General features: G+C 46.7%; 4 protein-coding genes across 7 annotated transcripts in view; 2 read left to right on the plus strand and 2 right to left on the minus strand.

The window, feature by feature from the left end:
* Positions 1 to 2696, plus strand: part of Asgr1 (asialoglycoprotein receptor 1) — a 6724-nt gene extending 4028 nt beyond the window's left edge. The window contains exons 3-9 of the mRNA XM_004669175.3: positions 384 to 500; positions 639 to 734; positions 827 to 895; positions 1722 to 1808; positions 1908 to 2059; positions 2135 to 2241; positions 2369 to 2696. Of these exons, the coding sequence (XP_004669232.2) occupies positions 384 to 500; positions 639 to 734; positions 827 to 895; positions 1722 to 1808; positions 1908 to 2059; positions 2135 to 2241; positions 2369 to 2525 (785 nt within the window). The 3' untranslated portion in view covers positions 2526 to 2696. The remainder of the gene's footprint in view (positions 1 to 383; positions 501 to 638; positions 735 to 826; positions 896 to 1721; positions 1809 to 1907; positions 2060 to 2134; positions 2242 to 2368) is intronic.
* A 6615-nt stretch (positions 2697 to 9311) lies between these two features.
* On the plus strand, positions 9312 to 32838 carry Tmem192 (transmembrane protein 192). 4 transcript variants are annotated; one of them, XM_004669265.2, is made up of 6 exons: positions 9312 to 9426; positions 14714 to 14860; positions 18452 to 18716; positions 25819 to 25953; positions 28839 to 28941; positions 30967 to 32838. In XM_004669265.2, the coding sequence occupies exons 1-6, from the start codon at positions 9400 to 9402 to the stop codon at positions 31100 to 31102; spliced, it is 813 nt and encodes a 270-aa protein (XP_004669322.2). In that variant the 5' UTR covers positions 9312 to 9399; the 3' UTR covers positions 31103 to 32838. The 4 variants fall into 4 exon arrangements, with proteins under 4 accessions (XP_004669322.2, XP_004669323.2, XP_044987099.1 ...); XM_045131164.1 differs by having other exon boundaries at positions 9315 to 9435; XM_004669266.2 differs by lacking the exon at positions 25819 to 25953.
* Positions 32839 to 34337: 1499 nt separating this feature from the next.
* On the minus strand, positions 34338 to 35839 carry LOC101598533 (putative tripartite motif-containing protein 75). The gene has a single exon (XM_004669176.2). The coding sequence runs from the start codon at positions 35837 to 35839 to the stop codon at positions 34439 to 34441; it is 1401 nt and encodes a 466-aa protein (XP_004669233.2). The 3' UTR covers positions 34338 to 34438.
* A 21195-nt stretch (positions 35840 to 57034) lies between these two features.
* LOC123453677 (putative tripartite motif-containing protein 75) lies at positions 57035 to 58429 on the minus strand. The gene has a single exon (XM_045131290.1). The coding sequence runs from the start codon at positions 58427 to 58429 to the stop codon at positions 57035 to 57037; it is 1395 nt and encodes a 464-aa protein (XP_044987225.1).
* Between the last annotated feature and the right edge of the window lie 11827 nt (positions 58430 to 70256).

Consider the following 70256-nt stretch of genomic DNA (forward strand, 5'->3'; position numbering starts at 1 on the left):
GTTAGTTTCCCTTTCAGTTCCAGCATGATACTCCGATGCTTTGTGACAGCAGCCAGGTGTCTTACCTTTTAATTCTGGCAGGTAATCAATTTTTTTTTGGCATTGTTTTGGGAACCGCATGGGTCTCCTTGACCCAATAGCTTACTGTGCCGGGAGGAACCCAATTCTGGGCCTGGGGAGTTACTACCAGCCAGAGTCCATGATTTTAAAGTAAACTTTTGTCAACCTTCTGTCCAGACCATCTCCCTCCCCCCCACCCCCATTTCTTAGCCTATATGGTTCCTATTAGTTTCCTGGAGAGCTTAGCCTAGTTCCCCGCCCGGGACTCAGGAGCTGCGCCCCTGCTGGCCTGCGTCCCCAGCTCCGGACACCTTGTCTTGCAGGGCCGCCTCTCCGCCAGCCTCTCTTGCAGCGCCTCTGCTCGGGACCCCGCCTTCTCCTGCTCTCCCTGGGCCTCAGCCTGCTGCTGCTGGTGGTGGTCTGTGTGATCGGATCCCAAAGTGGGTGACCGGGACTAGGAAAAGAAGGGGCCAGCTGTGGAGGGGGGGGTGTTTGTGAAGGACAGTGGTGCGGGGCGTGCTGGGTGCAGTGGGGGCCGGGCATGCCCAGGTTGTCCTACCGAGTCCTCTCCCAAGCAGACGCCCAGCTGCGGCGCGAGCTGCGGGCTCTCGGGGAGACCCTCCGGAACTTCACGGCGAGCACCGAGGCGGAGGTCAAGGCCCTGGGCACTCAGGGTGCGGTCCCAGGGCGAGGGGCGGGGGGGGGGGTCCGTGGGGTGCCGAGGGGCGATAGCGATGTCAGGATGCTGAGCAACTTTCACTCTCAGGAGGCAGCGTGGGAAGAAAGATGAAGCTGCTGGAGACCCAGCTGGAGAAGCAGCAGGATCTGAGTGAAGGTTGGTGCGTGCGTGCGTGCGTGTGCGTGTGTGCGTGTGTGCGTGTGTGCGTGTGTGCGTGTGTGCGTGTGTGTGTGTGTGCGTGCGTGCGTGTGTGTGTGTGTGTGTGTGTGTGTATGTAAGGGCGTGGGAAGGGAGTCGCTCAGGACAAATCAAAAGGCATTTTTGAGGCTGGAGAGATGGGTTAGCGATTAAGGCACATGCCTAGGAAGTCTAAGGACCCAAGTTTGATTCTCTAGGTCCCACTTAAGCCAGATGCACAAGGTGGCACATGCGTCTGGAGTTCATTTGCAGTGGCTAGAGGCCCTGGTGCACCCATCTCTCTCTCCCTGTCTCTAACAAATACATATAAATAAATCTAGCTGGGCATGGCGGTGCACACCTTTAATCTCAATACTTGGGAGGCAGAGGTAGGAGGATAGGCCTGAGTTCAAGACCACCCTGAGACTACAGAGTGAATTCCAAGTCAGCCTGAGCTAGAGCGAGACCCTACCTCAAAAAACAAAACAACAATAAATAAAACTAAATCTAAAAAAATATATATTTTTTGAAAAGCATTTTGGGCCAGGCTTGGTGGTGCACACCTTTAATCACAGCACTCATAGGGCAGAGGTAGGAGGATTGCGATGGGTTCGAGGCCACCCTGAGACTACATAGTGAATTCCAGGTCAGCCTAAGCTAGAGCGAGACCCTACCTTGAAAAACAAACAGCAACAACAACAACAAACAAAAAAAAGCATTTTGGTCAGGACATCTATGATTGGCTTCCCATGTTCACGCTGACCTCACCCTCCTTTCCTCTCGCTCTGTCCTGCACCTCCCCCAGATCACTCCAGCTTGCTGCTCCATGTGAGCCAATTTGTGTCTGACCTACGGAGCTTGAGCTGTCAGATGGCCGTCCTTCAGGGCAATGGTGAGGGACATGGAGCATCCAGACCCACTTTCCTGACCCCTCCCTCTGCCCCACCCCCTCTCAGTTCCTCAGCCTGCCTCACTCCTTCTTCTGTCTCAGGCTCTGCGAGGACCTGCTGCCCCATTAACTGGACAGAATTCAAAGGCAGCTGCTACTGGTTCTCCAACTCTGGAAGGGCCTGGCGGGAGGCTGAGAATTACTGCCAGCTGGAGAACGCCCACTTAGTGGTGGTGACTTCCTTGGAGGAGCAGGTGAGGCCCTCGGGAGTTCTACCGGAAGGCTGGTTCACGTTAAGGGGAGGTCACCAGTTCTTTTTCTGTCCCCAGAAATTTGTCCAGCACCACATGGGCCCTATTAACACTTGGATTGGCCTAACTGACCAAGATGGGCCCTGGAAATGGGTAGATGGAACTGACTACGAGAAAAGCTTCAAGTGAGTGTATGCCTCATGCAGCTGGTGCCCTGCCTGGGAGACGGCCCCACACTTGCAGCCCGCGGCCCCGAGGTGGGAGGGCTTCTGTGACTACGGTTGAGAGTCTGGTTTTCTCTCCTGTCTGCAGGAACTGGAGGCCGGACCAGCCGGACGACTGGTACGGACATGGGCTAGGAGGAGGAGAGGACTGCGCCCACTTCACCGCTGATGGCCGCTGGAATGACGATGTGTGCCAAAGACCCTACCGCTGGGTCTGTGAGACCGGGTTGGGCAGGGTCAGCTAGGACCCTCCCTCCCCTAATCTATCCACTTGTCTTCGGCCGTGGGGGCTTGGGATAGAGACTCCTATCTGAGGGTTTGGGGATTTTCATCTGGAATTTTTTGTTTGTTGGTTTGTTTTTAGAGGCAGGGTCTCACCCTAGCCCAGGCTGATTTGGAATTCACTTTGTAGTCTCAGGCTGGTTTCAAACTCACAGTGATCCTCCTACCTCTGCCTCTTGAGTGCTGGGAGAATTATTTTTTTTAAAGCAGGATCTCACTCTAGCTCGGGCTGATTTGGAACTCCCTCTGTAGCTCAGGTTGGCCTTGAACTCACGGCGCTCCTCCTACCTCAGCCTCCCGAGTGCTGGGATTAGAGGCGTCCGCCACCACACCGGCTTTCATCTAGAATTTTAAGGGAAGGAGAAAGATGGTGTTTGAGGGATGTACTGTGATGATTGGAAGATTGTTGAAACCCATGACATCCCGTGCCATGTGCAGCTTGCTATTCTCAACTTTTTAAATATAGAGTAAAAGGAAAAGAAATACCTAAAGAGTTGGGCATGGTGGTGGCACACGCCTCTAATCCCAGCACTCGGGAGACAGAGGTAAGAGGAGCGCCATGAGTTCAAGGTCACCTTGAGAGACTATATACTGAATTCCAGTCATTCTGGGTTTAGAGAGAGACCCTACCCCAAAACAAAACAAAACAAAACAAAACAACAACAACAACAAAAACCCCTAAACATTTGTAAACTGTCTGGTCATTGGTGATGGAAGCCAGGAGTGGGTTGGTTGGCTTTATGATGCCTTGGGCTGTCAGTGGCACCATGAAAACGGAATGGACTTTGAGCATGTGGCCTGGTGAGGCTGTTGGCTTTGCTTTTACATGCACATGGGAGTTATTCTGTTCCCGAGTCTACCAGTGGCAGTATCCACGGAGAAGCGAGCCTCACCCAGTGCTGAACGCTTCAAACCTTGAACGAAGCTCACTGGTCTGTTGCATTCATCACGGAAATGGAAGTTGTACACGCATGGCCACGAACTTACAGTCACCAACAGGAAGACCACCAGGGTCATGCAAGAGAAGCCCTGATCTCAGCTGGGGATAGGAGTGAGATAGGCCAGCCACAGACATGTCATAGATGTGGAATTGACGAGTGCGAAGAGTGTTTGCCTACAGTGAACACTTTAACTAAGCACTGCTCTGGCTAGGACAAAGAAGTTATGAATGAAAAAAAAAGAAGTTATGAATGAACACAAAAGTATCTTTATGCCCATGCTGGGTGTGGTGGTGCACGCCTTTAACCCCAACACTCGGGAGGCAGAGGTAGAAGGATCACCGTGAGTTCAACCCAGCTGGGGACTACATAGTGAATTCCAGGTCAGCCTGGGCTAGAGAGACCCTAACACACACACACACACACACACACACAGTTTCACAACTTTCCCAAATAGCAGCCACCACCTGGAGAACCAAGTGTTCAAATAAATGAGCCTGTGAGGAGTATTGCTTATTTAAACTATAACTGTAACATCATCAAAATAAAGCAAAGTAATTCATAAAAATACAACACTAGTTAATGAGGTATAAAATAAAAATGAGGATTAATTAAAAATCTGATTATTTTTCTTTGTGAAATAGTCTGCTTTTTGTTTTTGTTACTGTTCTTTTTTTCCCCCTTAAAACAGTTTTATTTGTTTGTGAGGGGGAGAAAGAGAGACTGAGTGAATACAGGTATATCAGGGCCTTTTGCTCCTTCAAATGAACTCCAGGTGCATGTGCCAATTTATACATCTGGCTTTATATGAGTACTGGGGAATTGAACCTGGGCTGAAGGGCTTTGACAGCAAGGGTCACTGAGCCAGCTCCTCAGCCCTGAAAATCTGATTCTTAGAGAAGGTTGATTTGGAGGAGGATTAAAGGAGCCGCAGGCACTATTTTATGGTGCTGGGGATGAGATCCACCTCCTTTAGTTAGGCTGTGGGCCTGGAGAGATGAATAAGCAGTTAAGGCATTTGCCTGTGAAGTTTAAGGACCAAGGTTCAGTTCCCCAGGACCCACATAAGCCAGATGCACAAGGTGGTAGATGCAACTGGAGTTCACTTGCAGTGCCCAGAGGCCCTGGTGTGTCCATTTTCTATCTCTATATCTGCCCCTTTCTCTTCTCTCTCTCAAATAAGTACTTTTTGCCTCCTTAGAGCTGTATTGGGACTAGAGGTAGCTCAGTGTTAAAGCACTTGCCTAACCTACTAAAGGAGGCTAATGCGTCCCAGGCTCCCCTCACGGTGTGGCCCCTGCTCCTGATTGTGGGAAACACAATCATTTAACTTATTTATTTATTTATTTGACAGAAAGAGAGAGAGAGAGAGAATGGGCACATCAGGGCCTCCAGCCACTGCAAACAAAATCCAGATGCATGAGCCCCCTTGTGCATCTGGCTAACGTGGGTCCTGGGGAATCTAACCTGGGTCCTTAGGCTTTGCAGGCAAATGCCTTAACCGCTAAACCATCCCGCCAGCCCTCATTTAACTTTTTATTTATTTATTTGGTTTTTCGAAGTAGGGTCTCACTCTAGCCCAGGCTGACCTGGAATTCACTACGTAGTCTCAGGGTGGCCTCGAAGTCACAGTGCCCCTACCTCTGCCTCCCAAGTGCTGGGATTAAAGGTGTGCGCCACCACGCCACAGCTGGATTTAACTTTTAAGTATAACGTTCAGTGGGGCTTAATAGTGACTTGAATCCATATCATTGCACTGATTGGATTTTTTTTTTTTTTTTTCAAATTAGGGTCTCACTCTAGCTCAGGCTGACCTGGAATTCACTATGTAGTCTTGGGGTGGCCTTCAACTCATGGTGGTCCTCCTACCTCTGCCTCCCCAAATACTGAGTGCTTGGGGTTAAAGGTGTGCACCCCCATGCCAGGCTGACCACACCCTGCTGTATTCTTTTATTTTATTTTCTTTTTGTTTACTTACTTGAGAATGACAGACAGAGAAAAAGTGAGATCGATAGATAGAGAATAGGCATGCCAGAGCCTCCTGCCACTGCAAACAAACTCTAGATGCATGTACCACCATGCATCTGGTTTATGTGGGTCCTGGAGAATTGAGCCTTGAGCCAGGGTCCTTAAACTTCACAGGCAAGTGCTTAACCACTAAGCCATCTCTCCAGCCCGTATTCTTTTTTATGGTCGAATATGTATTGTGCCTACCACAGTTTGCTGTTTCACTTGCCATTTGGACACCTGGGTCGCTTCTACTTTTGGCTATTTTAAATAATACTGCCGTGAATATGTCCCTGAGTCCCTGCTTTCTGTCCTGGGCATATAACTAAATGTAGAATTGCTAAATTTATGACTTTATTTTTTTTTTGTTTCAAGGTAGGATTTTGCTGTATCCCAGGTTGACCTGGAATTCACTATGTAGTCTCAGGGTGGCTTTGAACTCAAGGTGATCCTCCTACTTCTGCTTCCCAAGTCCTGGGATTAAAGGTGTGCACCTCCACGCTTGGCTACAGTAGCATTTTTATTGTGTGTGTGTGTGTGTGTGTGTGTGTGTGTGTGTACGTGCTCACACACTTTGCTGGAGACTGAACCTTGTGCATGCTGGGCATGTTTCTTGCACCCTGAGCCCACTGCAGCATTAAAAGAATACTTTGTCAGGTGTGGTGGCCCATGCCTTTAATCCCAGCACTCTGGAGGCAGAGGTAGGAGGATCACTGTGAGTGAGACCAGCCTGAGACTACATAGTGAATTCCAGGTCAGCCTGGGCTAGAGAGAGACTGTACCTCGAAAAACTTGAAAAAATAAAAATAAAAAAAAGTAAAAAGAATATTTTAATGAGGCATTATGTACTTATAGGAACATACACATGTCAAAGTCCATAAATTGAACACATACAGTCAGGCACCCGATCATGAAACATCATCAGCACCCGGGACATATTGTGTCTCCTTTAGCCAATACTCTGCCCCCTCCTTTTTTTTTATTTTTTGAGGTAGAGTCTTGCTCTAGTCCAGGCTGACATGGAACTCACTCTGTAGTCTCAGGGTGGCCTTGAACTCATGGGGATCCTCCTACCCCAGCCTTCTGAGTGCTGGGATTGAAGGCGCGCGCCACCACACCTGGCCCTACTCCCCCATCTTCTGACAACATAGGTCATCTTTGCCTGGATTTGTTTCAAGTAAATGAAACCATACCATAGATACTCTTCAAAAAATACTTTATTTATTTATTTGATAGAGAGAGAAAGAGACAGAAAGAAGAAACAGAAAGGAAGAGAGAATGGGTGCACCAGGACCTCCAGCCACTGCAAATGAAAGTCCAGATGCATGCACTACATTGTGCATCTGGCTTAGATGGGTACTAGGGAATCAAACCTGGGTCCTTAGCCTTCCCAGGCAAGTGCCTTAACCACTTAGATATCTCTCCAGCCCCATATATACTCTGTATATATGTCTGTATCTCTCAGCTTGTAAATAAATAATATAAAATATTTTATATATATATATATATATATATATATATATATATATAAATATATAAAGTCTTGAGCCAGGTGTGGTGGCACAGATCACTGTGAACTCACAGCCAGCCTAGGACAAAAGAGTGAGTTCCAGGTTAGCCTGGGCTGGAGTGAGAGCCTGTCTTGTGCGTGCGTGTGTGTATGCATGTGTATATGAGTATTGGATGACATCATTCAGACCATGAAAGTCTGCAAGCTGGTTAAACCACATCCTGTGAGTGACTTTAGGGAAGTTGTTGGAGTTCTTTAAACTTTATTTTGCTTGTCTGTAAGGTGGGTTGAGTTTATTAAGTAAATAAGGGATCTAGCTAAAAATTGAAGAGTTGGGCTGGAGGGATGGCTTGGAGGTTAAGGTGTCTACAAAGCCAAAAGGACTCAGGTTCGATTCCCCAGGACTCATGTTAGCCAGATGCACAAAGAGGGCTCATGTGTCTGGAGTTTGTTTGGCTGGAGGCTCTAGCGTGCCCATTCTCTCTCCCTCTTTCTTGGTCAAATTAAAAAAAAACATACTAAGAAAAAAAAGTGAAGAGTTGCTGGGTGTGGTGGCGCATACCTTTTATCCCAGCACTCGGGAGGCAGAGGTAGGAGGATCACCATGAGTTCAAGGCCACCCTGAGACTACATAGTGAATTCCAGGTCAGCCTGGACTAGAGTGAGACCCACCATGAAAAAACAAAGAAGCAAACAAAAAAAGTGAAGAGTTTATTAAGATAAAGATGGTAGCTGGGCATGGTGGTGCATGCCTTTAATCCCAGCCCTGGGAAGGCAGTGTCTTGCCACTGTAAATGAACACCGGGCACACGTGCTGCCTTTTGTTTCTGTCTTTATGTGGTGCTGGGGAATTGAACCTGGGCTGGAAGGCTTTGTAAGCAAGTGCCTTTAACTGCTAAGCCAGCTCCTCAGCATCTCCCTTCAATTGTTCTCCCTGCTTTCCTTCCCTCCCTCCTTTTCCCTTCTTCCTCTTTTCTTCCCTCCCTTCTTTTTTTTTTAATTTTTTTAAAATTTTTTTTAACATTTTCCATGATTATAAAATATATCCCATGGTAATTCCCTCCCTCCCCACCCCCACACTTTCCCATTTGAAATTCCATTCTCCATCATATTACCTCCCCATTACAATCATTGTAATTACATATATACAATATCAACCTATTAAGTATCCTCCTCCCTTCCTTTCTCCACCCTTTATGTCTCCTTTTCAACTTACTGGCCTCTGCTACTAAGTATTTTCATTCTCACACAGAAGCCCAGTCATCTGTAGCTAGGATCCACATATGAGAGAGAACATGAAGATACCATGGTAATTCTCTCCCCTCTATTAATATTTTATTTATTCATTTGAAATACAGAGAGAGAGAATGGGCGTGCCAGGGTGTTTAGCTGCTGCAAACAAACTCTAGCCATACACTCTACCTTGTGCCTCTGGCTTTATGTGAGTCCTGGGGAATTGAACCTGGGTCCTTTGGCTTTGCAGGCAAGCACCTTGACCACGGAGCCATCTCTCCCACCCTATTATTATTATTTTTGTTTTGTTTTTTTGAGGTAGTCTTGCTCTAGCACAGGCTGATCTGGAATTAATCTCAGGCTGGCCTTGAACTCATTCCTCCTACTTCAGCGTCCTGAGTGCTGGGATTATAAATTTGTACCACCACACCCAGTTTCTTAAAAAGAAAATATTTGATGGGCTGGAGAGATGGCTTAGCAGTTAAGACCTTTAACTGTGAAGCCTAAGGAGCCAGGTTCAATTCCCCAGAGGGCATGTAAGCCAGATGCACATGGCGACACATGCATCTGGGTTCGTTTGCAGTGGTTAGAGGCCCTGGCATGACCATTCTCTCTGTCCCTCTTTCTCACATTATATATATATAGCCAGGCGGGTAGGCTCATGCCTTTAATTCCAGCAATCGGGAAGCAGAGGTAGGAGGTTCACTGTGAGTTCGAGGGCAGCCTGAGACCACATAGTGTATTCCAGGTTAGCCTGGGCTCCGGCAACAACTTACCTTACCTCGAAAAAAAACAAAAATCAAAAAATGTTTTAAAGTCAAACGAAAATAGTGCAGTGTGCCTATGAGCGTATCCTTCAACGCCCAGGCCTCCGCAAAGCGCAGGTCAGAGGACAGCGCTGGGAATGCCCTCCAACCTGCGGCACGCAGCGGACTCCGCCACAGGTGGCAGTCGCAGGGCGGGCCACGCCCCTCTCGCCTCTCGACCAATGAGCGCACGGGGGCGTGGCCATGGGCGCCCGGGGCGGGGCGGGCGCAGAAGGGGGGGCGGGGAGCGCAGGTCCGCGAAGGTGGTGGCTTTCCGGGGCCCGCGGTTCCCCGGCGCAAGCGGAGGTCAGGGTGGCGGGCGCTTAGGCCTCCGCGACCGGAAATGGCGGCGGACGGCAGGATGGAGGACGTGAGTGCGGTGAGGCGGCGGGCGGGGACCCCGGGAGTCTCGTTCTTCCTGTGCTGGGGCGCCCGGGGTGGGGACTGCGGGCTGGGGAAGTCAGCCTGAGCCCCGGCGGCGGCGGCAGGAGGGGACGCGGGCGGGCGGGCGGGCTCGGGGTTCCGGTCCGGCGTCGGCCCACGTGCGGCGCGCGTCTTTGGTTCCGGAACGCGGTGCGTGGCGTCACGTGACGAGATGCACCTGGCCGGACCGCTTGGTCCTGCTCGCCGGTCCCTGTCCCCGCCGCGGCGGCCTGCCGCGTCCATCACCGGGAAAACCCATGTGGGGGCAAAACGGTGTCATGTGCTGTTTTGAATATAGGCAGGGTAGGAACGTCAAGAGTAATAAATTTTAGATGGATCCAATGTAGATTTCCAAAACAAAACAATAACAACAAAATGCGACGCCCGGCCTGGCATAGTGGCACACGTCTTTTAATCCCACCACCTAGGAGGCTGAGGTAGGAGAATCTCTGTGAGTTCAAGGCCGTCCTGAGACTACACAGTGAATTCCAGGTCAGCCTGCACTAGAGCGAGACCCTACCTCGAAAAACAAAAAAATCCCTAAATTTTTTCCGATGTCCCAGGGATGGTGGAGGCAGTACAGAAAGGTAATATACTTGTAAGAATCCCCTATTTGTTTAAGCTTATTAAGACAGTTTTGGAGACAGCTTGCATTTGTTCCCAGAATTGAATGAGTTGTGCCCATTGGCATATACTAAGATCCTGCGCTTATATATCAATGGAAGTGGTTCTCCAGGAAGTCACAGAAATGCTAGGTTGACACCTCAAAATGCTATTTTTAGTTAATTTATTATAGAAATATTGCTGTAATCTTACTACTAAAGTGCATCGGGAAAGGCAAGGTTCCAACACAAGAATTTAGAATCTTGGGCTGGAGAGATGGCTTAGCGATTAAACACTTGCCTGTGAAGCCTAAGGACCCCCGTTCGAGGCTCGGTTCCCCAGGTCCCACGTTAGCCAGATGCACAAGGGGGCGCACGCATCTGGAGTTCGTTTGCAGAGGCTGGAAGCCCTGGCGCGCCCATTCTCTCTCTGTCCTCTATCTGTCCTTCTCTCTGTGTCTGCCACTCTCAAATAAATAAATAAAAAATTAAAAAAAAAAAAAGAATTTAGAATCTTGTGCAAGTAGTGCCCATTTTGTTTTAGGTAGGGTCTTGCTGTAACTCAGGCTGACCTGAAATTCACCATGTAGTCTCAGGGTGGCCTTGAACTCATGGTGATCCTTCTACCTCTGCCTTCCAAGTGCTGGAATTAGAGGTGTGCGCCATGCCCAGTTCACTTTATTCATGTATTTATTTATTTGAGAGAGAGAGAATGCAGTGGCTAGAGGCTCTAGTGTGGCCAAACGAACTCCAAATGCATGTGCCACCTTGTGTATCTGGCCTATGTGAATACTGGGGAATCGAACTGAGTCCTTACGCTTTTGCAGGTAAGTGCTTTAACCAAGTCATCTTTCCAGCCCAGTAAATTTCTAATAAGACTAAAAAAATTTACTTTTTTGAAAATATATTTATATTATTTATTTGAGAGAAAGAGAGAAAGGGAGAGAATGGATGTGTCAGGGCCTCCATCCACTGCAAATGAACTCCAGACGTGTGCATCCCCTTGCGTATCTGGTTAACGTGGGTCCTGGGGAATTGAACCTGGTTCCTTTGGCCTTGTTGACAAGTGCTTTAACTGCTAAGCCATCCCTCTAGCCCACCATAGACATTTAAAGAAAATCAATTGATTCTAATATATTTTTTTTTTTTTACAGGGCAGGGTTTGAGGTAGGGTCTCACTGTAGCCCAGGCTAACTTGGAATTCACTATGTAGTCTCTCAGGGTGGCCTTGAACTCACAGTGATCCTTCTATCTCTGCCTCCTGAGTGCTGAGATTAAAGGTGTGCACCATCATGCCCGGCTGTTTTTACCATTTTATTTTATTTGCAAGCAGAGAGAGAATGAATGAGAATGGGTACATCAGGGCCTCTAGCCACTGTAGACAAACTCCAGACGCATGTGCCACTTTGTGTATCTGGCTTTACATGGGTAGTTGGGAATCAAACTCAGGTCCTTAGTGTCTGTAGGCAAGCACCTTAACTGCTCAGTCATCTCTCCAGTCCCTGCCTCCCTTTTTAAACTTCCAACTGTCGAGTCTCTCCAGTCTCAACCTCCATGAACCAGCTCTTCACCATCTCAGTCTTCCAGGACCAGTCAGAATTGTCTTTTTGCTATTAGTTTATTATTGCTGACCAGTCATGACTGCAACTTCCCAGATTTATCAGAATTATTCCACTGAGGTGGAGGCTGCTGTCAACTGCTTGGTCAACTTGCACCTGTGGGCCTCCTACGCCTCCCTCTCTGGGCTTCTATTTCGAGGGCGCCCAGCATCTGCATAAGACACAAAACCAGTGTGGCAGCCAGGAACTCTTCCAGGATGTGCAGAAGCCTGCCCAAGATGGGGGTTTCCGGGGGCCGCGGAGGCTGCCCTGGTCCTGGAGAAGAATCTGAACCAGACCCTTGTGGATCGTCACGTGCTGGTTCTGCCCGCACAGACCCCATCTCCGTGACCTCCTGAGAGTCACTTCTTGGATGGTGGGAAAGCTCAAGATGGACAGTCCCATGACCTGTCTGCACAGACTGCAGAGCCCTCAGCCATCTCTGGGCGAGTATCTCTTCCAAGAGCTCCCCCTGACACACTACAGCATTCCAGAGGCTTCTCTCTTCTGCATTACTCATCCTTAACCTGGAGCCCCTCTCAAGCCTTGGACAAAATAAAGTTTTTTTAAAAAATATTTTTAAATTTCTTGATTTATTTGAGAGGAAGAAGGAGAGAGAAAGAGAGAATGGGTTTGCCGGGGCCTCTAGCCACTGTAAATGAACTCCAGATGCATGTGTCCCCTTGTGCATCTGGCTTACCTGGGTCCTGGGGAATCAAACCGGGGTCTTTAGGCTTCACAGGCAAATGCTTTAACTGCTAAGCCATTTCACAAGCCCCAAATAAAGTTTTGTATGGCAAAAAAAAAAAAAAAAAAGAAAAGAAAAGAAAAGAAAAAAAGAAAGTAAGAGAGAGTGGGAGGAAGGAAGAGGGAAGGAAGGGAGGGAGAAAGGGAAGAAGGTCCCTCCCCCTCTCAATCAATCTCTTTTATTTTGATGTCATGATCTTTTCCTCCTCTTATGATGGTCTTTTGTACGTAGTGTCAGGCACTGTGAGGTCATGGATATCCAGGCCATTTTGTATCTGGGGGGAGCACATTGTAAGGAGTCCTACCCTTCCTTTGGCTCTTACATTTTTTCTGCTACCTCTTCCGCATTAGACCCTGAGCCTTGGAAGGTGTGATAGAGATATTACAGTACTGAGCATTCCAGTCACTTCTTTCCAGCACCATGATGCCTTCTGAGTCATCCCAAGGTCACTGCCATCGGAAAAGAGAAGATTCTCTACCAAAAGTGAGAGTAGCATTAATATAAGGGTATGGACATTAAGAAGTGCTTACTGGGCAGTTAGATAAGCATAGTATATACATTTGGCCAGACAGCAGCAGACATTACACCCTAGGGCTCATGACTACCCCTGTTTTAAGTTTTCAGTATCAGGGATGTATTCCCTCCCATGGAGCGGGCCTCCAGTCCAGTTGGAGGGCAGTTGGTTTCTACCATCACAGATGTGTCACTGTTGCACCTGTTGGCTCATTTGGCCTGGCTTGCCGCGTTTATTTTTATTTATTTTTTTGTTTTCTTAGGTAGGGTCTCACTCTAGCTCAGGCTGACCTGGAATTCAGTATGTCGTCTCAGAGTGGTTTTGAACTCTCAGAGATCCTCCTACCTCTGCCTCCCGAGTGCTAGGATTAAAGGTGTGTGCCACCATGCCCGGTTTTGTATATATTTTTAATGTCCTTATCCCTAGCTTCCAAATGAAAACTTTTTCTTCCATTCATTCGTTGTTCATTGACTTTCGGTTTGTTGAGAGAAGATCTTACTGTTGTACTACTAACCAGTCTGAAACTTGTAGCAGTCTTCCACCCTCTGACTCCTGAGTTCTGGGGTTACAGGCTTGCACCACCATAAATGGTCTGAACATATAGTTTTTTTTGAGACAGGGTCATGTTTTATATAACCCAGGCTGGCCTTGAACTCTCGATTGTTCTGTCTGGATCTCCTTAGTGCTGGGATCACAGGCTTGTGCCACCATACACAGTGTGTGCAATAATTTTAAAGCATTGGGCATGGTGACCCATGGCTGTAATCCTAGCACTCAGAAGGCTGAGGCAGGAAGATTGCCACAAATTTGAGGCCAGTCTGGACCACAAAGTGAGACACTGTCTCAAAAGAAAGCAATGCATTAAAGCTTTGTAAGAGGTGTGGTGTGCACACTGTCCACAATCTCATCACTCCACAATCCCGGCACTGGGAAGAATGAGGTAGGGGCACCCCATGAACTTGAGGCTGGGCTGGACTGCAGAGCAATTCTGGCCTGGTGCCCTAGAGTGAGACCTTGCTCCAAAGAAAAACAGGAGCCTGGTGTGGAGGCACATGCCTTTAATCCCAGCACTTGGGAGGCAGAGGTAGGAGGGATCACTGGGAGTTGGAGGCCATCCTGAGGCTACATAGTGAATTCCAGGTCAGCTTAGGCTAGAGTGAGACTTTACCTCAAAAACAAAACAAAAGGGCTGGAGAGATGGTATAGTGGTTAAAGCATTTGCCTGCAAGGCCAAAGGACCCAGGTTTCGTTCTCCAGGACCCCTGTCAGCAAGATACACAAGGTGATGCATGTGTCTGGAGTTTGTTTGCAGCTGCTGGAGGCCCTGGGACACCCATTTTCTTTTTATCTGCCACTTTTTCTCTCTAATAAATAAATAAAAACATTAAAAAAAAAAAACTGTTGTGGTGGCACATGCTAGTAGGAAGAGGTGGAGGCAGGAGGATCAGGAATGTGAGGTCAGCCTGGGCTACATATTAAAAAAAAAGGGGGGGGTCGCTGGAGATAGGGCTTGTCAGTTCAGCCACTTCCTACGAAGCCTAAGGACCCAGGTTCGATTCCCCAGTGTCCACATAAGCCAGATGCACACGGTGGCTCATGCATCTGGAGTTCGTTTCCAGTGACTAGAGGCACTGGCACTCCTATTCTCTCTCTCTAATAAATAAATGAAAACAATATTTAAAGAAGAAAAAAAAAGCTTTATAATTTGTAGATATGTCTTAGAAACGCGACACAGAAAGCAGTGGCTCTAACATCGTCGTTTTGTGCTGCAGGGTTCTGTGGACCTGCTCCAGAGTGTCGACGACGACCCGCTGCTGGACGCCCAGCTTCTCCCCCAGCACGCTCTGCAGGCTTACTTCAGACCCACATTCCACCCTCTGCCGACAGCAGTCATGGCGAACCTCCTGTTGTTGGTACATGTGAGTTGGCCGGAGGAGGGGACGTCCCTGAGAGCTCACAAGCTCATCAGTGGGCACTTGGGCTGTGTCTGTCAGGTTTCAAGTTGTCCACACACCTGTGCTCACGCCTCCACCCACACACCGTGCTGTCGGTATATTTGCACATGTGGAAGGACGTGTTCTTAGTAGCCTGTCCTGTTAAGAGGCAGCAGGCCATCTGCCAGCGGGGGTTTGCATGGCCCTCCATGTCCAGCAACACTACGGAGCTGTTAAGAAGTTTGACCAGTCCGGGTGTGGTGGCACACGCCTTTAATCCCAGCACTTGGGAGGCAGAGGTAGGAGGATCACTGTGAGTTCGAGGCCACCCTGTGACTACATAGCGAATTCCAGGTCAGCCTGGGCTAGAATTAAACCCTACCTCAAAAAAACCAAAAAAAAAAAGAGAAAACAAAAGAGAGAAGTTGGCCAGACATGCTGGCACATGTCTGATCACAGCACTAGAAAGAGCGGCAGAAGAAGAATTGGGTTTGTACTGTGAAGATAACACCTGCTGCTCCATGCTTGCTTTACGTTGTTTTTTTTTCTTTTTTCTTTTTTCTTTCGAGGTAACGTCTCACTCTAGCCCAGGCTGACCTGGAATTCACTATCTATCCACTCTGTAGTCTCAGGGTGGCCTTCAATTCATGGTGATCCTCCTACCTCTGCCTCCCCAGTGCTGGGATTAAAGGTGTGCGCCACCATGCCCGGCTTTAGTTTTTCTTCACATCTCCTATAGTGCCTTTTGCTAAATTTATACAGAGATTAGCATGCTTGCAAAGGACTTTCCTCATATTATTATTAAATATTTTATTTGAGAGATAAAGAGATAGAGAATGAGCTTGCCAGAGCCTCTAGCCATGCAAACAGACTCCAGACACATTCACCACCTTTGCTTATGGCTTTACATGGGTACTGGGAAATCCTGGGTCTCTAGGCTTTGCAGGCAAGTGCCTTAACTGCTAAGCCATCTCTCTGACTTGTATTATTATTATTATTATTATTATTATTATTATTATTATTATTATTATTTTGGTTTTTGGAGGTAGGGTCTCACTGTAGCTCAGGCTGACCTGGAACTCACTATGTAGTCTCAGGGTGGCCTCAAACTCACAGAAATCCATCTCCCTCTGCCTCCCAAGTGTTGGGATTAAAGGCATGTGCCACCATGCCTGGCTTATTTCTGTTGTTATTTGTTGCAGTCAGGTTCACATTGCTAGTAGAAATCACCCAACCAAGAGCAGCTCTGGGACAAAAGAGGTTTATTTTGGCTTTCAGCTTGAGGGGAAGCTCCACAATGTCAGGGAAAATGATGGCATGAGCAGAGGGTGGACAACACCTCCTGGCCAACATAAAGTGGACCATAGCAACAGGAGAGCGTGCCAAACACTGGCGAGGGGAAACTGGTTATAACACTCATAGCCTGCCCCCAACAATATACTGCCTCCAGGAGGCGTTAATTCCCAAATCTTTATCAGCTGAGAACCTAGCATTCAAAACACCTAAATTTATGGGGGACACCTGAATCAAACCACAATATTACTATGTCCAAATCAATACAAAAAGGTGTGGTTTATTCTTTTTATTTTTTCCAAGGCAGAGTCTCACTCTGACCTGGAACTCACTCTGCAGCTCCAGGCTGCCCTTGAACTCACAGAGATCCTCTTACTTCAGTCTCCCAGTGCTGGGAGGGTAAATGTGTGTCATGTTTTCAGATATTTTCCTATGTACGGACACATACATTGGCAATTTTCATTATCAAATAAATAAAATGTTTTAAGATGTATTTACTTATTTATTTGAGAGAGAAAATATGGCCATGCCAGGGCCTGTAGCCACTGCAAACAAACTCCAGATGTATGTGCCACCTTGTGCATCTGGCATGCATGGGTTCTGGGGAGTCGAACCTGTGTCCTTTGGCTTCACAAGCAAGCGCCTTAACTGCTAAGCCATCTTCAGCCCATCACTTAAGTTTTTGTCACTTTGATTGGATATTTGGTCTTCTCTTGAATGTGTGTGTGTGTGTGTGTGTGTATTGTGGTGTGTGCGTGGTATATGCTTGTATATACAAGTGCAGGCACTTACGTGCCTGGGTGCAGCAGCCAGAAGACAGCAGCGGTGTCTTCGTCTGTCACTCTGCACCTGGGGCTCAGTGTCTTGGTTGTACTGGTGACCAGAGAACCCCGACAGTCCTCTTACTTCTGTCCCCTTAATGCTGTGGTACAGGCATGCTACATAGCAAGTTTGAGCAGAGCTGGGCTGCATTTGACCTGTCTCAAAAAAAAGAAGTAAACTTCTAATTTAATTTTATTTTTTTGGTTTTTTGAGGTAGGATCTCACTCTAGCCCAGGCTGACCTGGAATTCACTATGTAGTCTCAGGGTGGCCTCGAACTCACGGCGATCCTCCTACCTCTGCCTCCCAAGTGCTGGGATTAAAGGCATGTGCCACCACGCCCGGCCCTTTTTTCTTTTTTTTAAAGGTAGGGTCTCACTCTAGTGTAGGCTGACCTGGAATTCACTCCTTAGTCCCAGTCTGGCCTGTAACTCACAGTGATTCTTCTAACCTCTGCACCTTGAGTGCTGGGATTAGAGGTGTGCGCCACCGTGCCAGCTTAGAAGTAAAGTTTTAATTTATTTATTAATATTTGTTTTTCATAATTTTATTTTATTATTATTTTTCGAGGTTGGGTCTCACTTTAGCTCAGGCTGACCTGGAACTCACTATGAAATCTCAGGGTGGCCTCGAACTCATGACGATCCTCCTACCTCTACCTCCTGAGTGCTGGGATTAATGGCGTGTGTTACCATGCGCATGTACCCTTTTCTTACTGTATATGTAGACGCATATTTGTATATATGTGGGTGGGCAGCACATGTGTTGAGAAGTTGGCGTCAGGCGTCTTCCTGGATGACTTCTTACTTGAGCCCAGTGCTGACTGGTGGGCCTGGTCTTGCCAGCCAGCTTCCTCCCAGGATGCCTTGTCTCTTCCTCCATCATGCACTGGCCTCCTGTTTGAGTGCCAAGTGCTTTGTCTACTGAGACATTTCCCTGACCCCAAGTTTCTTCTCTTGTGATTCTTGTCACTTTTCCAAATTTTCTACGTTGTTTGTTTTATTGGATTGAAATGGACTCAATAGCCCAGGCTGGCCTTGGACTCCTTCCATTTTTCTACTCAGCCTCCTGAGTGCTGTAATTGCAAGCATGTGCCTGGGCCGGGCGTGGTGGCGCACGCCTTTAATCCCTGCACTCGGCAGGCAGAGGTAGGAGGATCGCTGTGAGTTCGTGGCCACCCTGAGACTCCATAGTGAATTCCAGGTCAGCTTGGGCTACACTGAGTCCCTACCTTGAAAAACCAAAAACCAAAACAAACAAACAGGTGCCTAGGTTCTCTGCGAATCTTTGTAATGTTTCTAAAAGTTTGTAAAATGGGGCTGGAGAGATGGCGTAGCAGTCAAGGTGCTTGCCTGCAAAGCCAAAGGACCCAGGGTCGATTCCCCAGGACCTTTGTAAGCCAGATGCACAAGATGGCACACGTGTCTGGAGTTCGTTTGCAGCGCCCTTTCCCTCCTGCCAGGTGGTGTTCGCTACCGTAGCGCTCTTAGCAGGTGTGCTCTGCTCTTACCCGGACCCAAACGAGGACAGGTGTCCAGGAAACTACACCAGACCACTGAAAGTTCAGACGGCCATAATCCTGGGGAAGGTGGCCCTGTGGATCCTGCACTTGCTGCTCGAGCGTTACATCCACTATCACCACAGCTGCGCCCGGAGCCGAGGCTACCACGAGATCTGCCGGTCCACGCGGTGCCTGGGGAGACTCGCCCTCGGGGCACACTCCACTGGTAAGCCCCGGCCTCAGCTCTGGCGCCAGTGCTAAAAATGACTGCAGAAAGGACATGGACATTGTTTAAAAATATTTTTAATTTTTATTTATTTATTTGACAGGGAGGAAGAGGGAGAAAGAGAGAGAATGGGCGCATCAGGGACTCCAGCCACTGCAAATGAACTCCAGATGCATGTGCCAACTTGTGCATCTGGCTGACATGGGTCCTGGGGAATATAGAACCTGGGTCTTTTGGCTTTTCAGGCAAATGCCTTAACCACTAAGCCATCCCTTCAGCCCAGGACACTGAAATTTGGTTTTATGTATTTTTTTTAATGTTTTACTTATTTATTTATTAGAGAGAGAGAGACAGAGGAAGAGGCAGGGAGAAAGAGAGAATGGGTGTGCCAGGGCCTCTAGCCGCTGCAAATGAACTCCAGACACATGCACCCTTTGTGCATCTGGCTTACATGGGTTCTGAGGAATCGAACCTGGGTCCTTAGGCTTCACAGGTAAATGCTAAGCCATTTCCCCCCCTGGTTTTATCTGTTTTTACTTGATAGAGAGTACAAGCCCAGCAAGGCATCTTGCTGCAAAAGAAGTGTAGACTCATGTGCCACTTTGTGCGTCTGGCCTTGTGTGTGTACTGGGAAATTGAATCTGCGCTGGCATGCTTTGCAAGCAAGTGCTGCTATCTGCTGGGCCACTAGCCCAGCCCCAGAATTTTGTTTGTTTGTTTGCTTTTCTTTTTTTTTTAATTAAAAAAAATTTTTATTAGCATTTTCCATGATTATAAAAAAATCCCATGGTAATTCCCTCCCTTCCCCCACCACTTTCCCCTTTGAAATTCCATTCTCCATCATATTACCTCCCCATTTGTTTGTTTTTCAAGGTAGGGCCTTGCTCTAGCCCAGGCTGACCTGGAATTCACTGTTGTCTCAGGGTGGGCTTGAACTCACAGCAATCTTCTTATCTCTGCCTCCCAAGTGCTGGGATTAAAGACATGCACCACCATGCCTGTTTTTTTTTGTTTTTTTTTTTTTGTTTTTGTGTTTTTTTGAGGTAGGATTTCACTCTAGCTCTAGCTGACCTGGAATTCACTGTGTAGTCTCAGGGTGGCCTTGAACTCATAGTGATCCACCTACCTCTGCCTTCCAAGTGCTGGAATTAAAGGCGTGCGCCACCATGCCCGACTTACTTATTTTTTTTTGAGGTTTTTGAGAGAAAATGGGTGTACCAGGGCTTCTAACCACTGTAAACGAACTCCAGACACATGTGCCACCTTGTGCCTCTGGCTCGTGTGTCCTGTGGAATCGAACCTGGGTTGTTAGGGGTTTCACAAGGAAGGGCCTGAACTGCTGGGCCATCGCTCTCCTGTCAGCCTTCCTTTTGTGGTGGTGGTGGTGGCTTATTTTGAGACAGGGTCTCACTTGAGAACAGGCTGCCCTCAGACTTGTGGTAATCCTGTATTGGTATGTGCCACCACATCTATGTTTGCTGTAAGTGTAGACAGTATCAGTGTGTCTCTTTGTGAAATTGTTCATCTTTTTGGTATCAGCAGATAGATAGATGCTATTGCTGGTTTTATTTTTATCTTTTTGTTTTTTTGAGGCAAGCCCAACAGACTGGCTTATTTTTATTTTTTTTTTAATTTTTTAAAATTTTTTTAAAAAATTTTTTATTTTTTTGGTTTTTTGAGATAGGGTCTTACTCCAGCCCAGGCTGACCTGGAATTCACTATAGAGTCTCAGGATGGCCTTGAACTCACGGCAGTCCTCCTACCTCTGCCTCCCAAGTGCTGGGATTAAAGGCATGTGCCACCACGCCCAGCTTTTATTTATTTATTTTTAATACATGGGGTTTGGAACGAGAATGAATTGGAATGCCAGAGCCTCTACCCATTGCAAACGAATTCCAGATGTATGTACCACTTTGTGCTTCTGGCTTACGTGGGGCCTAGAGAGTAGAACCTGGGTGCTTAGGCTTCTCAGGCAAGTGGCTTAACCTCCAAGACATCGCTCCAGCCTGACACTTGTTTTCTATGTCTGAGGATTAGACAGGGATTAATATTTGGAAGATGGAGGCAAGGTGATCAATGTGGGTTCCTCAGGCCCCTCTCCTGAAGGCTCCAGCCTATGCCTGGCAGTGCCCAACAGATCAATAGTTCAAGGCCAGCCTCGGCTATATAGCAAGTTTGAGGCCAGCTTGGTGAGACTGTCTCAAAAAAAAAAAAAATTTTTTAAAACAAAAATAGAGGGACTGGAGAGATGGCTTAGCGGTTAAGCGCTTGCTTGTAAAGCCTAAGGACCCTGGTTCAAGGCTTGATTCCCCAGGACCCACGTAAGCCAGTTGCACAAGGTGGCGTACGCGTCTGGAGTTCGTTTGCAGTGGCTGGAGGCCCTGGTGTGTCCATTCTCTCTGTCTCTCTGCCTCTTTCTCTTTTGCTCTCAAATAAATAAAAATACAAATAAATTTAAAAAGTAATAAAACAAAAAACAGATTTTGTTTTTAGTGAAGCTCAGTGATTTTCATGCCCCAGTAGATAATAGTAGGAAGTTCCTATGTACACACACCGAAAAGAATGAAACCCAAGCCAAGCATGGTGGCACAGGCCTTTAATCCCAGCACTTGGGAAGCAGAGGTGGGAGAATTGCTGAGTTTGAGGCTAGCTGGGAACTATAGAGTAAGTCAGCCTAGGCTAGAGTGAAACCTTACTTTAAAAAAAGCAAAAGATCCATTATCCAGAATGGAAAGCTTGAAGACACATCAGTCCTAATCCAGGCCTGATGGTACCAGCCTGTCATTTCAGCTACCTGGAGGGTGCTCAGGGCCTGCTTGAGCTCCGAGTGTGTGTGAGGGTAGCCTGTGAGTGAGATTCTGTCTCAGAGCAAAAAGTAGGTGGCTGAGCTGGGCTTGATGGTGCACATCTTTAGTTGCAGCACTTGGCAGGCAGAGGTAGGAAGATCGCAGAGTTCAAGGCTACCCTGAGACTATACAGTGAATTCCAGATCAGCCTGGGCTGGAGCGAGGCTCTACCTCATAAAACAAAACAAAACAAAACAAAACAAAACAAAACAAAACAAAACAAAACAGTAGGTTCTAGGCATGATAGCGCACACCCTTAATCCCAGCATTTGGGAGGCAGAGGTAGGAGGAACTTGGTGAGTTTGAGGCTAGCCTGGGACTACATAGTGAATTTCAGGTCAGCCTGGGCAGCGACACCCTACCACAAGAAGCAAAACTAACAAAATCCACCCAGAACCTGGAACGTGGCAGCCCATGCTTTTCTTCCTTGTTGCAGGCGTGATAGAGGCTTTATGGAATTCACTTTCATTAGGGAGTTTTGATGTCCTGTCAAATTTTGACCTTTTTTTTTTTGTATTTTGTTTATTTATTTGAGAGAGAGAGAGAGAATGGTTATACCAGGGCCTCCTGCCACTACTGCAGTTGAACTCCAGGTGCATGCGTCACTCTGTGCTTATGGCTTTATGAAGGTACAAGAAAATCAAACTTGGCCCATCAGACGTTGCAAGCAAGTTCCTTTAACTGCTGAGCCATCTCTCCAGCCCAGTTTTGACCTTTTTCAAAAGCTTTGTCAATCTGAGTCCAGAATAGATCTTTATGTAGTTTTGAAACATTTCTATTATTATTTTAAAAAATACTTTATTTGTGGGAAAGGAGACTGAGAAAGAGAGAGAATGGGTGCACCAGGGCCTCTAGCCACTGCAGAGGCCCTCCAGACACATGCGCCACCTTGCGCATCTGGCTTTGTGTGGGTCGTGGGGAGTCGAACCTGGGCCGGCTGGCTTTGTGAGCAGCACCTAACTACTAGCCACCTCCCAGCCCTGTACATGTTTTTGAATCCAGATTAGAAATTCATCTTTCCCCAGAAAACTCGACAAAGTATAATTTTAAATTTTTATTTTTATTCTGTTAGTGTTTTTATTTTTTTTGTTTTTTTGAGTTAGAGTCTTGCTCTAGCCCAGGCTGGTGTGGAATTCATCATGAAGTCTCAGGGTAGCCTTGAACTCATAGCAGTTCTACCTCTGCCTCCCTAGGTCTGGGATTAAAGGTTTGTACCCCATGCCTGGCTTGTTAGTGTATTTTTAAAAAAAATTTATTAGCATTTTCCATGATTATAAAAAAATCCCATGTTAATTCCCCCCCACACTTGTTAGTGTATTTTTAAAAATATATTTTATTTATATTTATTTGAGAGAGAAAGAAGCAGAGAGAGAGAGACAGAGACAGAAAGAGAATGAGAATGAGCACACCAGGGCATCCAGCTACTATAAACGAACTCCAGGTGCATCTGGTTTATGTGGGTCCTGGGAAATCGAACCGAGGTTCTTTGGCTTTGCAGGCAATTTTTTTTTTTTTTTAAACTGTTAAGCCATCTCTCCAGCCCTAGTGTATTATTTATCTTAAAGGGCAATCTTTTTTTTTTTTTTTTTTTTTGGTTTTGCGAGGTAGGGTCTCACTCTGGTCCAGGCTGACCTGGAATTAACTCTGTAGTCTCAGGATGGCTTTGAACTCACAGCAATCCTCCTACCTCTGCCTCCCAAGTGCTGGGATTAAAGGCGTGCGCCACCATGCCCGGCTATAAAGGGCAGTCTTGATTTGACCTTGGGCCCTCTGAGCTCTCCTGCTTCTATTGAGGAAGCCTGGGCATCCATCCTGTTTATTCAAACCACCTGGTTCATCCACGTGTGGGTGTGCAGCCTCAGGGTGACCAGCAGATGTCGCCATCACACAAGGGTAGAAGCATGGCCACTGCTGAGCTGAGCTACCTGTGGTAAATGATCAGTTACACAGTCTCTTAGTGGTACCCTAGAGATTCAGTTTTGTTTTTGAATTCAGAACTAGTATTTTTTTTTTTTTTAAGAGAATGGGCATGCCTGGGCTTCCAGGCACCACTTTTTGCAGCTGGCTTTATTGTGGGTACTGGCTGGGGAATCAAACTCAGGTCATCTTTTTTTAAAATTTAATTTAAATTTATTTATTTGAGAGTGACAGAGAGAGGAAGAGGCAGATAGAGAGAGAATGAGCATGCCAGGGTCTCTAGCCACTGCAAACGAACTCCAGACGCGTGTACCCCCTTGTGCATCTGGCTAACGTGGGTCTTGGGGAATCGAGCCTTGAACTGGGGTCCTTTGGCTTCACAGGCAAGCACTTAACTGCTAAGCCATCTCTCCAGCCGTTTTTTGTTTTTTTGAGGCAGGGTTTCACAGTAGCCCAGGCTGACCAGGAACTCACTATGTAGTTTCAGGGTGGCCTTGAACTCACGGCATTCCTGGTACCTCTGCCTCCTGAGTGCTGGGATTAAAGGTGTGAGCCACCATGCCCAGCTTTTTTTGTTTGTTTGTTTGTTTGATCGTAGGCTTGGTCAAATGCAGGGCTGAATGCATGCTAGCCAAGCACTCTACCAACTGAATCACACCCCCACCCTCAGGAGTTTGTACAGAGGGACTGCGATTATGGCTCAGCAGTTAAAGGTGCTTGCTTGTAGAGCCTACTGGCCCAGGTTCAATTCCCATGTCACCCAAAAATGTGGTGTAGATATCTGGTGTTCCTTTGCAGTGGCAAGAGGCTCTGGCATTCAGGCATACACACACACACACACACACACTCTCATGTGCAAATATATAAATAGTTTTTTCTTTTTTGGTTCATTTTGTTTTTCGAGGTAGGGTCTCACTCTAGCTCAGGCTAACCTGGAACTCACTATGTAGTTTCAGAGTGGCCTTGAACTCATGGCAGTCCTCCTACCTCTGCTTCCCAAGTGTACCACCATGCCTGGTCCAATAAATAATTTTTTTTAAACTATTTATTTGAGAAAGTGTTCCTGGGTGCAATTGCAGATGAACTCCAGATGCCTGTGCCACTTTGTGCATCTGGTTTTATGTGGGTACTGGGGAATGGAATTTGGGCCATTAGGCTTTATAAGCAAGCACCCTTAACCACTGAGCCATCTATCTAGCCCAAATAAAAACATGTTTTTAGATGGGGAATGGTGGCACATGCCTTTAATCCCAGCACTCAAGAGACTGAGGTAGGATTGCTGTGAGTTTGAGACCAGCTTGAGACTATATAGTAAATTGCAGGTCAGCCTGGGCTAGAGTGAGACCCTACCTTGAAAAACAAACAAAAATGTTTGAATAGAATTTAAACTTCAGCCTTCTGCTCTTCCCCAGGTTTGGTGGGTAGGGCAGAAAGTTCTAACTCCTAATCTCAAGGCCTTTTTAGTGATTGCCCCATCCTCAGAGTAGCCTGTATGGAGCCCAGCCTAAGTCGTACTATTAACATAAACTCAGGTGTGGCCTTTTGGGCTTGCTATTAATGACAACACAATTCTGAAGCCAGTTTCCTCAACTGAGGCGGAGGTGGTAGGATTGCTGTGAGTTCTAGGCCAACATGGCAGGACTAGAGAGAGACACTGCCTCCGAAAAAGAAAAAAAAGAAAGAAAAAGAAAAAAAAAAAGAGAAAGCATGGGGCTAAAGAGAAAGCCCATTGTTAAAGAGCTTGCCTGCAAAGCCTAGTGACCTGAGTCCATCTCCAGTAACCCATGTAGCTAGAGGCCATTCCCCCTCCCTCTCTGTCTCTTGATGTGCAAATAAATAAATCAAATTTTAAAAACACAACACAATGCCGGGTGTGGTGGTGCACACCTTTAATCCCAGCATTTGGGAGGCAGAGGTAGGAGGATTGCCCTGAATTCAAGGCCTCCCTGAGATTACATAGTAAATTCCAGGTCAGCCTGAGCTAGAGTGAAACCCTACCTTGAAAAATCAAAAAAACAAAACAAAACAAAAAACACAACACAAACCATGCTTGGTGTTACACACCTTTAATTCCATCTGAGATAGGATTGCTGTAAATTGGAGACCAGCCTGGGGCTACAGTGAGTGCCCGGTGAGCCTGGGCTAGATGAGACCCTACCTGAGATAGGTAGATAGACAGACAGACAGATATGTGTGTGTGGTGGGGGGGTTGTCAGACAACCAGACAGTTCTGTCACTTAGGAAGCTCCAGAAGCTTTACGAAACTATACAAAAACCAGTTTATATTGACCGAAGACCAAGCAAGTATTTCTCATTCCCTGCCATGTCTTGTTCCACAGGCAACACACTGCTTCTCCTCCTCCTGTGCGTGCAGCACTCCTTTCCTGAGCCCAGCAGGCTGTACCTGGAGTTCATGTTGCTCATCCTGGCCCTGGAACTGGTCTGTTCCCTGGCCTGTCTGCTCCTTTATGCAGGTGAGAGAGAGTGCGACATAGCTCGCCATCTCCTTTCGCCTCAGTTTGAAGCATGGCCTATTGTTTTAGCAAAAGGGAAGCTTTTCTGTTTGCCTGAGAACGTGTTGAGGACCTTTCTGTTTAGCTGAGAGTGGCTTTCATTGCTGACCACATCCAGACTTATCTGAGGCCACAGGAAGAGGCAACCACGCTACGGAGTAGGGAGTTGGTTTTCTAAGTTTGTGCCATCCCTAGGTTTCACTTTGTTTTTTCACTGTAGCCCAGCCTTTCTTGGAACTGGCTATAGTTCCAGGCTGGCCTCAAACTCACAGCCATCTTCCTACCTCTGCTTCTGGGACTGAAGGTGTGTGCTTCTATGCCCAGCTGTTGCTGTTTGTCCATCTTTTTTGTTTTGTTTTTTGTCTCCTAAGTACTAGGATTAGGGCTGGAAGTGGTGACTAATGCTTTTTAATTCCAGCTCCGCCTTAATCAGTAAACCATCAGGAGAGATGGCTTAATAGTTAAGGCATTTGCCTGCAAAGCCAAAGGACCCTGGTTCGATTTCCTAGGACCCACACAAGCCAGCTGCACGATGGGGCATCTGGAGTTCGTTTTCAGTGGCAGGAGGCCCAGGTGTGCCCATTCTCTCCCTCTCTCTCTGCTGCTTTCTTTCTAAAAAAAAAAAAAAAAAAAAAAAAAAAAAAAGCCATCTCTCTAGCTCCATCCATAAGTTTTTATTGAAGTACATTTGTTTTTCTTTTGGTCTTTTTTCTAGACAGGGTCTCACTCTGACCCGAGTTGATTTGGAACTATGGAACTAACTCTTGAGTTGGCCCAGGTCAGCTTGACTCAGGATGGCCAGAAACTCATGGTGATCCTCTTACTTCAGAACTATTTTATTTATTTGCAAGTAGAGAGAATGAGAGTGCCAGGACCTCCAGCCACTGCAAACAAACTCTAGATGAATATGCCACTTTGTACATCTGGCTTGCGTGGGTCCTGGGGAATCGAACCAGTGTCCTTTGGCTTTCCAGCAAATGCTTTAACGGCTAAGCTATCTCTCCAGCCTGGGTACTAGAGAATCGAATCTGGGCTGTCAGGTTTGTAGGCAAGCATTTTAACCACTGATCCATCTCTGCAGTCCATAAAAAGATAAAAAGACCTAACTTTAAGAAGCAAAAAAAGGGCTGGGGAAATAAATGGCTTAGCGGTTAAGGCATTTGCCTGCAAATCCTAAGGACTCCGGTTCAATTCCCCAGGACCCATTTAAGCCAAATGCATAAGGGGGGGGGCATCTAGAGTTCGTTTTGTGTTTTTTTTTTTTTTTTTTTTTTTTTAATTTTTTCTGGTTCTTCAAGGTAGGGTCTTGCTGTAGCCCAGGCTGAGCTGGAATTCACTATGTAGTCTCAGGGTGGCCTTGCACTAATGGCGATCCTTCTACCTCTGCCTCCTGAGTACTGGGATTAAAGGCGTGCGCCACCACGCCCAGCTAGCGTCTAGAGTTTGTTTGCAATGTCTGAAGGCCCTGGTGTGCCCATTCTCTTTCTCTCTGTCTCTTTTTCTCTCTTCCTTTCTCTCCCAAATAAATAAGTTAAAAAAAAAAAAAGTTAAGGCTGGGCATGGTGGCGCACGCCTTTAATCCTAGCACTCAGGAGGCAAAAGTAGGAGGATCACCATGAATTCTAGGCCACCCTAAGACTCATAGTGAATCCTAGATCAGCCTGAGCTAGAGCGAGACCCTACCTTGAAAAACTAAAAAATAGGTAGGTTACTTGTAGTTCTGCGTCCATAATCTCGTTCTTTCTTTCTTTCTTTCTTTCTTTCTTTTTGGTTTTGGTTTTTCAAGGTAGGGTGTCACTCTAGCCCAGGCTGACCAGGAATTCAGTATGCAGTCTGAGGGTGACCTTGAATTCATGGCAGTCCTCCTACCTCTGCCTCCTGAATGCTGGGATTAAAGGCGTGCACAACCATGCCCACCCAGAAGTCTTAATTTCTGAGTTTAGAATTACCTGAAGGTTGGTGTGTCTGTCTCTGAAAATGTTTGGTGGTAAAATTAAGTAGGTTTTAGAGACTTAAAGTGTAAAGCTAGATTGCAAGGACTCTTTAAAAGAAAAATTTTACACCCTAGAGAAATCTAGATTTCATCTCACCCATATTAACAGGTTATGTAAAATTTCTCTGTAAATAGCAGCTAACCGGGTGGCACTGAGCGGTCAGTCATGTTATGACAGCAAATTTTTTTCTTTATTTATGAGAGAGAAAATGGGCATGCCAGGGCTTTCAAACATTGCAAATGAACTCCAGACACATGTGCCACCTTGTGCATCTGGCTTATGTGGGCAAGTGCCTTAAATGCTAAGCCATCTCTCCAGTCCCCTGTCCCCCCATTCTTTTTATTAAACTTTTAAATTTATTTATATTTATTTGAGAGAGAATTGGCATTCCAGAGCCTTCAGCTACTGCAAATGAACCCCAGACGCATGCACCACTTTGTGTATCTGGTTTGTGTGGGTCCTGCAGAATCGAATTTGGATCCTTGGGCTTTGTAGGCAAGCGCCTTAACCTCTAAGCCATCTCTCTAGTCCATGAGTATCAGTTCTAATGATCATCTCTACCCTCTGTGTTAAGTGCATTTATTTGTTCATTTTATTTTATTTATTTATTTTTATTGACAACTTCCGTAATTGAAAACAACATCCCATGGTAATTCCTTCCTTCCCCCCACTTTCTCTTTTGAAACTCCACTCTCCATAGTATCCGTCCCCCCTCAATCTTGTTTGCTTTATGAAGCAAGTTTTTATATTATCTATTTGAAAAGAATAGCCAGGTAATATAACTTGAGTAAATGAAAATTGGATTTTTTTCAGAATTACTTAATCTGATTACAAATCGTTTTATTATTTTAGTGAAAATTAGAAAATTTAACAAAGCCAAACCACAGCCGGATGTACTTGAAGAAGAAAAAATCTACACTTACCCCAGCAAGATAACCTCTGAGACTGGATTCAGGTAAGGTGAGGGTCAAGTGGGGAATACACCATCAGAAAGAAAATTCGAAAGTTTCTCTTCCTAGGTGGGGTGGGGGAGGTGCACACCTTTAACCCCAGCACTTGGAGGGCAGAGGGAGGGTCTTTGTGAACTGAAGGCCAGCCAAGGAGGCTGAGGCAGGAGGATGCCAAGTTCAAGGCTAGTCTGGACACTTTATCCCCAAATATAAAATATCTTTAGGGCTGGAGAGATGGCTTAATGGTTAAAGCGCATGCTTGCAAAGCCAAAGATCCAGGTTCTATTCCCCAGGACCCACATCAGCTAGATTCACAGGGACGAGCATGCATCTGGAGTTCATTTGCGGTGGCTAGAGGCCCTGGCCCTCCCATTCTTTCTTCTCTTTCTGTCTCTAATAAATGAATTTAAAAATACATATATACATTTTAAACACTTTTTCTGAAGAATGGAAATGCAGCCAGAGGCTATATTCAGGAGCTTCTGGAGTTCAATCTCTGCTGTCACCAAACAGAATCAAAACAGAGTGGGGGGGCTGGAGAGATGGCTCAGCAGTTAAGGCGCATGCCTGTGAAGCCTAAGGACCCTGGTTTGAGTCTCCAGTTCCCACGTAAGCCAGGTGCACATGGTGGCTCATGCATTTGGAGTTTGTTTGCAGTGGGACTACTTTTTGATAACCTTGTACCAGTCTCCATACCTTGGTCAGGTCAGTTTAAGATATCATGAGTAGCATACAGGTTAAGAATTATTATAGTTGGAAACCTTGTTTATGTGTATTTTGTTTATGTATTGGTAAATGTTCATGTATGTATTATATATGTTTGCAGTGGTTAGAGGCCCTGGCATGCCCATTCTCACTCTCTGTCTCCCCCCTCTCTCTGTCTCAAATAAATAAATAAAAATAAAATCAAAACAGAACAGGGCATCTCTCTCTCTTTTTCTCCCTCTTTCTCTGTCATGGTAAAACATAAAATTTAGGGGCTAAGGCAGTATCCCAAATTAAAAGCCAGTCTGGGCTGTACTACATGATAGTCTCAAAAAGAATTTTTAACAAATACTTTAATAGAAAGAGGCAGAAAGAAAGATAGAGAATAGGCACACTAAGACCTCTGCCCACTGGAAATGGACTCCAGACAAATGTACTACCCTGTACATCTGGCTTATGTGGGTCCTGGGAAATGGAACCTGGGTCCTTTTGGCTTTGCAGGCAAGCACCTTAATCACTAAGCCATCTCTCTGACCCTGCACTTTTTTTTTTTTTTCCGGAGGTAGGGTCTCACTCTGGCCCAGGCTGACCTGGAATTCACTATGTAGTCTCAGGGTGGCCTCAAAATCATGGCGATCCTCCTACCTCTGTTTCCCATGTACCTTTCTCTTTACTTTATAACTCTTTTATAGGCTTTTTTTTTTTTTTTGCAGTAAGGTCTTGCTCTAACCTAGGCTGACCTGAAATTCACTATGAAGTCTCAGGCTGGCCTTGAACTGCCAGTAATCCTTCTATGCCTGCCTCCCCAAGTGCTGGGAGTGAGCCACCACTCCCAGCTTTTCATTTATTTATTTTTTTTGATACTGAATCTTATCCACTGTAGGCCAGGCTAACCTGAAATCCACTTTGTAGCCTCAAGCTACCATGCCCAGCCTCTTGCAATATTTTTTTAATTTTTTTATTGGCAATTTCCATAATTATAGATAATAACCAGTGGAGGGATGGCTTAGTGGTTAAGGTGTTTGCCAGCAACCCAAAGGATCCAGGTTCGATTCCCCAGCACCCATGTTAGCCAGATGCACAAGGGGGCACATGTGTCTGGAGTTCGTTTACAGTGGCTGGTAGCCCTGGCGCACCCATTCTCTCTCTCTTTTTCTCCCTCTTTCTCTGTCAAATAAATAAATATAAAACATTTAGAAAAGAATGTCACTTTGGAATACTGCCCTACTCATAACAGCCAGAAGGGGTGGACACTGGTGAGGACTCGGTCACGGTGAGAGTGGAGAGTCGGTGTGTGTAAGCTGCTCACAGCTTGGTCTTCGCAGGACGATCTCAAGCCTGGAGGAAGTTGTAGAAAAGCAAGGAGACATCATCCTGTATCTGAAGCGACACAATGCCCTGCTGAGTAAGCGGCTGCTGGCGCTCACCTCCCCAGACCTGGCCTCTCAGCCCCGTACGTGAGAGGCTCACGGGCACGCCTGGCTGCCAGAGTCCAGTGACTTCCAGCTGGCCACCACGCCGCGCCGCGCCAGGGGACCGAGGCCTTTGTTGAGTGGTGTTTACCGTGTGCGCTGGACACCTGATTCGGCCGCACCTGTGCCGCTGTCCCCTCCCTGAAGCCTGTGGATCATGCCAGAAGTCCTGATGCCTTGAGAATGGCTGTTTTGTACATTTTAGAATTATTTCATTCTTTGGCTTTTCTAGAATCAGTGGTGAAACTTAAGGGCCCTGCAAGCATTTGGCTGTTTCTGACCTGACAGTCTGCTTTTGGAAGGGTTTTAAACAGAGTTCTTTCTCCTGTCAGGCTGCTGAGAGAAACCACTAATGCTGGTGGCAGTGCTTCCTCCCGCAGACGCCCACGACGCACCCCTCGTGCTGAGGACGGTGTTGGGTAACAGATGAGATCGTATAGTGTTTTTGTTTGTAAGTGCTGGGGCTCAAACCCAGGGCCTCAGACATGATAGGCAGGCACTCGGCCACTGAACCAGCCACTCATGCAGCTTTTAAAAAGAATTTCCTAGAATACATCGAGTATGGAAGCCAAAAGAAAGAATTTCCTAGTGCCAGACATGGTGGCTCACACCTATAATCCCAGCACTTACAGGGTTGAGGTAGAAGGATCACTGTGAGTTCAAGGCCAGCCTGGTCAGTTTGGGCTAGATTGAAAACCTGGCACAAAAAAAAGTTTCTTTGAGCCAGACATGGTGACTCACGCCTGTAGTCCCAGCACTTGGGAGGCTGCGACAGGAGGATCACCATGCACTAGAGACCCTGTCTCAAAAAATAAAAAGTTTTTCCTTCCCATGGGACCAAGATCTCCCTAGGGTGTTTACTATGCAATCATACAGAGTTCTGTTTCTCAGATAAAATATGAAGCTGGTTAGAGTCTTTAGTCCCAGCACTTGGGAGGCTGAGATAGGAGGATCATTGTCAGAGGCCAGCCTGGACTGTAATGAGAAAAACAAACAAAAATCAAACATGAAGATTACCTGAACCTGATGATACATATTGTTGTTAACACCTTTCATGGCAAAACAATTTGTAACTTTCACTTTATTTTTGCCCTTCCTTGAATAAGTGGCCAGGCGTGGTGGTGCACGCCTCTAATTCCAGCACTCGGGAAGCAGAGGTAGGAGGTTTGCTATGAGTTCAAGGCCCGCCTGAGACTACATAGTGAATTCCAGGTCAGCCTGGCCTAGAGTGAGACCCTTCCTCGAACCCCCCCCCCCCGCAAGAAAGTTGCCATATATTTATGTATTGGTTATATTTTCATTCAGTCAGTAAATTTAGTTAACTGGTGTGGTGGTGCACACCTGTAATCCTGGCACTCAGGAGGCAGAGGCAGGAGGATTGCTGTAGGTCCAAAGCTAGCCTAGTTTACATAATGAGTTCCAGGCTAGCTAAAGCTACATAGTGAGATCCTGTCTCCAGAAAACAAGTTTGGTCATAGGAATTTCAGATTTTTACGGCTTAAAAATTTGTTTAAATGTATGTTTAACAAAAAAGGATACTTTTTAGTTTTGGTTGTGCTTAAACATTTTGATGGGGATGCCATGGCAAATTATATGTAGATATTAAACATTCTTGAGATAAAGGTGAAGTATTTCTCCATTTTCCCCAGAGTTCCCCTTTCATTTATTTATACTTTTCAGAGCTCATAATGAGTAATTTTAAACAATAAATGAAACTAAACTACGTGTCGAGCTGACAATACAAACTGGTGCACACCTTCTGTCCAGCCCTCAGGAGGCGGAGGGGGGTCCCTCAGCCTGGGCTAAGAATGAGACTTAAAAAGCAAAACAGCAGCAACAACGAAACCTGACAAGGTCTGCAGAGAGGGCTTAGCAGTTAAGGGATTTACCTGTGATGCCTAAGGACCCAGGTTTGATTCCCCAATACCCATGTAAGCCAGATGCACAAGGTGGTGCATGCGTCAGGAATTCACTTGCAGGGGCTAGAGGCTCTGGCATGCCCATCCTGTCTCCTCTCTTTCTTAAATAAATAAAACAAAAACTTGACAAAATAGAAAAGTAAAGTTTCCATGTATAGCATTCCATTTGCCCAGCTGGGATTGTTCAAGTACAGACGCAAGCAGGGAAGGCGCTGGTGCGGCTTTCACTCTGGTGCAGTGTCCACGTGTCATTCCAAGTGCGATCATGGCCGTCAGGCCCAGTGCTATAGGAGCCTGCGTCAGAGCCCTTGGGGTAGGTTCTGGGAATTCCCGGCCCATGATGGGTGTAGAAGCAAAGCAGAGGGCTGGGAGATGGCTCAGTCAGGCTAAATGAGCCAATGGGTGCAGTAGTGGCACATCTGTTATGGAGGAAACCAGATGCCCTCTGATTTGACTGCATGCCCACTCCATGGGAGGGAATACATCACTGATACTCAACACCTAAAACGGGGTAGTCACGAGCCCTAGGGGTGTAACATCTGTTGCCATCTGCTAAATATATATACTATGCTTATCAAACTGTCCAGTAAGTACTTCTCTGAATGTTCATACCCATGTATTAATGCTACTCTCACTTTTGATTAGAGAATCTTCTTTCCAGATGGCAGTGACCTTGGGGATGACTCAGAAGGCACCATGGTGCTGGAAAGAAGTGACAGGAGTGCTCAGCACTGCAATACCTCTACCACACCTTCCAAGGCTCAGGGTCCATTGTGGAAGAGGTGGTGGAAAGAATGTGCCAAAGGAGGGGTAGGACTCCTTACAACGTGCTCCTCTAGACACAAAATGGCCTGGGTATCCATAACCTCACAGTGCCTGACACTACCTACACAAGACCGTAATAATAGGAAAAGATCATGACATCAAAATAAAAGGCTGAGAGGGGGAGGGGATATGAGGGAGAGCTGGGTTCCAAAAGGAGTGGGGGGAGGGGAGTGAGGGAATTACTGCGGGGTATTGTGTCTGGTTTTTATTTGCAGTGGGAAAACACTGGTGTGCCCAAACACATTCCTGCACGTGCAAATACGTGCAAATAAAGATGAGGCACTGGGGAGGTGTCTCAGTGGTTAGAGATGCTTGTGTGCAAAACCGAACAGCCCCATTTCAGTCCCCTAGCCACCCACTTAAAGCTGGATGGACATTAATGTGCAGTAGTAAGACACTGGTACCATACCCATGCAGATAAATCTTTAAATTTATTCTAATTTTTTTTCGAGGTAGCCTCACACTGGCTGACCTGGAGCTCCTTCTGTCATCCAACAGCAATCCCCCTAGGAAATCCCCCGTTGAAAGCACGGAAAACAAAGACCTATTCAAGGAGCTCTGTCCACCTGGTGGGCTTTCTTTCAATCCATTGCTGTACAGATCTGGATGGGTTTTGAATGAGGGCCTACATAGAAATAAGGCTGGAGGGGTTCGGTAAAAGTGTCCCCCAAAGTACAGATGTGCAAGCTCTCAGGCATGTCATAGAAGGAGAGCTGCCCCAGCTCGTAGTCCAGTAAAACGCCGATTCTCCTGGCCTTGACCTCTAGCCGCAAGGGGGCAGGGTCAGCTCCCGGGGCTTGGTAGCCCTCCGAGCTCAGCAGCAGCCTCCAGCACCCCTGTGGGGTGGATGCCTGCCTCACCCTCCTCGACAGACAGGCTCTGCCCACACCAATGGCCCACTCAGGCTTGTCCCCCACCTTCACCTCCCAGAAGTGCCTCCCAGAAGAGAAATAGGGGAGACCCAACACAACAGGGTTGACTGTGAACCTTTTTGAGCAGTTAGAAAGGCGTTGTTTCCTCTTTGAAAATTTCACGCATGTTTTGTCCTCAGAGACGACCAGGTTAGGGTGGGCTGTTTCTGGGTCTAGAATGACCTCTTCTCTGAACTCCTTTATCAGTATTTGCAGGGCAGAACACAAGGGAGGAAAATTGCAGGTGTCTGTCTTCAGCTGAACTGAAAGGATGGATGGGCTCATCTCACTGTCGCACTTCTTATAGAAATTTTTCACTTCTGTTATCAGCTCCGTGTCTGAGATCGCTCTGTGCTGGACTATCTTGCCCAGCAGGCTTTTGAGCGTGGAGCCATAGTTGGAGAACGCCTCTATGTTTTTGCTGAGTTTCTCTCGGAGGATCTCCTCCTCCTCTGCCAACCTGGAGACGGCCGTCTGCTGCTGGAGTTCTAAAAATCGGTTGAGATGCTCAAGTTCCGAAGACAGCTTCTGTCTCTGCCTCTCCATCTGCTGCCTCAGGGCCGAGGGTTGTTTGCTTTGCTCGCTCATTAGCTTCTGAACCTCCTCCAGCTGCCGCTTCAGGGGTCCCACCAAGCCACGCAGTTTTCTGCGGTGGTGGCTGGCGGCCTCCGCGACGGGGGACAGCCGGTGGCCTCCGTGCTCGGGGGCCTGTGCGCACTGGGGACACAGCATCTCCAGGTCATCCTCGCAGAAGAGGCTCAGGTCCTGGCCGTGCGGGTCACAGCACGTCCTCCCGGGCCTCGGCCGCTTGCCGCTGCTGCCCCCGGGGAGCCGCCGGGTGATCTCGGCGATCCGCCGCAGCTGCCCGTTGCTCTGCAGGTGAGGCTCTTTGCATTGGTGTCGGCACACCGGGCAGGGGAACCTGCCTTCCAGACCGGCCCAGGACTGCTGGATGCAGCAGCGACAGAAGTTGTGCCCGCACTCAACCGTGACCGGGTCTGTCAGTTCCTCCAGACACACGGGGCACTTGGTCTCTGCGTGGAAGCTCTCCAAGGCTGCCTGCAGCGCCATCCCGCCGGGAGTGGCCGCAGCTGGAAGTCTTAAAATTCCAGAAAGGTCTTCTGCACGGGGCTGCAGCCACTTCAAGCCCCTGACAGCTTTGGCAGGTGATGTTGGTAAGAAGAAATGTTTCAAGAGAGGCAAAAACAAAACAAAACAAAAAAACACAAAACGCTGTTTATTTACTTCAGGTGGTCCCGTTCACGATTTGTTCAGTCAAACTCAGGTCATCACAAAGTGCCCCGCTGGCTACTCCACTCCCACTTGGCACCACAACCCGATAGTGCCTACTTAGGAGCCGCTCCAGCCCTGGCTATGGAAGGGAAGGTCCCAACCGCAAGCACTCCGGGCACGAGCTGGAGCTCAGCCAGGGTTGAGATCTCTGCACCTTAGGGAGGTTTACCTTATATAGTTCAGGGAGGATGTTGGTTTGTTTAGTTTTGTGTGGTTTTTTTTTAAAGATTTTATTCATTTATTAGAGAGAGGGAGGGAGGATGGGCACTCCAGGGCCTCTAGCAGCTGCAAACGAACTCCAGATGTGTGTGCCACCTTGTGCATCTGGCTTACATGGGACCTGGAGAATAGAACCTGGGTCCTGAGGCTTCGCAGGCAAATGCCTGAACCACTAAGCCATGTCTCAAGCCCCCAGAATCATACTTTCAATATCAGGCATTGCCTTTGATAAGGTGTGCCTCCACTGTAGTCCAGGCTGGCCTGGAAAGCATGAAGTATATAGCTTAGGCTTACCCTGAACTCCAAGCAATCCTCCTGCCTCCACCTCCTGAGTGCTAGGATTACATGCATGGGCCACCATATCTAGTTGGGTGGGGAGTTTGCTTTGCTTTACTGGTGCTAGAGATGAAACCCAGATACTTGAGGGCTCACCACGAAGTTAGGAGCTAGTTCACATCCCTAACCAGCACAGCCCGAACTCTTGAAATTACAATAAACTCACTACAGAGGCTGGAGAAAGACATTTACCTGTGATGCCCAACAGCTTAGGTTCAGTTCCCCAGTACTGGTGTTAAAGACAGACTTAAAGGGGCGAATGTGTCTGGAGTTTGTTTGCAAAGACAGGAGGCTCTGGTGTGTCCATACTCTCTCTCAACTAAACAAATATTTAACAAAGAAAAATCTCATTAGTCTTTCAAAAACAATAGGAAAAAGGGCAATTTACAAGACTCAGTTTTGGAGATAAAGAAAGGTATTTCTGGCTTGGATGTGTAGTTCAGTGGTGGGGAGTTTGTTGTCTAGCATGGGACTGGACTGCATTCCAGTCTCAGTAACTTTTCTGCCTTAACTCTTTCCCACTAATGTTATTTCTGAGAATTCAAAACTCATACGCTAAATTTGGTTTTCTCTACAACTGCATGTGCCACAAACCTTGAGAAGTGAAGCACAGAAGATAACACTTAAAACATGCAAATTAGCCGGGCATGGCGATGCACTCCTTTAATCCCAGCACTTGGGAGGCAGAGGTCAGAGCTCTGAGTTCAAGACCAGCTTACCAGCTTAGACTAGAGTGAGACCTACCTCCAAAAAAAAAAAAAAAAAAAAAAAAACATGGGGCTGGAGAGAATGCCCAGTGGTTAAGACGCTTGTCTGCAAAGCCTAAGGACCTGGTTTTAAGTCCCCAGTACCCATGTAAAAGCCAGATGTGGTTCATGCATCTGGAGTTCATGTGCAGCAGCTGGAGGCCCTGGCACACCCATTCTCTGTCTTCTCTCTCCCTGCTTGCAAATAAAAATTAGTAAATAAGATGGGTGTGGTGGCCCATGCCTTTAATCCCAGTCTTGTGAGGCAGAGGAAGGAGGATTTCCAATTAGAGGCCACCCTGAGACTCCATAGTGAAATTCCAGGTCATCTTGAAAACAAAAATACAAAACAAAAAAAACCTTTCTGGGTAGTGTCATGCACCTGTAACTCTCAGGAAGTGAAAATAGGAGGATGACAAATTCAAGGTTAGAGGCCTGGTGAGGGCACTTTGTGGTTAAGGGCCTTGCCTGCAAAGCCTAAAGACCCATGTTTGATTCCCCAGTAGCCATATAAAGCCAGATGCAAAGGTGGTAAATGTGTCTGGAGTTCCTTTGTGGGCTACAGAACTCAAGCTCATCCTCAAACTACAGAGTTGGAGACCAGACTGGACTGTATAAGACCTGTCTCAAAACAAAACAAAACAAAAAAACAACTATACATCTGATAGAGGATTAATGTCTAGGATATACAAAGAACTCAAAAAGTTAAATAAGGAATCAAACAAGCCAATCAAAAAATGGTCTATGGAGCTAAATAGAGCATTCTCAAAGGAAGAAATACGAATGGCATATAAGCATCTGAAAAAATGTTCTACGAGGGCTGGAGGAATGGCTTAGCAGTTAAGGTACTTGCCTGAAAAGCCAAAGGACCCAGGTTCGAGTCCCCAGGACCCACATAAGCTAGATATACAAGTTGGTGCATGCATCTGGAGTTTGTTGCTGGAGGCCCTGATGTGCCCATTCTCTCCCCCCCCATCTTTCTCAAATAAATAAAAATAAAATATTTTTAAAAAAATGTTCTACGTCACTAGTCATCAGGGAAATGCAGATTAAAACTACATTGAGATTCCATCTCATTCCTGTCCGATTGGCCACCATTATGTAAACAAATGATCATAAATGCTGGCGGGGATGTGGAACAAAAGGAACCCTTCTGCACTGCTGGTGGGAATGCAATCTGGTCCAGCCATTGTGGAAAACAGTGTGGAGGTTCCTAAAGCAGCTAGAGATTGATCTACCATATGACCCAGCTATAGCTCTCCTAGGCATATATCCAAAGGACTCATCTCATTTCCTTAGAAGTACGTGCTCAACCATGTTTATTGCTGCTTAATTTATAATAGCTGGGAAATGGAACCAGCCTAGAGGTCCCTCAACTGATGAGTGGATAATGAAGATATGGCACATTTATACAATGGAGTTCTACTTAGTGGTAAAGAAAAATGAAGTTATGAAATTTGCAGAAAAATGGATGGACCTGAAATGGATTATACTAAGTGAGGTAACCCAGGCCCAGAAAGCCAAGCACATGTTCTCTCTCATATGTGGATCCTAGGTACAGATGATTGGGCTTCTGCGTGAGAATGAAAATACTTAGTAGCAGAGGCCAGTTAAGTTAAAAAGGAGATATAAAGGGAAGAGAAAGGAAGGGAGGAGGTTGGTATTGTATATATGTAAGCAGAATGATTGAGATGGGGAGGTAATATGATGGAGAATGGAATTTCAAAGGGGAAAGTACGGGGGTTAGGGTATTGCCATGGGATATTTTTTATAATCATGGAAAATGTTAATTAAAAATTATGAAAAGAAAAAAAATGGTGGCTGGAAAGATGGCTTAGCAGTTAGGTACTTGCCTGTGAAGCCTAAGGACACAGGTTCAATTCCCTAGTACCCCCATAAGCAGATGCACAAGGATGTCGAGTTTGCAGTGACTAGAGGCACTGGTGTACTCATTCTTTCTCTCTGCCTCTCCCTCCTCAAATAAATAAAATATAATAAAATAAAGTTTTAGGGCATGGTGGCACATGCCTTTAATCCAAGCACTTTGGAGGTAGAGGTAGGAGGATCACTGTGAGTTGGAGGCTACCCTGAGATTACATACACCCTGAGGTGAGCCTGGGCTAAAGTGAAACCCTAACTCAAAAACAAAAATAAAATATATTAATATAAATAAACCTACATAAAGCCAGATGCACAAGGTGGTTCATGTATTGGGAGTTTATTTGCAGGGCATCCATTCTCATTCACTCTCTCTAATAAATGAAATAGTTATCCTAGGCTGGAGTAAGACCCTACCTCAAATAATAATAATAATAATAATAATAATAAAATAAAAGAAGCCAAAAGGAGGAGGAGGGGGCTGGAGAAATGGCTCAGTGGTTAAGGTACTTGCCTGCAAATCTTGCTGGCCTGGGTTCAATTCCCCAGTGCTCATGTAAAACCAGATGCACAAGATGGTGTATGCATCTGGAATTCATTTGCAGGGACAAGAGGCTCTAGTGTCCTCTCTCTCTGTTTATAAATAAGTACAATATCAAAGAAACCAGAATATAAAAGAAAGAAAGAAACCAAGGGGCTGAAGATATGGCTAAGCAGTAAGTTTGATTCCTTAGTACCCACATAAAGCCAGATGCTTAAAGACCCAGTTTGATTCCCCAATACCCACATAGGTCAGATGCACAAGGTGGCATATGCACCTGGCGCCTGGGCAGTGGCCGGAGGTCCTGGCATGCCGATTCTGTCTCTCTAACAAATATTCAATAAAAGAAACCAGCTGCGCCAGGCTTGGTGGTGCATACCTTTAATCCCAGCACTCGGGGAGTCAGAGGTAGGAGGATCACCATAAATTAGAGGCCACCCTGAGAATAGAGTGAATTCCAGTTCAGCCTGGGCTAGAGACCCTATCTCAAAAAAAAAAAAAAAAAAAAAAAAGAGAAAGAAACCAGCTGGGTGTGGTGGTACACACCTTTAATTCCAGCATACTTGGGAGGCAGAGGTAGGTGGATCAGCCCAAGACTATAAGGTTAGCCTGGGCTAGGGTGAATCCTACCTTGAAAAAACAAAAACAAAAAGAAACCAAAAGAGGGCTGGAGAGATGGCTTAGCAGTTAAGCGCTTGCCTGTTAAGTCTAAGGACCCCAGTTTGAGGCTCGATTCCCCAGGACCCACATAAGCCAGATGCACAAGGTGGCGCATGTGTCTGGATTTGTTTACAGTGGCTGGAGGCCCTGGTGTACTCTCTCTCTCTGCCTCTTTCTCTCCCTTTTACTCTCAAGTAAATTGGAAAAACAAAGAAAAAAAGGAAAACGAAACCAAAAGAGCAAGGTCCAGCGGTGTCCACCTGCCATCCCAGCACTCTGGGGGCAGAGGAAGGAGGACTGTTCAAGGCCAGCCTGGTCTACCCAACAAGTACTAACCCAGCTGCAGGCATTCAGGGAGATCCTGGCCCCTCCCTGCAAAAAAGCAAAAGAGGGGCTGAAGAGATGGCTGACAGTTAAAGCTGCTTGTCTGCAAAGCCTCTCCTGACATCCACATAAGACAGAAGGGGCATTCATTTGCAGTGGCAAGAGACCCTGGCATGTACACACACCTGGAAATGAAAAGATAGCACACACACACACACACAAAAAAGTCCGGGCATAGTGACACTCGACTTTGATCCCAGACTACATAGTGGATTCCAGGTCAGCCTGGGCTAGAGTGAGACCCTACCTTGAGACCTTCCCCCATAAAAAAAAAAAAAACACCCCAAACTCATATTTATTGAAACAAAATAGAAAATGATCCCAACACTTCTTTAATCCCAGTACTTGAAAGGAAGGCCCAGGTAGGATTGGCTGTGAGTTCTAAGTCAGCCTGAGTCTCCGTAGTGAATTTCATGTCAGCCTGGGCTAGAGCGAGACCCTGCCTTGAAAAACAAACAAAAAGGGTTGGGGAGATAGATCAAAGGTTAAAGGTACTTTCTGGGTTCAATTCCCTCACTATCTACATAAAGCCAGATATACAAAATGGTGCTGAGTCTGAAGTTCATTTGCAGGACTAAGGGACTCTGGTCTCCTTGAAGCTCATTTGCAGTCACAAGAAGCCCTTGAGAGTAGAGTACATAATGAATTCCAGGTCAGCCTGGACCAGAGTGAAACCCTCCCTCGAGAAAGTTATTCTTAAAAAAGCAACAGAAGCAGAAGCTCTGGCGTGCCCATACTCTCTCCTCTCTCTGTGTGCAAATAAATAAATAATTTAAAGAGGGGCTGGAGAGATGACTTAGAAGTCAAAGGCTTGCTTGAAAGCCTGATGTCCTGGGCTCGATTCCCTAGTACCCATATAAAGCCAGATGCACAAGAGGCTCGCTCTGGTGTACCCATTCTTTCTCCTTACAAATGAATAATTTTTTTTTTTTTTTTTGTTGCTTTTCTGAGGTAGACTTTTACTCTAGTCCAGGCTGACCTGGAATTCACTATGCAGTCTCAGGGTGGTCTCAAACTTATGGTGATCCTCCTACCTCTGCCTTCCAAGTGAATTAAGTATTAAAACAAACAAAAACCAAAAAGGACCAGAGAGAGAGCTTGCTGAGTGGTTAAAGGCTCTTGCTTGCAAAGCCTGATGGTCCAGGTTTGATTCCCCAGTATACCCAGGGCAGCAGGTCCTGGTGTACCCACCCTGTCTGTTTCTGACTATAAACAAATAATTTTTTAAAAAAAGGATAAAACTCTTTCTAAATAAAATTGTTTGAAAAGATACAAGAAAAACCCACTGCCCTTCACTTCTTACTGTATTGGTACTATTGAAAGCCCGCCATGCACTGGAGATGGCTCAGCAGTTAAGGCTCTTGCCTGTGAAGCATAGGACCCAGGTTTAATTCCCCAGTACCCCAGGTAGGCCAGATGCACAAGGCGGCACATGCATCTGGAGTTCATCTGCAGTGGCTGGAGGCCCTGGTGTGCCCATTCTCTCGCACTCTCCCTTTCAAAAAAATAAAATATTTAAATTTAAAAAACCTACCAGTACTCGAGGAGGTTTAGACATTCCACACCACAGAAGTAAAAACTTGCCTTTCTTTCCTGGTTTAAAAAGCAGCACTTGAAGGCCAGGCATGGTTGCATACACCTTTAATTCCAGCACTTGGGAGGCAGAGGTAGGAAACCTGGTTTTTAGTTCTTTAATACAGGCAAGTGCCTTAACCACTGAGCCATCTCTCCAGCTGTTTTTTGTTTTTTTTTTTTTGAGGCTAGCTCAGGCTGACCTGGAATTCCCTATGTAGTCCTAGGGTGGTCTTGAATTATGATTCAATGGCAGAACACTTGCCCTGCAGGCAAAACTGTGTTTGAGCATAGATTATTTTATCTACTTTTTTTTTTTTTTTTTTTTTTTTTTGGTCTTTCAAGGTAGGATCTCGCTCTAGCCCAGGCTGACCTGGAATTCACTGTGGAGTCTCAGGGTGGCCTCGAAATCCTTCTACCTCTGCCTCAAGTGCTGGGATTAAAGGTGTGCACCACCACGCCCGGCTTTATCTACCTTTTTTTTGTGTCAGATCTCAGTGTGTAGTTTAGGCTCAAATCTCAATCCTCCTGCCTTCACCTGCCAAGTATTAGGATACAGGCCACCATGTGTGGTTTGACATCAATTATTTAAAATATCCAGCTGGGCGTGGTGGTGCACGCCTTTAATCTCAGCACTTGGGAGGCAGAGGTAGGAAGATCACCTTGAGTTTGAGGCCACCCTGAGACTCCATAGTGAATTCCTGGTCAGCCTGGGCTAGAACAAGATCCTACCTCAAAAAATAAATAAAATAAATTTAAATAAATAAATAAAATAAATAAATAAAATCTCCTAAGTAAAAAAAAAAAAAAAACTAAGTGAGCCTGGTATGGTGGTGCACACCTTTAATCCCACTACTCAGAGGCAGAAGTAGGAGGATCAACATGAATTCAAGCCTAGGACTACGGAATTCCAGGTCAGCCTGAGCTAGAGTGAGACCCTACTTCGAAAAACAAAAACAAAAAAAAAAAAAAAAAAAAAAAATCTCCTAAGTGGCCAGGCATGGTGGACCACATCTTCAACCCCAGCCTGAGACTCTATAGTGAATTCCACCTGAGCCTAGGCTAGAGTGAGACCCTACCTCAAAAAAAAATAAAATAAAATAAAAGATATATGCACAAGGTGTTGTGTGTGGAGTTTATTTGCAGTGTCTGGAGGCTCTAATGTGCATGTTCTCTCTCTTTTTCTCTAGGTAAGGTCTCACTCTAGTTCAGGCTGACCTGGAATTCACTATGGAGTCTCAGGCTGGCCTTGAACTCACAGTGGGCAGCCTGGGACTGTATAGTGAATTCCAGGTCAGCCTGGGCTAGAGTGAGATCCTACCTTGAAAATCCAAAATAAGTAAATAAATAAATAAATAAATAAATAAATAAATAAATAAATAAATAAAAATAAAACCTACAAAAGGACCTGGTGGAAAAGTTTCTTATCAAAAAACCATATAACACAGCAGGCAGATTTTGGGTCCTGTGGTCTAGTTAAGGCTCAGGGTCAGACTTCTTCTCTTTGTCAAATGCAATCATCTTGACGTCAGATCTGTCTTCCTCACCCACTTCCAAAACACAAGCACTTCTGTCTCAGGATTAGACCCACAAACAACCAGTTCTCCCTCATAGGCAGTAGTTCAATATTTGTTCATTAATGGCCAGTGTGGTGGCACAAGCATGTAATCCCAGCACTTGGGAGGCAAAAGCAGGAGGATCATGAACTGGAACACAGCTTGGCTACATGGGGAGACCCAATCTTAAAAATAAAAGGAAGCCAGGCGTGATGGCACATGCCTTTAATCCCAGCACTCAGGAGGCAGAGGTAAGGAGGACTGCCGTGAGTTCGAGGCCACCCTGAGACTCCATAGTGAATTCCAGGTCAGCCTGAAATACAGTGAGACCCTACCTTGAAAAATCTAACAACCCCCCCCCCAAAAAAAGGTAAAAAATAAATTAAAAAAAGGGCCAGGCGTGGTGGTGCACGCCTTTTATCCCAGCACTTGGGAGGCAGAGGTAGGAGAAATCCCAGAGTTCAAGTCCACCCTCAGACTACATAATGAATTCCAGGTCAGTCTGAGTAGAGACCCTACCTCGAAAAACACAAAACAAATAAAATTGTAAAAGAAGAACATAGTTTACTGAATTAGTTTTCCCTTATTTATTTGCAAGCAGAAACAGAGGGCAGAGAGAATGGGGCATGTAGCTGCCGCAAATGAACTCCAGATGCACGCACCACTTTGTTCATCGGGCTTTATGTGGCTAGTAGGGAATCAGACCCAGGTTGTTAGGCTTTGCAGGGAAGCGACTCAACTGCTGAGCCGTCTCCCGGGCCCCGAGTTAGGCTATGTGTTGAATTAAGTTTGGTGCTCTGGAGCCACAGCCCCATCACCCCCGGCTTTTCCGAGGTAGGCTGACCTGGCATCACACTACAGTCCCAGGCTGGCCTTGAACTAAAAGCCAGCGATCCTCCTACCTCTGCTTGGATTCAGGGCCACCATGCCCGGTCTGCACAGCCCAGTCTAGCCCGGATTCCCCGACAGGTGAGCTGTCCCCCAGGGCCCGATCCCCGCACCCTTGCCGCTTACCTGGCGCCCACGACCCGCGGAGGTCCCTGGTGGGTGGCACAGGTGGTCGCTGGCGTTTAATACTCAGGGCCAGGGAGCGGCGCTGAGGACTCCGCCCAGCAGACTGAGCCCGCCGGCCGCGCCTCGCCTCGGGCAGCGGAGGCGGAGGACGCAGGGCCTGGGGCGAAGGTCTTTTGTGGGGAGTACTCTAACCCGGGAAACCTTGAACTTTGGATTCTCCTGCCACCTGCCACAGTTGGCTGGTTGGTTTGGGAATGGGGAATGCGTCCCACAGCCCAGGTGTCCTTAGCATTGCCCGAAGTTGTTTGCATTTAGGGTCTCCCTCTAGCCCAGGTTGCCTTGAATCTCACGCTGTAGCCCCAGGGTGGCCTGGAACTCCCAGCAGCCTCCCTCCTCTGTGCTGGGATTAAAGGCGTGGGCGCCCACACCCACCCATGTAAGAATTTTTGTTTGAGTTTCCAGGTAGGATCTTGCTCTAGCCCAGGCTTGAGCCTAGAACGCACAGAAATCCTCCTCCGGCCGGGCGTGGCGCACGCCTTTAATCCCAGCACTGGGGAGGCAGAGGTAGGAGGATCGCCGTGAATTCAGGGAGACTACATAGTGAATTCCAGGCCAGCCTGGGCTAGAGTGAGACTCTACCTCGAAAAACAAAAACAAACAGAAAGAAAGAAAGAAAAAGAAAGAGAGAGAGAGAAAGAGAAAGGAAAAGAAAGGAAAGTACCCACATAAAGCCAGTTGTACAAAGTGGCACATGACCGCAAGAGGCCCTGGTGTGTACCCCCCCCCTCTCTCTCTCACACACACACACAAATAAACCAAATGGGGCTGGAGAGATGACTTAGTGGTTAAGACACTTGACTACAAAGCCTAAGGACCCAGGTTCAATTCTCCAGTTCCCACGTAAACCACATGTACATGATGGCACATGGTAATGGAGTTCATTTGCAGTGGCTAGAGGCCCTGGCACACCCACTCTCACTATCTTCCCTCAAATAAATAAATATCAGGAAAAAAATACACTCGGGAGGCAGAGGTAGAAGGATCATTGTGAATTTGAGACCTATCTGAGACTCCATAGTGAATTCCAGGTTAGCCTGGGCTATAATGAGACCTTACTTTGAAAGGATAAAAGTTGCCCTATTTCTGCTGCTCTGTTTTCTAGCTGCTTTGCTAACTTGCCTTTTTAAGCTTCTGTAATATGGCTTGCTTACTACTGCACTGAATCACAGAACTGCCATTTTGCAACTGCCTCCATTTTGTAAAAAGTATGCAACTACCTCCATTTTGTAAAAAGTATACCATAAGGACCGGGCCCTTTGTACGCCCTACCCAATCAGAGGGACCCTCACGAGCCCGCCTCGTGGGCCCTACCCAATCGGGAACCCACGGCTGAAAAGCCCCTATGACTCTGCATACCTATAGTTTTCAGCCTTTATAAGCTGACCAAACACGTGGCTAGGGGCTCTTCACCTTTCCTCCTGCGAGAGGAATCTGTGTTGAGCCCCGATGCATCGGAATCAATAAACCTCGTGCGGTTTGCATTGAGAGCGTCCTGCGTGAGTGTTCTTGGGGTCCCGTAGACAGCCCTGAGCGGGGACCCCTCCGGGGAACCCCACATTTGGCGAGCCAGCCAGGAGTCTCTACAGGACCCCAGACCTCATCTAGGACCCCTCAGAGGTAAGAGGCGCCTCCCGTCTTGTCTGTGTATGTCTGTACTTTTATATCTGTCCTCTGGAAAAATTCTCGATTTCAACCGGTTTCAGTATCTGGATGCCTTCCCTTTGGGTGCTCTGAGTTGGGGCTGACGGGCCTGAGAACCACCACCCAGCAATCTGGAGGACGCTCCTGATTGCCCCCAGGAGACAGGTTTTTCTGTCTCCTATCTGAAGAACTCGGATCGAGTTCGCCTCTGTCGGGAAGCATCATCTGGGTCCCGCTCGCCGCCATCTGCTTCAGTTTCGTTTTTACTCGAGCAGCGATCGGGCCGCCTTTGTCTCTTTGTTCTCGGTGTTCTCCAGATCCTTTTGTTCTCCTATCTCTTTTATTCCCCTTCCAACATGGGACAGACTATCTCAACCCCTTTGGACTTGACTTTAGCTCACTGGACTGACGTTAAGAGCTGAGCTCATAATTTATCTGTTGAAATAAAGAAAGGAAAATGGCAAACTCTATGTGAGGGAGAAGGGACTATGTTTAATGTTGGATGGCCCCGAGGAGGGACCTTTAACCCAGATCTTACCAGGGGATGATCCAACTCAGAGACCTCTGCCACCCCTACAATATTGGCCTTTCTCCTCCGCAGACCTTTATAATTGGAAGGCCAACCACCCTCCCTTCTCGGAGGACCCCTCAAAATTAACTGCACTCATGGAATCCCTAGTTTTCTCCCACCAGCCCACATGGGACGATTGCCAGCAGTTACTCCAGACCCTCTTCACGACCGAGGAGAGGGAACGTATCCTGTTGGAAGCCAGAAAGAACGTCCCTGGTGACGATGGGCGCCCAACGTGGCGGCTCGAGGCACGGACCCCTGCTGGACGGAAAGCCCCCAGCACATGAGCTCCGGGGTCACCGCTTCTCCGCCCAAGAAGACGGCAAGACCTGGTAAGTTTTCCCTCTTCATTCCGTCCCATCAAGATGGGCCATTCATTGTCTAAAGAGGCTTCTTTCATAAAGGATTTAAAAGCCTCTCTCAGAGAGCGAGGAATACGGGTAAAGAAAAAGGATCTTATACAGTTTTTTATTTTTGTTGATAAGACATGTCCATGGTTTATGATTGATGGACCTAACATTCATCCCAAGAAATGACAAAGGGTTAGTAAAGAATTAAATCAAAAACTTACTACTGAAAAAAATGGCAAAGAGTCAACACCTCTGTCTCCTGTGTGAGATATGTGTCGACCCCAGAGCTCTGGTTTCCTGAATAAAGCCTCATGCTTTTGCAGCAAGTTGGGTCTCCTGTGTGTCTTTGGGTGCATGCTATCTCGAGACTTGAGTGAAGGTCTCCCTCTGGGGGTCTTTCAATTGAGGACTCGTCCAGGGATTTGCATGTCCACCCAGGACTCCGGAGACCCCCTTGGAGGTAAACAATGTAAATGTCTGCAGCGCTGCTTGTCTGAGTGTTTGTCTGAGTGTTTGAGTGATTTCTGTTGCTCTGATCTGTTTTAATTTCGGTTTGGGCAGCTGTTGTTCAGGACCGTGAGGACCTGACAATGGTGGTTGGCAGGACCACAGGCTGCAATCCTGGGGGACGCCCCAGGATCTGAGGAGAGTCAGGGTGGCTGACAGTCTCCTATCTGGTAAAGGAAGATTGTGTATTTCTCCTTCAGGAGAAACCACAGAGGCATCTTCCATCTGAAACTGCATTTGGTTTTCTGTTCTGGACACATCGGAGGTGTCACGGTTTTTGGTTTCTTTTTGTCAGTATCTATTTTGTGTCTGTTTGTGGACTCTTGTTTCTAATTATGGGACAGACTATGACGACCCCCCCTGACTCTGATGGTATCTCATTTCTCTGAAGTTAGAAGTAAGTCTCATGACTTATCTGTAAAAATTAAAAAAAAAAAAAAAAAGGTAAATAACAGACTTTCTGCTCCTTTGAGTGGCTGCCAGAGGGAGCATTTGATCTAACCATTATTTCTGCTGTTAAGAATATTGTTTTTCAGAAGGGACCCATTCTCACCCAGATCAACAGCCATACATCCTGGTCTGGGAGAGCCTAATGATGGATCCCCCAGCATGGGTCAAGCCCTGGATCCACCCCCGCCACGGTCAGGCTCCCAAGTCCTGGCAGTGGCCCAACAAGCCACGAGAAAACCAAGCCGAATGGCCACAGACCCCTCGGCTCAGCCCAAAATATATCCTGAAATAGAGGACCCTCCCGAGTGGCCCTCTGCCCCGATTCCATCTCCCCCACCTTAGCCCCCTGCTCTCCCCGCTCCAGCTTTGGCTGAGGGGGGAGGAGATGGGCCCACTGTAGGGACTAGAAACTGAAGGACCTGATTCTACCGTATGAGCCTTTGGTCCTCCCCCTGACCTAGCATGTCTCAGGCCCAAATGAGCAGCCTACCTAGCTCCCAAATGAGATTGATGTGGGATTCCCTCTCACCCGACCTGAATGGAATTACAACTCAGCAGAAGGTAGGGAGCAACTGACAGTCTACCACCAGGCTCTGATGGCAGGTCTCAGGGGGGCTGCTCGCCGCCCCACGAATCTGGCTAAGGTAACCTCCCTCTATTTTTTTAGAATGCTTGATGGAGGCTTCCCGGAGATATACTCCTTTTGGCCCTACTTCTCCGGGTCAACAGGCAGCAATAACAATGACATAGATAAGGCAGTCCGCTCCAGACATTAAAAAGAAATTACAACATCTACAGGGTTTACAAGATCTAGCTTTGACAGACATAATTAAGGAAGCTGAAAAGGTTTATCATAAAAGAGAGAAAAAAAAAAAAAAAAGAGCATCAGGATCAGGAAGAAACAGCCAGGGTACCTGGGCAACAAGCAAACAAGGAAAAAGAAACCCAAGGGCTTTAGGAAGCCCCTTGAGAAGGATCAATGTACGTATTGCAAGGAAAGAGGATGTTGGGTTCGCGAATGCCCCAAAAGGAAAGAAACTGGGAAGGAATTTTTCAATGTTGGGACATAGAGTGCTTGTTAAAAATGTCTTTTGAGTGGTACTTAGATCAGAATGTTAAAGTATGTAAATGAAGATGTGCGGATGTGAAAAAGAAAGAAATTTTCAGGCTGAAGTATGTTGGGATAGTTTGCTTGAGCTTTATCAAATTTAAGTCATGGGTAAAACATAAAATTGTTTTATGTTAATAAAAATTTCTGTGGTGCATGAAATCAATAGTTATCAAGTTTAAGCCAAAATCATTGGTTGTCAAATAATGTTTTTTTTCTTTCAAAAAGATTTATCAAGGGTTATATTAATATTTAGCTAGCTGTTTGGGCTCAGAAAAGACCAGATTCTACTTTGTTGTATGTAAAGTAACTATCTCAATTTTGGCATCTTAAGTCCAGTGCTTATAACAAAATTAACCCTTAAGACATATTCCCTACTTTAGGGCACAGCCTCATGCTCAAACAATGGTCCTCATATGAAAAAAAAAAAAAAAAATCAAACTCCACGGTTCTGTTTCCAATGTTCTCTGGGTAATTTGTACCCACACAGGTATCTAAACTAATCAAAGATGTTTTCACACAGGTGCTAAGATGTTATATTGTCTTACTTGTTTTCTACGTTAAATGAATTAAGTTTGTAAATCAACTGGTACTGTTTTCAAGACTGGTAACAGGTTCTGCCTATACTTATAAATGTTGGATATTTAAAATGGGAGATGTGCCTACTTTCTATACCTCAGATATATATATGACTTATGCTACCACAGTACAACAAAAATTTTAAAGATAGGACAAAATGATTTTAGAAGCCCTGTGCCATTCTTTAGTTAAGTCTATTTCAGTAATTAAATGTGCTCTATATGTATGTACATCCAAGCTGGTGTAACTTCCTTTCTAAGTGTGTTAATCACCTATGTAGAAGCCAAAGCCAATTGGAATCATCGGAGTAAAAAGTGTCAATATTTTGGCCTATGCTCCCATGTCATGAGGCCACTGGAGATGATGGGACACTTCTACACTGGCCCCCTGGTAAGTCACCTGTCTTCCTGAGCAGGGAGGATATGGAGACCCAAACAAAAGTGGTGTACAATGTAAAGCAGGAGAGTCACAATTGAGGAACAATCAGTCCTCCTGACTTCCCAAAGAAGGGAAAACTACTTGGCCAGCATGGCCCTGACTCATCCTAACAGGCAAAAGACACCAGTAAGCTATGGGGCTACTCCTATGTCCCTAAAGTCTCTTTGGAGAGCCATTAATGACCTCCAAAATTAATCCTTAATTAACTTTTGGCTATCTACAAGGTCTTAAACACTCAGAGAGAAATGTATAACCAAAGATAAAAAAAAAAATAGCTCTTTATTATTAAGATTAAATGTTATGTATATGTTTCTGATAACTCTGCTAGCATCTCATCTGTTTTACAAGCCATGTTAAATACTACTGTGCCATTTAATGAACAGTTCTGAAAGAAGATCTCAGCCAGCTCATCCTCAGATGGTCCTGAGATGATCTAAGCCTGTCTACCTGGATTCCCTCGACCTACAAAAAGACCAGTTTGCTGTGTGTTCACTTCTCAGTAACTCCTTACTTTTATTCTTTCCAAAGTTATCTTTCAAGACTATCTTCCTACACTCTGGGGTACATTAAAATAGTTCCCCTCTCTAGGAGAGATTCTCTAACTGCAACAAGTCTCCACTTCGTGTCCCGTTCAGCAGGAAGTAGTAAATGATCTGATGTCTTCGACCCAGTCCCCTAAAGCAGTTAGAGTGTCTTCTCATAAGAGGGAGAAATAAAAGGGAAATAGACTGTCTATACCATACGTTCCTGTTGTCATAGATAAAGTTTACTTAAAATAAGTTTATTTAAAGTTCCTCAAATAAAATTATAGAGCTTGGTTGAAATGCCATACAGATTAAAAGTTCTAGGACCTCCCTTTTATGAGGGAATTGCCATCCTTACATCTCCTGTGTCTACTAACAGTGCAGAGGGATTATTCTGGCACTCTGCCCCAGAGGGGGGTATTACTCTTGCATCCATTTCCGGCCTCGGACTGTGTCTATTAGGCCCTGATATGCTCCCTCCTCTGACTCTTGAACCGGTATGCAACCAAACTGCTATTATCAATGACTCCTTTATATATACTAAAGCCCCTAGTAACTCCTATCTTGCTTGTTCCATGGGGCTGACTCCCTTTATTGTCAACAAGGACTTTTTACAGACTAAGGACTATTGTGTTGTAGTTATAGTTTTGCCACGATTTTTCATTCATGATTCTGAAAGTTTTACATCTACTATAGATTAAGGCATTGCCATTAAACCAAATAGAGAGCCTTTAACTGCCCTCACCCTGACTGTGCTCCTGGGACTTGGTGTTGTGGGAGCAAGAACAGGCATTGCCTCGCTGGTAACCTCCCAACAGCATTTTTCACAACTCAGTGCCTTAGTGGACAGAGATCTTAACCTCATACATGAGGGGATACAAGATCTCAAAGATTCTTTGGCCTCGCTCTCTGAGGTTGTACTTCAAAACCGGAGAGGGCTAGATTTAATATTCTTAAAGGAAGGGGGACTCTGTGTAGCCCTCAAAGAAGAATGTTGTTTTACTTAGATAAGACTGGGCTAATACAAAATAGCCTTGATAAAGTTAAAAAAAAAAAAAATCTAGAGGAAAAATTGGTTTTCCACATCTCCCTGGCTAACTACTTTGCTTCCCAGTCTTTTAGGCCCTTTTGTTGGATTCCTTTTGCTTATCTCCTTTGGCCCCTGGGACTTCAGATGACTAACCAGTTTCATTAAGAGTCAGGTAGATTCTGCAATCAAGCTGGTTACTACCATCGCCTCGCACAGAAACATCTGCCGCTGACCTGCCAAAAGAACAAGACAACCCCCCATCTCGACCCTTAATAATGGGGTTGGGTGTTGCAGGAGCAGGCACCGGCATAGCTTCCCTTGTCACCTCCAACCACTCAGCTTAGCAATAGACAAGGATCTACAAGAGTTACAGTCAGGAGTGCAGAACCTAAAGGACTCGGTTTCTTCACTTTCAGAGGTTGTGTTACAGAATAGAAGAGGCCTAGATTTATTATTTTTACAACAGGGGGGACTCTGTGCAGCTCTAAAAGAAGAGTGCTGCTTCTATGCAGACAAGTCTGGATTAGTAGAAAACAGCTTGCAGAACAGAACCAGTCTTGGTATGAATCTTGGTTCACCAGGTCCCCCTGGATGACTACTTTGATCTCCACCTTGCTAGGGCCACTTATCATCTTAATTCTCCTCTTCACCTTTGGTCCATGCATAATAAATAGATTAGTTACCTTTATTAGAGAAAGGATCAGCACTGTCCAAGTCATGATACTTAAACAACAGTACCAGTCTCTTGCAGAAACTGAAATTCCATGATTGGAATTATGACAAAGAAAAGGGGGAAATGAAAGGATAAAAGTTGCCCTATTTCTGCTGCTCTGTTTTCTAGCTGCTTTGCTAACTTGCCTTTTTAAGCTTCTGTAATATGGCTTGCTTACTACTGCACTGAATCACAGAACTGCCATTTTGCAACTGCCTCCATTTTGTAAAAAGTATGCAACTACCTCCATTTTGTAAAAAGTATACCATAAGGACCGGGCCCTTTGTACGCCCTACCCAATCAGAGGGACCCTCACGAGCCCGCCTCGTGGGCCCTACCCAATCGGGAACCCACGGCTGAAAAGCCCCTATGACTCTGCATACCTATAGTTTTCAGCCTTTATAAGCTGACCAAACACGTGGCTAGGGGCTCTTCACCTTTCCTCCTGCGAGAGGAATCTGTGTTGAGCCCCGATGCATCGGAATCAATAAACCTCGTGCGGTTTGCATTGAGAGCGTCCTGCGTGAGTGTTCTTGGGGTCCCGTAGACAGCCCTGAGCGGGGACCCCTCCGGGGAACCCCACAACTTGAAAAAAGAAAAGTACCACAATAGATTTAGTTAGCATTTGTTCTTTTATTTTTATTTATTTGCAAGGAGAGAACCAGAGCCTCTTGCCGCTGAAAACTAAGTCTAGATGCATGTGCCACTTTGTGATCCTCTTACCTCTCTTTAGTGCTGGGATTAAAGGCACGTGCCACCACGCCAGGCCAGTTTTTCTGTCTTAATTGACTAGGATTCTCTGCCTGGGCCTTTATTTCCATGTCCTGGGGAGACTGAGGCAGGGAAATTGCTTGGGCCTGCCTTCGAGTATGTGTGCTAAACCACCTTCTATCACTGAACTGCCCCCTGGGCTCCATTACTATTACTTTTTTGTTTCTGAGGTGGGGGTCCCACTCTAGCCCAGGCTGACCTGGAACTCAATCTGTCCTTAGCATTGTCCCAGGCTGGCCTCAGAGTCACAAGGAACCTCCTCTATCTTCCTTCCAAATGCTGGGATTAAAAGTGTAGGCCATCACACCTGGCTTTACTAACATTTTAAAAGAGAGACCTCTTTCTGGGCGTGGTGGCACACGCCTTTAATCCCAGCATTTGGGAGGCAGAAATAGGAGGATTGACATGATTTCAAAACCACCCTGAGACTACATCGTGAATTCCAGGTCAGCCTGACCTAGGGTGAGACCCTATCTCGAAACAAACAAACAAAAAACCAGTTCTCTTAGCTGGGGATGACGGCCTATACCCTTAATCCCAGCACTCAGGAAACAGAGGTAGGAAGAGTTCCTGAGGCCACCCTGAGACTACACAGTGAATTCCAAGTCAGCCTGGGCTACTGCAAGACCCTACCTTGAAAAACCAAAAAATAAAAAAATAGGAGCCAGGCATGGTGGTGTATGCCTTTAATCCCAGCACTGTGAGGCAGAGGTAGGAAGATTGCTGAGAGTTCAAGGCCACCCTGAGACTACCTATTGTAAACCAGATGTATGAGGTGGCACATGTGTCTGGAGTTCATTTGCAGTGGCTGGAGGCCCTTGCCTACCCATTCTCTCTCTCTCTCACTCTCTCTCTCTCCTCTGTCACAAATAAATGAAAAAGTAAAAATAAAAAGACCTCTTATGCCTGGCATGGTGGCACACACCTTTTTAATCTCACTACTTAGAAGGCAGAGGTAGGAGGATTGCCATGAATGAGTTCCAAGCCACCCTAAGACTACATAGTGAATTCCAGTCAGTCTAAGCTAGAGCAAGACCTTATGTCAAACCCTCTCTCTCCCCCCACCAACAAAAGACCTCTTATATCTCAAAGATACACCAGAACTCATGGTGATCCTCTGATCTCTGCCTCCGAAGTGCTGGGATTAAAGGCGTGCGCCACCCTGCCCAGCTTCTAGCCATTTTTTTATATAACGTTAGGCTATATAGCAAGATCTTGTCTTTAAAAACAACCCCCTAGGCTAGGAAGATTGCTCAGTGGCTAATGACACTTACAAAGTCTGTTGGCCCTGGTTCAATTTTCCAGCACTCACATAAAACTAGACGCAGGGGCTGGAGAGCTGGATCAGTGGTTGAGACTTTGTGAAGCCTAACACTCTGGGTTTGATTCCCTACTATCCACATAAAGCCAGATACACAAAGTGGTGCCTTCATCTGGAATTTGTTCACAGTGGCAAGAGGCCCTGACATGCCCATTCTCTCTGCCTCTTTTCTCTCTTTGCTTGCAAAAAAAATAAAATATTTAAAAAAAATAGACTAGCTGACAGAAAGCTGGAAAAAGCTATACTGCATGCAGTCCTATGGGAGACAGAAGTCATCAGTGAAGATAAACCACAGTGGACACTGCAAGCCTAAAGTTTGGCCAACCAGGCCAAATGAGCAATAGTGGCATGTCTGTTATGGGGTAAACCAACTACTCTCTAATTGGACTGGAGGCCCACTCCATGAGAGGGAATACATGCCTGATACTGAAAACCTATTAAAGGGAAGTCATGAGCCCTAGGGTGTAACACCTGCTGGTGTCTGCCTTAAATGCACATATTATGCTCAGCAAACTGCCCAGTGAGAACTTTTTAAAAATTTTGAATTTAAAATTTTAATTTATTTATTCATTTGAAAGATAGAGAATAGGTGTGCCACAGCCTCCAGCCACTACAAACTCCAAATACATGCATCACTTTGCATCTGGCTTATGTCATGGGTCATGGGGAATCAAACTTAGGTACTTTGGCTTTGCAGGGACTAAGCCATCTCTCCAGTCCCATTTTTATTTATTTGAGAGAGAGAGAGATGGGTACACCAGGGCCTCAAGCCATTGCAAACGAACTCCAGATGCATGTGCCACCTTGTGCATCTGGCTTGTGTGGGTCCTTTGGCTTTGCAGGCAAGCACCTTAACCACTAAGCCATCTCTCCAGCCCATGGTGAGCACTTCTCCCAATGTTCACACCCATAAATTAAGACTACTCCCACTTTTAGTTAGAGAACCTTCTCTTTTCAGATGGTGGTGACCTTGGGATGACTCAAAAGGCATCACGGTGCTGAGAAGTGATAGAGGAGTGCTCAGCATTGAATTATCAATATCACACCTTCCAAGGCTCAGGGTCCATTGCAGAAGAGGTGGCAGAAAGAATGTAAGAGCCAAAGGAAAGGTAGGACTCCTTAAAACGTGCTCCTCCATACACAAAGTGGCCTGGATATCTATGACCTCACAGTGCCTGACACTACCTACACAAGACCATCCCAATAGGAGGAAAAGATAACATCAAAATAAGAGAAACTGACTGAGAGGGGGGAGGGGATATGATGGAGAGTGGAGTTTCAAAGGTGAAAAACATGAAAAACAGTGAAACTATATATTTTTTTTTTGTAAAATATTTTATTTAAACAATTATGAAACGTATTTAAAATTGACAGAAGTTTGCACATGATGCAGTTTCTGTCCATCCTTCAACTAGATTTCCCCCCTATGTTAAAACTGCATAACCATGGTGTGTTTAGCTCGTGACCCAACTAACATTTGTATACTATGAGGCATGTACTTTCGCTGGGTTTTCCAATTTTGATGATTTGTTCTCTGTCACCTGGAATGTCTCAAGTGCTAATGAAACTGGTAAATGCATACGTAGGCAAGTCAAATATGCTCATGCTCAAAGTTGTAAAATTACCGTCTTCAGAGTTCCATGATGTGCTGACTGGGCTAATTGAGTTGCTTAAAATTACATTTTTATACTCTTAAAATTTCAGAAACACATGGCAGTTCATGTCCACATCTATGAATCCACAGCACCTGTCATTATTAAAACAAAATGAAAAGCATAAATTTCCCTTACTGGCCTAAGTTATAGAAGTGTTCGTAAAAGCTGTTAGCTGGGCATGATGGCTGAAGAAATCCCCAGCTTTCAGAAGGCTTGGAGGCCACTTTGGACTGCATGGTCAGTTTTAGGACAAGGTAGGGGAAGGGCAGGAAAGGCGATGGAAGGGATGTGGAGGAAGGCAAGGGAAGGGAAGAGGAGGAAAGCAATGTCACAAGGAGCTCATCCTTCTGTCACTGGAAGGACAGAGGTTTGGAATCCTCTCCAACGTGGAAATAAGGCCTCAGTGCTTCTGAAAACTTATCCCTGAAAGAATGGATGTGAGTCCTGTCACTCAGGTTGTAGAAGAAAATCACACCCAGCTCGTAGTCCAGGTAGATGCCAATCCTGCTGGGCTTCTCGGCGAGCTCAAGCGCGACGGAGACCGTGTGCTCAGCCACGTAGGCGCCGCCCCGCCGCCCAAGCACCCAGCGGCGACTCGGGCGCCCGTCCCCGTCCCCAGCGGGGTCCTTGCAAAGCCCCACGGCCCACTCGGCCTTGTCGCCCACCCGCACCTCCCAGTAGTGCCGCCCGGCGCCGAAGCTCTGCGCGCCCAGGACGGCGGCGGCGGCGGCGGCGGCGGCGCAGCGCTCGGGGCGCGCTGGGCTCCCGGGGCCGCCTCGCCCGCGCTTCAAGCAGCAGCGCACGGACTTCCTATCCCCGGAGACGAGCAGGGGAGGAGCTGCCGTTTCGGGATCCAGAGTAATCGCTTCGCGAAACTTCTGTCTAATTGCCTGCAGCGTGGAGAACCGGGGAGGCAGGCAATACCCGTGCCTCGTGAACTTGAATAGATAGAAGGCGGGGGGCTGCACGTCCTCGCACCTGCGGAAGAGGCTCCCGACGCCCATCAGCAGCTCCACGTCGGGCGTCACGCTCTTCTCCGACGCCTCGGCGAGCAGCGCTTCCATCGCCGACACGTGCTGCGCGAACCGCCTCGTGCAGCCGCGCAGCTTCTGCACCATCTCCCGCTCCTCCCTCCCCAGCCTGGACAGCACCGCCTGCTGCTCCCGGTCCACCAGCTGCTTCAGCTGCTTGCACTCGGAGCACAGCTTCGTCCTCTCGCTCTCCATGGTCTCTTGCAGCTGCGCCTGGCGTCGGGCCTGAGCGGCGAGCGCATCCTGAAGCTCCGCCACTTGCCTGTTCAGAGCCTGCATGTAACCGTGGAGCCTCGCTCGGTGCTGGGAGGCGGCTTCCTCGATGAGCCTCACGGGGTGGCCCCGGTGGGCCGGCAGCCACGGGCACAGCGCGCACAGCAGCTCCAGGTCCTGCTCGCAGAAAAGGGTCAGGGCCCGGCCGTGCTTCTCGCACTGTGGCTTCTCCTCCTGGGTCTTGCTCAGCTGCCCGTGCAGCTGCCTGGCCCTGGCAAGGATCCGCCGCAGCTGCAGGTTGCCCGTGAGCGGGCTCTTCTGGCACTGGTAGCGGCACACGGGACAGGGGAACCTGCCTTCCAGATCTGCCCAGGACTGCGTGATGCACGTGGAACAGAAGTTGTGGCCACATTCGATCGTGACAGGGTCTGTCATTTCACCCAGACAGATCTGACATTTGGATTCTGCCTGGAGATTGGCCAAGGCCTTTTCCAGCGCCATCCAGCTGGGAAAGAAGGCCTGCACTGAAGTGGGCTTTCTTCTGACCGACACTGGGATACCTTCCAGGGACAAGCAGATTCACTCTCAGATTGCACCGGTAGCCAGAGTGATGTCTTGACAGCACAGGAAGTGACTGGCCCCTGTGACAGTCTGTCCAGTCGAGTTCCACCCAAACTGCAGCTGGTCTCAGTCCGATTCCGTAACCGACTGAGTACGAAGCCACGCTCAGCACCTCCTTGGGTCAGCAGCAGTCACCGCTGGCAAGTGCCTACTTGTTCCTGGAAGAGGACAAAATATTCCTTCACTCCCTTAGTGGCTAAGGCGCTTGCCTGAGAAGTTTACGGACCCAAGTTCGATTCCCCAGGACCCACATAAGCCAGATGCACAAGGTGGTGCATGCCTCTGGAGTTCATTTGGAGTGGCTGGAGCCCTGGTGCACCCATTCTCTCTACCTGTGCCTCTCTCTTTCTCTCTCCCTCTCTGTCAAATCTCACACATACACACATATATACACACATTTATGTACATATACACTTACAGTCCCCCCCCCCCGAGGTAGGGTCTCACTCTAGCCCGGGTTGACCTGGAATTCACTATGTAGTCTCAGGGTGGCCTTGAACTCATATCAATCCTCCTACCGCTGCCTTCTGAGTGCTGGGATTAAAGGCGTGCATCACCATACCTGGCTGTTTTTTTTTTTTTTTTTTTGAGGTAGGGTCTCACATTAACCCAGGCTGACCTAGAATTCACTATGTAGTCTCAGGGTGTCCTTGAACTCACAGCGATCCTTCCACCTCTGCCTCCTGAATGCTGGGATTAAAGGTGTGTGCCACCACGCCCTGCTACTTTCTTCTTCTTTAAAAAAAAATTCTTTATTTATTTGAGAGCAATAGATAGAGGCAGGGAGAGAGAGCAAGCAAGGGAGCATGGGTGTGCTAGGGCCTTCAGCAGCTACATGCAAACGCCAGATACATGTGCCACCTTGGGCATCTGGCTTATGTGGGTATTGGGGAATCAAATCTGGGTTTTTTGGCTTTGCAAGCAAGCACCTTAACCATTACATCATCTCTCCAGCCCTCTTTTTTTTTTTTTTTGATGCAGGGTTTCACTCTAGCCCAGGCTGACCTGGAATTCACTATGTAGTCTCAGGGTGGCCTTGAACTCACAGCAATCCTTCCACCTCTGCCTCCTGAGTGCTGGGATTAAAGGCGTGCACCACCACACCTGCCTAATATTTTTAAAAATGTAAGTTATTTATTTTAAAGAGGGAGAGAATGGGCACACCAGGGCCTCCAGCCACTGCAAATGAACTCCAGATGTGAGCGCCCCCTTGTGTTCTGGCTTATGTGGGTCCTGGGGAATTGAACCTGAATCCTTTGGCTGGCAGGTAAATGCCTTAGCCGCTAAGCCATCTCTACTGTCCCTCCAGTCCTCTTTTTTGGTCTTTAATTTTTATTTATTATTTTTTTAAAGATTTATTTATTTATTTATTTATTTATTTATTTATTTATTTATTTATTTATTTATTTATTTGAGACAGAGAAAGGGAGAAAGAGAGAGAGAATGGGCACGCCAGAGCCTCCAGCCACTGCCAACAAACTCCAGACACATGTGCCTTCATGTACCTCTGGTTTACGTGAGACCTAGAAAATAAAACCTGGGTCCTTAGGCTTTTCAGGCATACACCTTAACCACTAAGTCATCTCTCCAGCCCTTATTTTTTTCGGGGGGGGTTGTCTCACTCTAGCCCAGGCTGACCTGGAATTCACTATGTAGTCTCAGGTTGACCTTGAATTCACGGCAATCCTCATACCTCTGCCTCCCGAGTGCTGGGATTAAAGGCGTGCGCCACCACACCAGTTCAAGGCTCGATTCCCCAGGACCCATGTGAGCCAGATGCACAAGGGAGTGCACACGTCTGGAGTTCTTTGGCAGTGGCTGGAAGCCCTGGTGTGCCCATTCTCTCTCTCTATATATATACATATATATATGTATATATATATATCTTTCTCTCTCTCTGTCGCTGTCAAATAAGTAAATAAAAAATAAAAAAAAAATAAAAAAAGTTATTCTCATTAAAAAAGAAAAAAAAAAAAACCCTGTAAACTGGAACTAGAGAGATGGCTCAGCAGTTAAGGCACTTGTCTGCAAAGCATAATTTTATTATTATTATTTATTTATTTGAGACAGAAAGAGGCAGATTATATATATATATATATATATATATATATATATATATAGAGAGAGAGAGAGAGAGAGAGAGAGAGAGAATGAGAGAGAATTTGGGTGCAACAGGGCCTCTAGTCATTGCAAACTAACTCCAGATGCATGTACCCTCTTTTGCATCTGGCTTACCATTGGATCCTGGGGAATTGAACCTGAGTCCTTTGGCTTTGCAGGCAAGAGTCTTAACCTCTAAACCATCTCTTCAGCGACCTCCTCTCACCAAAAAATCCTGAAAACCTGGAGGCTGGAAAGATGGCTCATCCATCAAGGCACTTGCCTGCAAAACCTAACTACCTGGGTTCAATTCTCCAACACTCACATAAAGCCAGATGCACAGAGTGACACATGAATCTGGAGTTCATTTGCAGTGGTTAGAGGCCCTGGTGCTCTTATTCCCTGTGTCTTTCTTCCCTTGTAAATATAAAAAAAACAGGGCTGGAGGGATGGCATAGTAGCTAAGGCATTTGCCTGCAAAGCCAAAGGACCCAGGTTTGATTCCCCAGGACCCACATTAGCCAGATGCACAGGGGGCATACACATCTGGAGTTTGCTTGCAGTGGCTGGAGGCTGTGACATGCCCATTCTCTCTCTCTCTCTCTCCCTCTCTCCCCCTCTTTATCTGTCAAATAAATAAACAAAAATAAAATATATCTTAAAATATAAAAAATAAAAATAAGTAAACACAAGCTGGGCGTGGTGGCACACACCTTTAATCCCAGCACTTGCACTTGGGTGCAGAGGTGGGAGGATCGCCATGAGTTCAAGGCCACCTTGAGACTACATAGTGAATTCCAGGTCAGCCTGGGCAAGGGCGAAACCCTATCTTGAAAAACTAAAATAAATAAATAAGTAAACAAAACCTTGATATCCAGGAAGGGTCAATTCTCCCAACACAAAGCCACAATAAAGAAAGGATGGGCTGGGTATGGTGGCACACACCTTTAGTCCCAGCAGTTGGGAGGCAGAGGTAGGAGGATCGCTGTGAGTTCGAGACCACCCTGAGACTCCATAGTGAGTTCCAGCTCAGCCTGGGCTAGAGTGAGACCCTACCTCGAAAAACAAAACAAAACAAAACAAAAATCAAAAAAAAAGAAAAAAGAAAAAAAGAAAGGATGGGGGGCTGGAGAGATGGTTTAGTGGTAAAGGCAGTTACCTGCAAAATGCAAGGAACCAGGTTCAATTCTGTGGTCCCCATATAAGCCAGATGCACAAGGTGGCACATGTATCTGGAATTTGCATGCCCAATCTCTCTCTCAAGTAATTTTGAGGCAGAGTCTCATTCTAGTTATTTCCCAATAACCCTGAACTTATTATATATACATACACACTCACACACACACACACACACACACACACACACATACACACACACACAAACACATATAGTAAGACATTACTATAAACTGTCCTTTAGATGGGATTAGTGACAAAGGCCTGTAATCCTAGTTATTGGGGAGGTTTAGAAATTTCAAGGCCTCGGGGCTGGAGAAATAAATGGCTTAGAATTTAAAGGTAATTTCTTGCAAAGCCTGATGGTTCAGGTTTGATTTCCCAGTACCCATGTAAAGCCAGATACACATGCATCTGGAGTTTGTACTGGCAAGGGAGGCCTTAGCATGTCCATATTCATACACACTCCCTCAAAGATTTTCAAGAAGAAAGTAAACCAGGTGTGGTGGTGTACGCCTTTAATCTCAGCACCCAGTAGGCAGAGGTAGGATTGCCATGAGATTGAGGCCACCCTGAGACTAGTGTATTCCAGGTTAGCCTGGGCTAGAGGGAGACCTTACCTTGAAAAACAAACAAAAAAAAAGAAAAAAAAAAGGAAGTAAGTTTAAGACCTGCCTGTGCCATTGAGTAAATTCAAGGCTAGACTTGGCAGCTCAATAGGTTCTCAAAAGTCAAAAGGTAAAAACGGGGTTAAGGGCGAGGTGGGGTGAAACACTCCTTGAATCCCAGCACTCGGAAGGCAGAGGTAGGAGGATTGCTGTGAGTTCAAGGTCAGCCTGGAACCACAGAGTGAGTTTTAGGTCAGCCTGGGCTACGGTGAGACCCTACCACAAAAAAGATCTTGTGTGGCGGGGGGTGGGGGGATTAAGATGTAGATCGGGGGCTATCACTGGACCAGCAACAAGGTCTGTATCTCCAGCACGGGGTGGGCCGGCGGAGTGGAAATAGGGCTGAGGATGTGGGGCTAGAGTTCACTGGCACAACAAGAACTCGGTTCAATCTTCATTATGTCAAAAAAAAAAAAAAAAAAAGTTCATCCAGGCATGGTGGCGCACGCCTTTAATCACTGCGCTCAGGAGGCAGAGGTAGGAGGATTGCCGTGAGTTCGAGACCACCCTGAGACTACAGAATGAATTCCAGGTCAGCCTGGGCTAGAGTGAGACCCTCGAAACAAACAAAACAACACAAAAACAAACGACCTTCGCGGACTGTTCCAAACTTATTCAGATTTGTGGGTCACATTCCCCTGCAACTCTGACTGTCCACATTGTGCAGGCCATGAATGGACACCCTCGGTGCAGCCCTGAGCGCGGAGTGACAGGGATCTTGGCCAGGTTTCTGGGTGTCCTTTTAAACTCTGAGTGTCTATAAACCAGCCCGAGGGGCAGATGAAGGGACAGGGACTCCACACAGGGCTCAGTGCTGTTTCTCCAGATCACCACCTTCTCACCAGCCCTCCCTCACTGCCCCCGGCTCGGCAGAGAGCAGCAGCGCCCAGAGAAGGGCCAGATCTGGGTTCGGCTACTTCAGCCTCTGGACCAATGTCACGGAAGAGCTTGCCACCACAACTACCGTGCATTTCATTATTTATTTGGTGCCGGAAAAAAAATCAAGCCTAGGGCCCCTCAATACTGTTGGGGTTAGTTACCTTCCGGTTGATGGGACAAGACACCCAGCCAAAAGCAGCTGATGGGAGGAAATGGTTTATTCCGGCTTAGAGTCTCCAGGGGACGCTTCATGATGGCTGGGGAAGGGTGGCCCCAGAGCAGAGGTGGGGCATCACTTCTTGCCGCAGCAGGTGGAAGACAGCAGCAAGAGAGTGAGCAGAGCTCTGGCCAGGGGCAGCTGGCTATACCATCCCTAAGCCTGCCCCCAACAACACACCTCCTCCAGCCAGGCTCCTCCTACCAAATTGCCATCAGCTGAGGCTGAGACATTCAAAACACATGAGTTTATGGGGGACATCTGACGCAGTCTACCACATGTCCTAAGCACATGCTGCAGTGAGCTACCCTCCTAACTGACATTCAGCCTTAAAATAAGTGGATTCCCCGGTTAGAATTCCCTCTCCGGGTATAATCTGTAATGGGCATTCACACCGTATCAGTTCCTTGTTTATCTGGCCCCTCTGAGAGCCTTTAACTGCTGAGCCATCTGCCCAGCCCTTGCTCCTGTGAAATGATCTCGGAAGGAAGTGGCTCCCCCAGAAAGATCCTCAAAGCCACAAAGCACAGTGTGGCCAGGACTTCCATACACCTCTAGGACCCCTAATACCAAGCACGCAAGACTACGCAGCCAATGAGAGAATGCAGGGGGGTCTCCAGTTAAGGAACATGATCTCAGCCAAGCATGGTGGTGCATACTTTTAATATCAGCACTCAGGAGGCAGAGGTAGGAGGATCGCCATGAGTTCAAGGCTACCCTGAGACTACATAGTGAATTCCAGGTCAGTCTGAGCTACAGTGAGACCCTACCTCGAAAAACCAAAAGGGGGGGAAAAAAAAAAAAAAGAGACAAAGAAACATGGTCTCATTTTCTCATTTACACCCCAGTGTAAACTTTCACTAATCCTCTCAAAACCCTAACCATCATCCCCATGAGGAAAGCAAAGATCTGCAGGGCCAGGTCCGGCCTCTTCCTGACCTCACACTGGACTGTGTGTCCATGGAGCTCAGCCGCAGCGTTTCCTCTTTGCAGCCAGCCTAGGCTCCTTCGGCCTGGGGATGCAGAGGTCTGAGCTGAGGGCGTCTTTCACCCTCACCGCCTTCCCAAGTGCTCAGAGCGGTTTACTCTCATTCACTTTGTTTCACAACCCAGTCTTTCAAAGGGTTATTGCTTTTTAAAAAATATTTTTATTTATTTATTTGGGAGAGAGAGGTAGAGTGAGAATGGGCATGTCAGGGCCTCCAACCACTGCAAATGAACTCCAGATGCGTGCGCCACCTTGTACATCTGGCTAATGTGGGTCCTGGGAAATTGAACCTGGGTTTTTTGGCTTTAGAGGCAAGCACTTTAACTGTTAAGCCATCTCTCCAGTCTCCAGTTCACCTTATTCTTTGACATGAGGTATCTTTTTTTTTTTTTTTAATTTTTATTAACATTTTCCATGATTATAAAAAAAATCCCATGGTAATTCCCTCCTTCCCCCCTGACACTTTCCCCTTTGAAATTCCATTCTCCATCATATTACCTCCCTTCTCAATCATTGTACTTACATACATACAATATCAACCTATTAAAGGTGTCTTCTTTGTTTTGTTTTGTTTTATTCTTGTTTTTTCGAGGCAGGGTTTCACTCTAGCCCAGGCTGACCTGGAATTCACTACGTAGTCTCAGGGTGGCCTCGAACCCACAGCAATCCAATCCTCCTACCACTGCCTCCCAAGCTGGGATTAAATGTGTGTGTCACCATGTTCAGCATCATTGTTTTGTTGGTTTATTTATTTATTTATTATTTTATTTATTTATTTTTATTTTTTTGAGGTAGTGTCTCTAGCCGAGGCTGACCTGGAATTCACTATGTAATCTTAGAATGGCCTCGAACTCACGGCAAACCTCCCACCTCTGCCTCCCTGGCCCTGGAACTAAAGGCGTGTGCCACCACACCTTTTTTTTTTCTTGAAGTAGGGTCTCACTGTTGCCCAGGCTGACGTGGAATTCACTATATAGACTCAGGGTAACTTGGGGCTCAGGGCGATTCTCCTATGTCTACCTGCGCCACCATGCCTTGCTTTCTTTAAAATTTTTTTCTTCTTTTTTTTGGGTTTTCGAGGTAGGGTTTCACTCTGGTCCAGACTGACCTGGAATTAACTCTGTAGTCTCAGGGTGGCCTTGAACTCACAGCGATCCTCCTACCTCTGCCTCCCGAGTGCTGGGATTAAAGGTGTGTGCCACCATCCCCGGCTAAAAAAAACATTTTTAAAAATACTTTATTTACTAGAGAGAGAGAGAGAATGAGTGCACCAGGACCTTTAGCTACTGCAAATAAACTCTAGATGATTGCGCCATCTGGCTTTACATGGGCACCGGGAAATTGAACCTGGGTCTTTTGGCTTTGAAGGCAAGAACCTTAACTACTAAGCCATCTCTCCAGCCCTTGTTTGTTCAAAGCAGGGTCTCACTCTAGCCCAGGCTGACCTGGAACTCATACAAATAAACTCCAGACGCATGTGCCATCTTGTGCATCTGGCTTATGTAGGTCCTGGGGAATCGAACCAAGGACCTTTTGGCTTTGCAGGCAAACACCTTAACAACTAAGCCATCTCTCTAGCCTCTTTCCTTTTTTATAATTTATTGTAATTTTTCTTTTTGAGGTAGGGTCTCACTTTGGCCCAGGCTGACATGGAATTCACTATGTAGTCTCAGGGTGACCTCGAATTCACAGCAATTCTCCTACCTCTGCTTCCCAAGTGCTGGGATTAAGGGCATGCGCCACCATGCCTGGCCTTATTTATTGTATCTTTTAAAATTTATTTATTGGAGAGAAAGAGAGCGACAAAGAGAGAGAGGCAGATAGAGAGAATGGGCGCACTAGGGCCTTCAGCCACCGCAAATATACTCCAGACACATGCACAACTTTGTGCATCTGGTTTAAGTGAGTACTGGAGAATCAAACCCGGGTCCTTAGGCTTCACAGACAAATACCTTAACCACTAAGCCATCTCTCTAGCTTCACTCCTTCTTTTTCTTTTCTTTTTTTTTTTTTTTTGTGGTGGAGTCTCTAGCTCAGGCTGACCTGGAATTCACTCGAGTCTCAGGGTGGCCTTGGACCCAAAGCAATCCTTCTACCTCTGCCTCCAAGTGCTGGGATTAAAGGAGTGCGCCACCACACCTGACTAATTATTTTATATTGCTGGGGATTGAACCCAGGGCTTTTTTTTTTGTTGTTGTTTTACAAGGTAGGGTCTGACTCTAGCCCAGGGTGACCTGGAATTCACTATATAGTTCAGGGTGGCTTTGAACTCTCAGTGATCCTCCTAGCTCTGCCTCCCAAGTACTGGGATTAAAGTCATGAGCCACCGCGCCCTGCATGAACCCAGGGTTTTATGCTTGCAGGCAATCACTGTGCATCAGAGCTATACCCCAACCCCAGGGTACGGAATCTTCTATGCCTGTAGAACCTTTATTATTTCTTTGTTTTGGGAAAATTCAGAACCTCTCCACTAGTTATTTTGATATATTCAACTAGTTGTTGTCAACTACAGGAGACTCTAGTCCAACTGTACCTCTCTATCCATCAATCATCTCCCATTCCATTATTCTGCAAATATTAGATTCTCTTAGTGCCTGGGGTTCAAAGTTAGGGCAGACCCATGCATTCACTGACCACAGTACCTACCACCCACTCTGAGGGCATGTTTTGTACAAAGAGGAAGAATTTGCCCTTTGACCCTCCTCAGTTCCTGAGAGTGGATGGTGTCCTTTGCATTTCAAAGACCTGATTTCTCCTTCCATTTCAAATCTAACCACTCCCTCATCAACATCATCACGTGACCCCCAGTAAATTATGGAGGTCTTCACTACTTTGACATCTGGGGACAGGTTGTGGGGTCCATTTTTAAAGAGGCCAGCAATGAGTATGGCTGGGGTGTTCTTTGCTCTTTGGGATGAGAGAGTAATTAGTGGGGGCAAAGGGGAGCATGCCTTTAATCCCGGCACTCGGGAAGATCGCCCCGCGCTACTGTGACACCCTGCCCCCCAAAACAACAATTTGATAGTAAAACTCTAAAAGCTTGAAGAAGCTGTGTGGTGGGTGTGTTGTGCTGGGAGCGCCAGGGCCTCCAGCTACTGCAAACTCCAGATGTCTGCACCACCTGTGCGTCTGCCTTTAAGGGGTTACTGGGGAACAAGTGCCTTAACCACTGGCCATCTCTCCAGCCCCAATCTTTTTATTTTTAATTTAATTTTTAATTTTTTGAGGTAGGGTCTCCCTCTAGCCCAGACTGACCTGGAATTCACTACGTAGTCTCAGGGTGGCCTTGAAGTCACAACCATCAATCCTCCTACCTCTGCCTCCCAAGTGCTGGGATTAAAGGCATGTGTCAACGCTCCGGGCTATGAAGTTTTATTTTATTTTTCTTAGGTTAAACAGGCGATTTTGCATCAGCTTTCCTAGTGCTGAGTTACAGGTTTGTGCCAAACAAGCCAGGACTGACAATACATTTTTTAAATTATTTATTTATTTTGGTTTTTCGAGGTAGGGTCTCACTGGAGCTCAGGCTGAGCTGGAATTCACTATGTAGTCTCAGGGTGGCCTTGAACTCAAGGTGATCCTCCTACCTCTACTTCCCAAATGCTGGGATTAAAGGCGTGGGCCACCACGCCCAGCTTTAACTTTATTTTTATTTAAGAAAGAGGCAGATAGAGAGATAATGGGTGCTCCATGTCCTCCTGCATCCACAAACAAACTCCAGACGCATGTGTCACCCCGTGCTTCTGGCTTAGGAGGGTCCTGGGAAATGGAACCTGGGTCCTTAGGCTTCACAGGTAAATGCCTTAACCGCTAACCCATCTTTCCTGTATTTTTAATTTTTTTCTTTTTCTTTTCTGAGGTCCTGGAATTCACTATGTAGTCTCAGGGTGGCCTTGAACTCAAGGCAACCCTCCTACCTCTGACTCCCAAGAGCTGGGATTAAAGGCGTGCGCCACCACGCCTTTATTTATTTTTTTACCTTTTGGTGATGGGGAGTGAACCAGAACCTCACGCATGCTAAACACAAACTCTACAAGGAGCTAAACTAACCCAGAGTCCCTGACAATGCGAGCTAAGTGATCCCTTGAAGCAAACTAGGCCCTCATCCCTGAGGGCGGGGCCAGGCTTCCCGGGCTCGCCCACTTCCCCCCTGTCACCGCGGCTTTTCCCGCTTTTCTGGGCATTGAGCGCTTTGCTGCAACGCTTCCAGCCTCGGCCGCTGCTCTACCTGGCGCAGGTAAGCTGGGCGGGCCGTAGAGCGGTCCCGGAGGGCTGGAGCCGAGCTGAACCGAGTGCGGTCATCTGCTGTGCCGACACCTCGCGGTGGTGGCTGGGGCGCTCCTGGGGCGCTGACCCCGGAGCATCTCAGCGGGCAGGTGAGTCATACCTGTAGGTCCTAGCTGCTCAGTAGGCCCAGGCAGAAGGATCCAAGTTCAAGGTCTGTCAGGGCCTCACCAGGATTCCAAGCCTCCTGTCCAATTTACTCTAAAGTTTTTGTTTTCTTTTTTTTTTTTTAAACCTGGCTTGGCATGGAGGTGCGGGCGTTTATATATATTTTATTTTATTTTTGGTTTTTTGAGGTAGGGTCTCACTCTAGCCCAGGATCACCTGGATTTTACTATGTAGTTTCAGGGTGGCCTCGACCTCACAGTGATCCTCCAACCTCTGCCGCCTGAGTGCTGGGATTAAAGGCGTGTGCCACCATGTCCAGTTTTTATATTTTTATAGAGAAAGAGATAGAGAATGGGCGTGCCAGAGCCTACAGCCACTGCAAAAGAACTCCAGACACGTGTGTCCCCTTTGCGATGGGACCTTTAATCCCGGCACATGGGAGGCTGAGATAGGATCGTTGTATGCTCAAGACCAATCTGAGACTGCATCCAGGTCAGGAGGGCTAGAGCAAGACACTACCTCGAAAAACAAAACCAAAATAAATGTATTGACTTTTTAAGAAATTTATTTATTTGAGAGAGAGGAGAGAAATAAGCACGTGGAGAGAGAATGGATGAGCCAGGGCTTCCAGCCAAGGCAAACTAACTCCAGATGCATGCGCTCCCTTGTGCATCTGGCTTATGTGGGTCCTGGGGAATGGAACCTGGGTCCTTTGGCTTTGCAGGCAAGCGCCTTAACCAGTAAGCCCTTTCCAGCCCTGCATTGAGTTTGTGTGTGCGTGTGTGTTTATTTTATTTGAGAGCAATATAGAAAGAGGCAGAGAAAGAATGGGCACACCAGGGCTTCCAGCCACTGCAAACAAACTCCAGATGCGTGCGCCACGTTGTGCATCTGGCTAACATGGGTCCTGGGGAATCAAGTCTTGAACTGGGGTCCTTAGGCTTTGCAGGCAAGCGTTTAACCGCTAAGCTATCTCTCCAGCCCTGCATTGACTTTTATTTTTTTTTTCATTTTATTTATTTGAGAGAGAGACAGGAAGAGGCAGATAGAAAGAGAATGGGGCCAGGCGTGGTGGTGCACGCCTTTAATCCCAGCACTCGGGAGGCAGAGGTAGGAGGATTGCCATGAGTTCGAGGCCACCCTGAGACTCCATAGTGAATTTCAGGTCAGCCTGGGCTAGAGTGAGACCCTACCTCGAAAAACCAAAAAAAAAAAAAAAAAAAAGAAAAAGAGAATGGGCACGCCAGGGCCTCTAGCCACTGCAAAGAACTCCAGATGCCTGCGCCA

The sequence above is a fragment of the Jaculus jaculus genome, chromosome 12, assembly GCF_020740685.1.
Source record: "Jaculus jaculus isolate mJacJac1 chromosome 12, mJacJac1.mat.Y.cur, whole genome shotgun sequence".
In the NCBI taxonomy this organism is placed as follows: Eukaryota; Metazoa; Chordata; class Mammalia; order Rodentia; family Dipodidae; genus Jaculus; species Jaculus jaculus.

Bases quoted from the DNA above. Each gene is read 5' to 3' on its own strand.
- LOC101598533 (XM_004669176.2), bottom strand. From the start codon at position 35,839: ATGGCGCTGCAGGCAGCCTTGGAGAGCTTCCACGCAGAGACCAAGTGC.
- Tmem192 (XM_045131164.1), top strand. From the start codon at position 9,400: ATGGCGGCGGACGGCAGGATGGAGGACGTGAGTGCG. The intron at 9,436-14,713 runs GTGAGGCGGCGG...TTTGTGCTGCAG, and splicing joins GGATGGAGGACGTGAGTGCG to GGTTCTGTGGACCTGCTCCA. The intron at 25,954-28,838 runs GTGAGAGAGAGT...TTATTATTTTAG, and splicing joins CTGTCTGCTCCTTTATGCAG to TGAAAATTAGAAAATTTAAC.
- LOC123453677 (XM_045131290.1), bottom strand. From the start codon at position 58,429: ATGGCGCTGGAAAAGGCCTTGGCCAATCTCCAGGCAGAATCCAAATGT.